General features: G+C 42.0%; 1 protein-coding gene and 1 long non-coding RNA gene across 2 annotated transcripts; both read left to right on the forward strand.

The window, feature by feature from the left end:
* Positions 1-5,031: 5,031 nt before the first annotated feature.
* On the forward strand, positions 5,032-43,186 carry DDX1 (DEAD-box helicase 1). Its single transcript, XM_017871414.1, has 26 exons — positions 5,032-5,506; positions 8,726-8,777; positions 9,075-9,138; positions 10,317-10,346; positions 10,958-11,054; positions 13,232-13,279; positions 16,097-16,180; positions 16,735-16,818; positions 17,359-17,435; positions 17,969-18,041; positions 19,503-19,579; positions 19,701-19,815; positions 20,748-20,886; positions 24,860-24,920; positions 29,218-29,316; positions 30,177-30,266; positions 32,162-32,350; positions 33,022-33,073; positions 35,418-35,564; positions 39,352-39,443; positions 40,728-40,800; positions 40,917-40,989; positions 41,073-41,114; positions 41,871-41,966; positions 42,069-42,189; positions 42,851-43,186. Exons 1-25 carry the CDS (start codon positions 5,491-5,493, stop codon positions 42,082-42,084), a joined length of 1,986 nt encoding a protein of 661 aa, XP_017726903.1. The 5' UTR covers positions 5,032-5,490; the 3' UTR covers positions 42,085-42,189; positions 42,851-43,186.
* Positions 43,187-43,935: 749 nt separating this feature from the next.
* Positions 43,936-55,802, forward strand: LOC108529239 (uncharacterized). The gene is made up of 3 exons (XR_001885448.1): positions 43,936-44,038; positions 44,615-44,705; positions 53,108-55,802. It is a non-coding gene; the product is annotated as an uncharacterized LOC108529239 (long non-coding RNA).
* The last annotated feature ends 16,138 nt before the right edge of the window (positions 55,803-71,940 follow it).

Raw genomic sequence — 71,940 nt, forward strand, 5'->3', positions numbered from 1 at the left:
AGGAGCCAGCCTTTTATTTCTGCTTCAGTTCTTAGTGTGCAGTTTTTATCTTCAGGACTCATTGCTGACTTTCCAGGCATCATATTAATGTTCTAAAAGGAAAAAGGGGGCAGGCCAGTCAGATCCTTCCCTTTTGAAAAGCATCCCTGGAAGTCCCAACCTGGCACTGCCAGTTACATCTCTCCAGGCAGAGCTGAGTCTCTGAGCTGTCTCTCTACAGAAGAATCTGGAAAGGTGAATGTTTTCTTCTTCTTCCAAGTCGCTTTTTTTGTTTTTCTTTTTGAGAAGGGTCTGGCTGTGTCACCCAGGCTAGAGTGCAGTGGTGTGATCACAGCTAACTGCATCCTCGACCTCCTGGGCTCAAAAATGATCCTTCATCACGAGGTCAGGAGATCGAGACCATCCTGGCTAACACGGTGAAACCTCATCTCTGCTAAAAATACAAAAAAATTAGCCAGGCATGGTGGCGGCGCCTGTAGTCCCAGCTACTCAGGAGGCTGAGGCAGGAGAATGGCATGAACCTGGGAGGTAGAGCTTGCAATGAGCCGAGATCACGCCACTGCACTTCAGCCTGGGTGACAGAGTGAGACTCCATCTCAAAAAAAAAAAAAAAAAAAGATCCACCCCCGGCCAGCTGCCCAAATAGGTGGGACGACCACAGGTGCGTGCCACCATGCTTGGTTAATTTTTTAAAACTTTTGTTAGATAAAGGGGCTCTCTATGTTGCCCAGGATGGTCTCAAACTCTTGGGCTTAAGTGATACTCCCACCTTGTCCTCCAAAAGTGCTGGAACTAAAGGCCTAAGCCACTATGTCCAGCCTTTTTCAGATTTATATAATAAAGAAAGGCAATGGGAAAGGGGACTACTATGGTTTGTACATTCCCTCCAAACTTCACATGTTGCCAATGTAATGTTAAGAGGGAGGCCTTTAAGAGGTGATTGGCCCATGAAGGTTCTGCTCTCATGAATGAGATTAAAGCCCTTGTAAAAACAGCTTCATGGAGCATTTGGTCTCTTGCCCTTTTACCTTCTGCCACGTAAGGACATAGAGCTCCTCCCTGCTGGAGGACACGGTGTTCAAGGCACCATCTTAAAAGCAGAAACCAAACCCTCACCAGACTACGAACCTACCGTGCCTTAATCTTGGACTTCCCAACCTCCAGAACTGGGGAAAATACTTTTTGTTCCTTATAAATTATCCAGTCTCAGGTATTTTGTTATAGCAGCACAAATGAGCTAACCTAGGAGCTGTGTGTGGCTTTTGGGTGGTCCATCTACAGAGGCCCTCACAGGGCCCATCCTCTCTACACTTTCCCAGGTATCTGAAGGCATTTTTTTTAGGTCTGCCTTAGTAGTTGCAAAACCATTTGCTCTACAGTGGGATATAATTATAATATAGCTTACTTGAAAATACATAGCATAATATCTTAGGCCCAGGATAATATAGTAAAACTTCCCTATTACTTGATTAGCGGGGACCAAACAACCCAATTACAGAAAATGTGGGGTTATTCTGAGGGTAAAAACATAAATATTGGGGGCAAGTCCAGGCTGGGAGGCGTGTGTGTGTGTTTGAGACAGAGTCGTGCTCTGTCACCTAGGCTGGAGTGCAGTGGCACGATCTCAGGTTCAAGTGATTCTCCTGCCTCAGTCTCCGGAGTAGCTGGGATTACAGGTGCCAACCACCAGGCATGGCCATTTTTTTTTTTGTATTTTTAGTAGAGACAGGGTTTCAGCATGTTGGTCAGGCTGGTCTCGAACTCCTGACCTCTCAAACTCCTAATCCACTCACCTCAGCCTCCCAAAGTTCTGGGATTATAGGCATGAGACACTGCGCCCAGCCATGTGTGTCTTCTAATTATAATTTCTTAAACAGCTTTATTAAGGTATAATTTAAATACCATAAAATTCACTAAGTGTACAATTCAATGATTTACAGAGCTGTGCAACCAGCACCACAATCCAATTGTTGAAGACTTCCATCAACCCCCTTAAATGTCTCACGTCCATTTGTATAAATGGAGACAAAAGAACAAAAGTCCAGACTGGGAGTTTTTAGGGTCCAGTCCAATCACTTCTCGGTTTGGCTACTGTTTGGTGCCACCTGGTGGTGTCTGTCTGGCTTTCTGGGATGAGGCCAGGGTTCCCAGGAATCTCCCAGTTAGTAGGCAACCATTTAATCAACCTATTCTTGGGGAGACTAGACCAGCAATATACCGGACTGAAAGACACCCATCCTCTACCTTTTGGTTTAGTGAAGGACCTGGCTACTGTTTCTCTGCCTGGTGTTATTCTACCTGCTAAGGAGAGGAGTCAATCACATACCCCAATTCACATATCCCAGTTTGCATTACTGAGGGCATTGCAACACACACAGACACATATCTATAATTATTAAAGCAGTATATTAAGTGAGCACAAACAGAAAACATTATCCGTTCTCTTGAAATCATCTCTATGGGTTATTTCTTCCCCTGACTTCGATGAAGTCTCTGGCATCTCCCAGAGCTTTTCTGAGACAATGAAAAGTTGCCTGGTTACTTTCATCTAATTATACCTTCGTTTCTGTAAACTATTATGTCCAGTATCATGATCAAAATTCACAACTTCAACCAACATGATGGCTTGCTCCTCTCCTGCTTGTCCTATTCCATGCCAGAAGCCTGCAGTGGGATGGGAGGGTGGGGTCAGTCTCTTTTCTGCACTCGCCTCTCCCATTAGCTGTTGTTTCTGACTCCTGGGAAGGATAAAGTCTAGGGGATGGGGTAGGGGGTGGGTACACAGCTTTATCTGGCTGGGGTTATGGTGATCTGATTCTGGTGCTCTCTGGTTTAGACATGCTCAAGACTGTATCTCTCAGAGGGAACGTTTTGTGGTATCTTGGAGATTCTTCCTGCTGGCATCCTCCACATGCCACTCCCATAAGACAAGGAAAATCTCTTCTCCAGTTTGGAAGGTAAGGATACCACTGTGTTCTTTGGGGGTCTATGTGCTGAATCATTTAGCTCCTCCAGGCAGTCTCTTGGGCACATTCCCTTTGAAGAAAACTTTCAGTCCGCTCTCCACAGATCTATTTATCCCTTGGGAAAAAAATATCACAGAATTCTCCCACAGTCGCTGGAAACACAGTTAGCTCCTGCAGCAGGCTTCTCTCTTCTGTCTCTTTTTCTGACTGCCACCTCGGGTCCTCCTAGGGACAGTTTCTCAGAGCGGTCCTTATGCTTCCCAAACTCTCAGATCAAAAGTTCTCAGAGTAGTTTCCTGGAAACGTGTTCTTTTCACAGAAATCTTTTCTCTTAATTTGCATCTTTAATTTTTTCATACTTTATTTCTTCCTTGAGACAGGGTCTTGCTCTGCCACCCAGGCTGCAGTGCAGTGGCACCATCATGGCTCACTGCAGCCTCCACCTCCTAGGCTCAAGAGATCCTCCCACCTTAGCCTCCCAAGTAGCTGAGACTACAGGTGTACACCATGCCCAGCTAATTTTTAATTTTTTTTCTTTTTTTGGTAGAGATGGGGGTCTCATTATGTTGCCCAGGCTGGTCTTGAACTCCTGGGCTCAAGTGATCCCCTTGCCTCGGCGTCCCAAGGTGTTGGATTATAGACATGAACCATCATGCCTAGCCAATTTTTCATACTTTAAAGGTGGGTATTGACTAAAGGCACAAAAATTAGATTTCAGATTTCCCTTTGGCAAGTCCTACATAATATGGGTCTTGTATCTCTCCTTGGAATGTGGGGGTACTTGGTATCCACTCAAAATTGCTACATTGCATAACTCTCAGGGTATTATTTAGATAAAATATAACAAGAATGGAGAATATAATGTGAATAGTGCCCCCTGGAAGTGTGAAGCTGCAGGGCTGAGTGTGTTGTCCTGGACCTTTGGAACCTCGGATGAATCCTGTTACATGAGTAAACTGAAGCCCAAAGAAGCTTCATGACTTGTTCAAGGTTACACAGCAAGCAAGTGTCGAGCTAGAATCCAAACTCAGAATATGGCTCCCAATTCTGTACTTCTAACCCCATTTTTTTTTTTTTTTTTTTTTTTTTTTTTTTTTGAGACGGAGTCTCGCTCTGTCGCCCAGGCTGGAGTGCAGTGGCTCCATCTCGGCTCACTGCACGCTCCGCCTCCGGGGTTCACGCCATTCTCAGACTCCCCAGTAGCTGGGACTGCAGGCGCCCGCCACCACGCCCTGCTAATTCTTTTGTATTTTTAGTAGAGAGGGGGTTTCACCATGTTAGCCAGGATGGTCTCGATCTCCTGACCTCGTGATCCACCCGCCTCGGCCTCCCAAAGTGCTGGGATTACAGGAGTGAGACATCGCGCCCAACCATCTTTTTTTTTTTTTTAATTTTAGACAGACTCTCCCTCTGTCGCCCAGACTGGAGTGCAGTGGCGCGATCTCGGCTCACTGCAGCTTTCGCCTCCCAGGTTCAAATGATTCTCATGCCTCAGCCTCCCGAGTAGTTGCAACCCTGTTTTATTATTTTTATTTTTAATTTTTTTAAATTTTCAGTAGAGAAGGGGTTTCACCATGTTAGCTAGGATGGTCTCGACTTCCTGACTTCGTGATCCGCCCGCCTCGGCCTCCCAAAGTGCTGGGATTACAGGTGTGAGCCACCGCGCCCAGCCGCTGCAACCCTATTCTATCTTGCCTGAGGGTTCCACTTTTCTCTAAGACATTCTGGGGCAGGCTACAGATAGTACAGCACTCGCCCTCGCGTTGGGCAGATGTGGCTCAGATCCCACACTGCCATTCGGTAGATGTGTGTCTTTAGATAAGTGACTTAACTTTCCTGAATCTTAGAGTCCTCATCTAAAGATTCTAATACCTTCCTGACAGAGTGTCTGGTTGGGAGGATTCCTCATTTACTTTCCCCATCTCTTTGCAAAGAGAAAGGAGTGAAAATTGCATGGAAGTCAAACCCGAAATTATAACAGCGACGTCAAACATGGGTGAAGGGAGACCTAAATCATTACTTATTTCAGTAAAAAAACAAAAAACAAAACAAATACCTACTGGTTGCCAGGCACCCACTAGTGTTCGGAGCAATGAATCCAGTCCATCTCTCCAGGTCATTCACACACCAAGGCCCTGCTCATCTTTGTAAAGTTGGGGGACTGAGTGGGGACGACACGGTGTGGTGTCAGCCTGAGCCCACTGGATGACCCTAATTACCAAACGTCTGCTTCCTTCTCTGTGACAGTGACCCTGATACCGCATGGTGTGCCCCAAACACATGGTGCCCAGGACGAAGGCGGCGTCCCGAGGCCCTGGGTCCCAGCGGTCCGCTCAGCGACAGGTGCATAAGGCGGGGCCGGTGAGGGCCTTTCCTTCCATCGGAACCGTTCTCCCGGGGCTGAGGCCCTGCCCGGACTCCGAACACCAAAGGCCGGGGGCCGGAAGCGCGCGGCGCCACTGCCGCGCTGTGTCAGTCGGGAGGGAGGGATCGAGCGGGCGAAGCCGCGGAGGACGGGGTGAAGATGGCGGCCTTCTCCGGTGCGTTTGTGGAAGCTCTAGGGGTGGTGGGGCGGCTTGTTGCATGCCTCGGCCCTGGGGCGGCCCGCGGGGAGCTAAAGGGATCAGGGAGACCGAAGGGCGCTGTCCGCTGTAGCCCCTGATGGACCCGCGTTGCGGGATCGGGGGCGGCCGTGGCTCGGGTTCGGAGGACAGTTCTTTTCAGGAGCGGGCCAGGACGTCCCTCCCCGTGCCCTTTCCCTTCTACCAATCTCCACTTGGCTTTCCTGCCAGTGCACCTTCAGCTGCAAAATCCAGGCGGCGGCGTTGCTCTGGCGGTTCCCAGACGTCTGCACCTCCTGCCTCTTAACGTGGCAGTGACCCTTTGGGAACCGTTTTCTGCCCGCGGCTCATCTGGGCTTGGCCAGGCAGAGAAGCGAGACCGCGTGGGGTGGAGTGATTGGGGAAAATGACGATCCTGCCTCTGTCCAGTTTTTTCAGGCCCTTCCAAAACGTCCCAGGCATAAACCTGATCTTTATTTGTTAAACGCTATTATATCAACATTAATGTTCAGTGTTGAAGCCAAAGGGAAAGCATTTTGATTAACGTACGCAGCAGCCCAACGTAAGTTTGGAAAATTTACATTTATTTGCCGCCTGATACTGTCCTTTATTCCAAACATGATTTGATGTGGCTTATCGAAACCTACAGTTGATATTTTCCCCCCTTAATCATCCTCCTATTAGGGATCCAGTTTTAGGAAGCTGTAATCAGCCTTAAATGTGCTAAACGTGATGCATTTCTGTAGCACTTACGTAACGTTTATTGCTCTGTAAATGTATCACGTTAGGCCTGATGTCCTTTAACGGTCTTAACTTTTTAAGATGACTTCAGGTGTTGTAGTATTTTATATTTTTTAGTTTTCTTCTGTAACAATATTAGGAATTCCGAATCTCCAGTCATGTAAGTTTTTTTTTCTTTTCTTTTCTTTTTTTTTCTTTTCTTTTCTTTTCTTTTCTTTTCTTTTCCTTTCCTTTTCTTTNAGGCTCACTCTGTCGCCCCAGCTGGAGTGCAATGTTGTGATCTTGGCTCACTGCCGTCTCCATCTCCCAGGTTCAAGCAATTCTCCTGCCTCCCACGTAGCTGGGATTACAGGCACCTACCACCATCCCCTGCTCATTTTTGTATTATTAGTAGAGACAGGGTTTCACCATGTTGGCCAGGCTGTTCTCAAACTCCTGACCTCAGGTGATCCGCCCACCTTGGCCTCCCAAAGTGCAACAGTCATGGAAGATTTCTGACTGTTTCAGTTACATTTTCTAATAGGATTTGGTTGGAAATCTGCTCAGAGTTGTTGCTATTTTTTGTTTCCCAACATTTTCCTAAAACAAGATGTTAGAGCCAAGGTCTGTAGGATAGTTCTAGGTAGTCATTTTATAGGTACACATCTTTGGGAGTCATACACAAATTTCATGAAAGTTAGAGGTAAAGGACTGGAAAAAGAGTCTGTGATATGAAATAAAGACAAAACTGGAATTTCATAAATGTTTCTAATTTTTCCTTAACTGTTAAAAATGTTATACTTAAGGTCTGGTTTCAAAAAAAACATATAGGGAACATGATCAGAATGGTACAACAGGTTGTCTGGAATTTACTGAAAGTGATATGTTGTTTCTTGTTGTAAAACAATTTTGCAAACAGCTTCAGCTTGCAGTATTCCGTATGCAGTAAGAACACACCACTCCTTTGTTCAAGCAGTTTGCATTTTAGGAGAGAGAACATAGACTGTAATACAGGTTAATTCTTAGGAAGGTCTGCCTGGATATTCAACTTTAGATCTTCATTAGTTTATCTGTGGATTTTTTTTTTTTTTCCTGAGGAGATTAAGTTAGGAGAGTTGCCAGGCACAGTGGCTCATGCCTGTAATCCCAGCACTTTGGGAGGCCAAAGTGGGCAGATCATGAGGTCAGGAGATTGAGACCATCCTGGCTAACATGGTAAAACCCTGTCTCTACTAAAAATACGAAAAAAAGTTAGCCGGGTGTGGTGACATGTGCCTGTAGCCCCAGTTACTCAGGAGGCTGAGGCAGGAGAATTGCTTGAATCTGGAAGACGGAGTTTGCAGTGAGCCGAGATCGTGCCACTGCACTCGAGCCTGGGTGACAGAACGAGACTCTGTCTCAAAAAAAGAAAAGAGTTAGGAGAGCCTTCTTTTTTGAAAATTGTGATCCTTCTCATCTGATGCAACGAAAAAGCTACATAATTTTATGAATAATATTTTCAGTCTGTACGTTTGCTTTATGCCTTTTCATAATGGCAAGAAACACAGAATTTCAAAATTGGTATTTCTGGGGCTTGTGAATATTTGGCTATTTTTTTATAGGAATACGTATTTTTATAATAAAAGCTATATTTTATAAATACATACTTAAAAATCACTTCTCATTTGGAAGGAAAGTTTAAGTAATCCAACTACTCCATACGTTAATTACCCTCTAGAGTTCATATGAGAAATGATAAAATGGCAAAATCCAGTTAGGAACAACTCATCTCTATTCATTTAGGATGGGTCTTGAAGTAGAATTATTGAAATATGTATACAGTTAAGAACAGAGCAGTTCTTCAGCTGACATTTCCAGATGCCCATGTTTTCACCACTGGCCGCTCCCTCTTCAGTTAATCGGAGTTTTGATTGTGGCTGCCAGTAAATGTGGGTGCTCTCCACTTGTCTATTCATTTTTCTCTAATTGCTGAAGGTATTCACAAGGTCCTGGAGTAGCCAAGGTACATAATATCTAATGTAAAGAGATTATCTCTAAATGCACACATTATCTCTAAATTATCTCTAAATGCAACAACCCTGTCTATGCTTGGCAGACTTTTCACGAGTCATAAGAGGTAAACAAGCACTATAGTGGCTACAGTTTATTAGGTGACAACCATGCTCCAGTTGCATTACATTATTATCTCTGGTCTTCATATAGCCCTCCAAGGTAGGCAATATCAGCCCCGTTTTGTGTGGAGAAAACAGGTTTATAGCCTTGCCTAAGGTCACTTGCTAATAAGTGAGAACTTAGATTTGAACTCAAGTCTTTCTCCAGAACTTGTGCTCTTTCAACAGTGCCGCGCTCAGTAGATTTGATGTAACTGAGCTATCCTTCAAAATCTTTACCCTGTTTTTGAATAGTAATTTTGAGAGCACTGCAATTTATGATTTCACTTCAGTATATGTGATTTTTAAAATCAATGTTTACTTTCAGAGATGGGTGTTATGCCTGAGATTGCACAAGCTGTGGAAGAGATGGATTGGCTGTAAGTACATAAAGTTTAAATGTACCTGGGAGAGGATGTTTTATAATTTAAACAGTTGTTAGTGATTTTATCCAATATTTTTGTGTCTAGTTGGATAAGTGAAAATCAGTTTTTGTGTGTGATTTTCTAAATTATAGAAAGTTTCCTTTTTTCAACCTTGACGTATTTCTAGTGGAATAGGATGGATCATATTTACCATGTAAAATTTTCTTTTAGGCTTAAAGTTTAACATAACTTAATTTGCTTAGGTGATTTTTTTTCCCAATAACTAAAATTCTTCAAATATGATTCTTTTAGCCTCCCAACTGATATCCAGGCTGAATCTATCCCATTGATACTAGGAGGAGGTGATGTACTTATGGTAAGTTTAAATTTGGTGATTGGGAGCTGGGGACACACTCTAAGAATTGCATAGGCTTAAAAATGATACTTTAACTTTATTCACAAACATTTATGATACATATACTGTATTCATAGCATTAGGTAAAAGCTTCAAACAGATAAATATTTACCCTTGAGAAGCTTAAACCAACTAGGGCAATAAGACATGTGTAAGAGTGAATCTCGTATTAGAGAGAATGTGGCTCCTTCACAAGAGATGCAGAGTAGTGCGGAATTTGAGTGGGACTCCAGTTATCCTTTTGCTTTAGGGATCATAGGGACTGCTTAGAGGAAGTAGATTTCTTTTATTTATTTATTTTTTTAAAAAAGGCCAAGCTCTGTTGCCCAAGCTGGAGTGCAATGGTGTGTTTATAGTTCACTGCAGCCTCAAACTCCTGGGTTCAAGCAATCTTCCTATTTTGGCCTCCCAGTTAGGTGGGACTACAGGTACACACCACCACATCCAGCTAATTTATTGTATTTTTTGTAGAGACAAGGTCTCACCATGTTGCCCAGTCTGTTCTCCAACTCCCAGCCTCAAGCGATCCTCCTGTCTTGGCCTTCCAAAGTGCTGGAGTTATAAGCACGGGCCAGATTTTTGACAAGGCAAGATAAAAGGGAAATGCTTTTTAGGTAGAAAGAATATCAACAAAACAGCGAATGGTAGAATGTACGATATGACCCTGGAACACTTCAGTTGGATGGTAGCATAAAATATGTATCTGAGTGGGGATAAACTTGAAATAAAATGGTAGAGAGATAATGGGTCAGATTATTTGGGCTCTTTCTCAAGTGTCCTGTTAAAGAATTTGAGTATTAGTCTTCCATGAAGACTAATTTGAGTAGCAGATTGTAGTATAGTTCTGGGATTAGATGTTGTTTGGATACGTTTATAATAATCTAGATTAGAATGGTGAGAGCTTCCATTTGAATGATAGCAATGGGAAAGGAAAGGGAAGAGAAGATTCTTAAAGGTATGGGAAAGGTAACAAAATGGGCTGTAGTTGGAGTTGACAGAGGAAGCCTGGATAATCTGGAGGCACTGTGAAAATAAAGGTAGCTGGTCAAATGTTAAAGATTTCTACATATTATGGTGTTAATTTGATCTCTTTAATAGACAACTTAATCTGTAAAATCAACTTTTTTCCCCTCATTCAGGCTGCAGAAACAGGAAGTGGCAAAACTGGTGTAAGTAATAAATTGTATTTACTTACCCTCTAAAAGTTGAATTTTAAAGTAGCTTTGAATAGTAGTTTTTACTTTGAAGTATTTAATAAAATAGCAACCTCCAAAAGGTAAGGAATTAATTACTTGCCACTGAAAATGATATTTTTGTTGCCAGCTAATTATGAAGAGCTACAAAAAAGTATGACCTTAAGAACATAGTTTTAAATGGGTGTTAGGGAGTTACAGTAGCTTTAGTGTTTATACTCACTTCTGAATTTTAATATGATGACTCCTAAAATATGAAGGTTACATACAGAAGTTGATCTCCTATTGGCCTAGACTAGAGAAATAATTTGTTGGACTGGATGATATTTTTCCTCTTTAGTGTAGGTTCATTCTACTGTTCTCCATTGCTTTATCATTTTGTGCTGTTAGCTGCATCCTATTTCCTTCATTCAGTCCACTCTGTTGTCTGACTGGTATTTTTTTGGGGGGGCAAATGAAATTGTAGTACCAATCTGGAATATGTATAATTATTTGATGTGTGTGCATAACTTTTGTCATTTATGTTGGTTATTAAACTGTTGTTAGTATCTGAATACTAATATAGAGACCTTTTGTTTCTTTGATAGGCTTTTAGTATTCCAGTTATCCAGATCGTTTATGAAACTCTGAAAGACCAACAGGAAGGGAAAAAAGGAAAAACAACAATTAAAACTGGTGCTTCAGGTAATTTTTACAAATTGATATTTCCTTTTATATAAATCATCGCTTCTCATCACTGGCAGTTAGGAATGTGAGATTTGGGTATGCAGTTTTAGAATATTGTCAATATCTGAGGGGTGGCATTGGGATCTGGAACCCTGGAAACCAGAGATGCTAAATGTCATGGAGAGCCTAAACACTGCAAAGTTGTCTCTCCTAAAATACTAATAGTGTTCCCTTTGAGAAAACACTGGCATTTTGGAGATTGCATTTCGATATTTTAGTTTTTTTTTTAACCTTATAACTTTCTATGCTTAATAGTAAAGGAAAATAGGTACATATTACAAAAATATTAAGGAAGGATTTTACAAATAATTTTTGGAGTAAAATCCCATGCTGGTGGGAAGTATTGCCTTAGAGGGAATAGAGGCATTTTTTTCCTCTAAGATAAGAAGGGGATCACCTAGGAAGGTAAAATATAAATTTAAAGGTGTTTCTTATGTGCAATCCTATCTACGTGGAAATTGGTCTTTTTATTAGGTTTCTGATACTGTCTCTACCATAAACAATCTTACCGCAGTTTCTCTATCTTTAAATGGTGTTGCTTCTGTTGAATGGTTTCTAAATTTCATTCCATCTTAATTGATCTTTTGTTTTGTTATATTTTAATCATATTTATTCCATATTTTAAGTCACTCTTGTTTCATTATACAAAACAGGATTATTAAAAAATAGCAAGTTGAAGACCAGTGAACCTGGCATAGTAACATATTCTTTTCAGTTGTTTGAGAGTAATGTTATACATAAGATGTATAACGGAGAATCTATGAACTCCTGTAAATTAATTATGAGAGATAATTGATGTAACTGTTTACACTATTGGCCTATTCTAAAATAGTTTCAGAACTTGTAACAACTGTGCCGTCCTTTATGAGAAATGGTGGTAAAACACTCCTAAAGAAGAATAACCATGGTGATAATGGTTCTAAAAGTCACATCCTGTGAGGAATAAAGAAAGTAGAAAGTTAAACATGGAGAAGAAGTAAAAATGGAGATGGGATAATTGTTACATTATTGAAGAGAACTAGAGAGAAAATAATTATTCTAGAAAGTAGGACCAGGTTCAATTAGAAATAGTTTAGATGAAGATGTCTGTTTAACTTAAAGTACTTCCTAATAGCTACATTGAGCCACAATGTAAGGGAGAACCTCAAAGTTATTTCTCCAATGTTCAAAGTGTTTAAGCTGATGATGGATATCTTTTGACCAGAAATAATTTAGGAAGGATTTCTACCCCAAATGGAAAGTTGGGTTAGAAAGCACGTAGGGCTCTCTTTATTACAATTCTTAGTTTGTATATATACATACATCTTAACAGACTATTAAGATGTGTCAGAAAAGGAAAATGCCAATCCTATAAAAGGGAGGATAAAAAAATATGTTTCTTTTGAATGTGGTATTGAATTAAGATAAACGACTTGCTTTTCTTTTGATAGTTACAAGATAATTAGATTCTGAAATGTTGATCAGTTATTTCCTTTGTAATTGAAGTCAACTTGTTTAGTTACCTAAACTTATTTTAGTAGTGACCTAGGAGTAAGGACACAGATCAGTATCATCTGATACGGAGCACACTGAAGCAAGCAAGTGAGGAGAGAAGGTTTCAGGTCCGAATAGACCAGTGATGATTATCTTCAACGTGTCTGATTTTCAATTGCGTTTTGCTTTTAATAAAAACAGGTTTTACTTGTGTGTTCTAAATATATAAAACCATATTGAATCTAGAGGAATTAAGGTATATAAAATACTTGCTTTTTTTGATGAGCATTTTATTTATTTTATTATTATTATTATTATTTTTTGAGATAAAGTCTCCCTCTGTCACCCAGGCTGGAGTGCGGTGGCACAGTCTTGGCTCACTGCAGCCTCTGCCTCCTGGGTTAAGCGATTCTCGTGCCTCAGACCCCTGAGTAGCTGGGATTACAGTCACATGCCACCATGCCTGGCTAATTTTTGTATTTTTTTAGTAGAGACGAGGTTTCACCCATGTTGGCCAGGCTGGTCTTGAACTTCTGACCTCATGTGAACACCCACCTCAGCTTCCCAAAGTGCTGAGATTGCAGGCGTGAGTCACCACACCCGGCCAAGCATTTTAAATTTTATATATCTGGGGGTAACTTTTCTTATTTTAATTTGTTTAGTGCTCAACAAATGGCAGATGAACCCATATGACAGAGGATCTGCTTTCGGTAAGTGGATAGGCTTTCCACCAGCTCATTTGTAATTCAGAAACTTAAAAAAAATAATACATGAGAACACCAAGTAAATAAAATTAAGATTTAATTTACCAGATATTAGAATCTAGTCACTATCATTAAACAGTATAGAACTGACATAGGAATAGACAGTGGAATATAATGGAAATAAATCCCAGTATATATGAGAAGTTATATGCAGGAAAAATAATTATATTTCATTTCAATGAGAAAAAAGGATGATTTATTAGGTAAAGGGTGCTGGCACAATTGATGATCCATCTGGAGCAATATAAAATTGACTTCTATCTCATATCATAATTAGAAATAAATTCCCTATGTATTTAGGACTTAAATATATATGTATGAATTTGAATACAGAAAACTACATGTATAATTTAGCAGTGGCAAAACTTCCCTAACCCAAATAGAAAATGCAGAAATTATAAAAGAAAGTATTAATAGGGTGGAGTTGGACAGTCCTCCTTCTTGGGGTTAACAGACCTTAGAGTGGCTTTTATCCAATCCACCAGGCTGGCTGTTTGCTTGGGAATAACCTCCATCATGCATAGAGCCGTCTGTGATTGTTCCATAGTGAGCAATGAGACCTGCATCAACCCACACATGCCCTTCTATTCTGCTGCATTTAAAACCAAAGATACTTTCCTAAAGGAGTCACTCTCAGCATGCATTTTAGTAAAGGCTCCTCAGGAAGCTTATGGTACTGATCTACAAAATGAAACAGTTCCTTCACATTACCCCTCCAATTTCAGAGTGTTTTGGTTTTGCTCTCCCCACATTGACCGCCTTCCCGGAGACCACAGGTCTTAGAAGAACTTTCTGTTGGCCCTTTATAATTGTTCCCTTGGGGTTCAGCTTTGAAGCTGGTGACCAAAGCTCAGATGGACTGAAATCTGAATGTGGTCTCACATCAAGGGCTGACCCAGCACTCTTTTACTTCATTTTAGCTATTACAGATAATAGTAACCTAAAGACTGTATCCTTTTTTTTTCTAATTGCATTTTCTTTTCTTTTCTTTTTTTTTTTTTGAGATGGATTCTCGCTCTGTCGCCCAGGCTAGAGTGCAGTGGCGCAATCTCAGCTCATTGCAAGCTCCACCTCACGGGTTCTTATTTGTGTTTTCTTATGCATCCAGTGAACCAGCTCCTCGGAGTTGGATCCAACTCTAAATTCCACTGATAACTTTTACCATTAGTAACTGAGTGTAGCACAGCTGTGGCTCCATGCCATAGGTGATCTTCTGGCCACCAAGAAACCAAAAGTTCCTCATCCCCTACCCTTTTATCCTTTTTCTTTTCAAACCACATTTCTGTGAGCCAAGGCAGTTCTAGCAAACCCCAATTCTGACACCAGTTCTGAGAATATAGAGAAATAAATAAACTCCATTTTCCCCTGTATATTCTCACATCATGCTTCTGACAGCAGATGTGTGGGGTTTTTTCCCACAAGTCAAGCAAGCAGTCAGTGAGAACTGATGGAGTAAGTAACAGACACGTGTTTGTTTATTCATGGTTTCCTCTACTTTCCCATTGTGGTTGCTTACAGCTGAGAACTGTAATTCAATTCAATTCTGACACCATCTCCATGAAGATAGCATCATATCCCACAGGTTGAGGGCTCAGTCACACAAGACTGTCCCCCATATCTGATGTCCGGGTTGTGGCTTATGCTTCTAACCGATTGGCTATAAATCAGGATTCCTACAACTCCTTCCTCAGGTTCAATTAATTTGCTAGAGTGGCTCACAGAACTTGGGGAAATATGTTTACTGGTTTATTTTTAAAGCTATGACAAAGGATACTGATGAAGAGATGCATAGGTTGAAGTACCGGAGGGGGCTTGGAGTTTCTCCCCTCCCTGGGCGTGCCACCCTTCATGAACCCTTGTGTGTTCAGCTATCCTGGAAGCTCCTAGATAACTTTTTAAAAGTTCAGTTTTACATAATTCAGTACCTATATGGGTAAGAATTCATACTTCGAAGAATTTAATTTCTGAAAAGTGTAGGAAGATGTGTGTTGAGGTGCTTAACAGTTTGTTCTACTTTCAAGTACAGAATATGAGTTGGAAAAATGAACCAGGACGGAAGTTGTAGTTTTTTTCCAGTACAGACAAAAGCTGAATCTTTACTTAAAACCATTTAGCACCTACTATGTGGACTTCACTGAGACTGATCGTGATGTGTAATATAGAATATACCTCATCTTTTAGAGCCCTTATAATATTAGCAAGTAACAAATATATGCTTATTTACTCATGCTTTCCCCTACTTTCCCATTTTGGTTTCTTCCATGGATTGAGGAACAAGCTAGAGACAGTTCTGTTATCTTTTAGTTACATAGTCACTCAAGCTCTAAGTATAAAATCAGGACAACAAATATTGGTGAAGGGTGGTGCATCATCCTTGAGTACGTTTCTTTAAAGGACTCTAGAGAATAGTTATCTAAACACATTTGTATTGATGTTGCAACTACTATTAGTGCACATCAGGTTAAGAGCTGTGTTGAATCCTTTCTAGACTTGCTGTAAAATCTTACCTTAGTTAACAGATGGCAGCATAGAAAATAGCCCCCAACATAGCCAAGGACACCCATGGAATGAAAAGGTTAATTACACTTGGTAAATACTATCACTCAAGAATCAGTCAGTCTCAGTCTCTGGAACATTGCAACAAGGAAGGAATTATCTTGTTAGGCAGACTGAATGATTTTTTTTTTAGTGGTGGAAGGTGGGAATGTGTGATTTATAAAACCTTTACTGACGTGTTTTTCTGTATTTTCTTCTCAAATCCAGCAATTGGGTCAGATGGTCTTTGTTGTCAAAGCAGAGAAGTAAAGGAATGGCATGGGTGTAGAGCTACTAAAGGATTAATGAAAGGTATTTGAACAGCATCTGCACTTGTGTAAACTTTTGAGGCAATGTATTAATACATGAGGGTTTGTTGTTGTTTGTTTGTTTGTTTGTTTTTGAGACAGAGTCTCGCACTGTCGCCTGGACTGGAGGGCAATGGCACCATCTTGCCTCACTGCAACCTTCACCTCCTGGGTTCGAGCGATTCTCCTCCCGCAGCTTCCTGAGTAGCTGAGATTACAGGCGCCCACCACTATGCCTGGCTAATTTTTGTACTTTTAGTAGAGATGGGGTTTCACCCTGTTGGCCAGGCTAGTTTTGAACTCCTAACCTCAGGTGATCTGCTTGCCTTGGCCTCCCACAGTGCTGGCCTCAGGCATGAGCCACTGCACCTGGCCCATGAGTTTTTAAAAATAGCTTTAAGTCAAGGATCTGGGAAGGTGTTTGATGGTACAAATATACCTATAATTCTTCATTTGGTACATAACAGTGTAATTCAGAAACAATGGGAAGGTGGCTTCATGGTAAATGAATTTTGTGTGTGTGATTTATATAAATCTCAATGTATCTTACCCTTGTAGGGAAACACTACTATGAAGTATCCTGTCATGACCAAGGGTTATGCAGGGTCGGGTGGTCTACCATGCAGGCCTCTTTGGACCTAGGTAAGTGTTTCTAAAATAACTGAATTGATTGAGTTACATTTGGGGGTTAACATTTTATTATTTGAGGAAGCAAAATAATGAATTTAACCATAAAAGTTTTATTTTAAAGATACGGAAATAATATTTGTCTGTACCCCACCCTGTCCCCAAAAAGATTTGAAGGAACTTACAAAAAGTACAGATATTATAGCAGTATGAAATGAGGGTTAAGACTCTGAATGGAGTCAGGGTAAAGTTAGTGTGTGTGAATCCCTGCCACACAGTCCCATATAGACGCTTCACGTTATTGTAAACTTGCATCTGAATTTCTTACTGGCCAAAGCAGAAAGGGATGCAGTATCACTGGTGTCCCTAGTCTCACACAAGCTGTGCGACCTAAGCACTGTTTAGTTTTTTGTAGGATTCAGAACCTTAAGGAACAGTTTTCCTGTGGGTTCATGAAATAAATGGACATACTGTGTGAATAAAATTGCTTCTTTTACAGGTCTTTTAATTTTATATTTTCTCTTATCAGAAAAGTAAAATATTTTTAAAATTTAGGTACTGACAAGTTTGGATTTGGCTTTGGTGGAACGGGAAAGAAATCCCATAATAAACAGTTTGATAATTATGGAGAGGTAAGCAATTATGTTATCAACTCCAACATAGCTTAAGTAAGTTTTCTTGCAAACTTAATCACTCATGACAGAATGAGGGTGTAATCAGCAGATTTTCTGTATATTTTCCACAGAAAGTTTGGATTTGGACTTTAGTGAAGAAATATTGTCAAGCTAGATAAATATGTAGTAGTTATAATTTTTCTTTTATGCCACTTGTTATCCCCTCCAAAATACATTACATTGTCTTCTCTTTTCACCTCATTTTGATTTTGGTTTTGATACCTGTTATTCTCATTTCTTATTTTTGATCATGATGAATCTAAATATAGTTCATCTGGTGAGCTGAAATCTACAGTAATGTGAATCAGCCTACATATGTTGCTTCTCACAAGCCTGTCAAATGCTTGTACTATTGCATTGTCATATGCTCTAATAGGCATTTTTGATTTAAATAATTATTTTGAAACACACATACTTTTGATGCAGCTATATTTTAACTTTATTTAAGAATTTGCTTTCTATTAATAGCATTTGACTTTCTGGTATTCTAGGAATTCACTATGCATGATACTATTGGATGTTACCTAGATATAGATAAAGGACATGTCAAGTTCTCCAAAAATGGTAAGCTCTATAGGGATCTTAGTAGTGAAAAGATATATGATACTCAATAATTGTAATTTTTAAAATCCTCCCACCCTCTTTTTCAAATCCCTGTCCCTCCCTCCCTGCCTTCATTTGAACAAATACTTATTGAACATTGACTATGTTTGAGGTACCATGGTAAGTACTGGAGGCACAGAAGAAAATGGAATAGACATTTGGGGCTTACACACTAGTGGTGAAAGGCAGACATATAATACCATGTTAGGTGGTAATAAGTGCTGTGAAGGAGGGTATAAAGCAGGGGAAGGAAGTGGAGAGTCATAGCGGTTTGGGGGTTTGTACTTTTGTGTTGGGCAGTCAGAAGGCTTGATAAGGTGACATTTAAGTAGAGATCCAAATGAGTTGGGTGGTGGGCCGGGCAGATATCTGCAAAGAGCATTTCAGACCGAGGGAATAGTAAATGTGGATGCCCTGAGATGGAAGCGTGCTTGAGGTGTCTGAGTCACAGTGAGGAAGCCACTGGATCTGGAGTGCTCTGGGGATAAAGGACGGTGGTAGAATGTTAGATCAGTGAGGTGGTGAGGCCAGGCCATGGAGAGCCATATGGGCCGTGATCTAAACTTTGGTTTTATTTTGAGTAAAATGCAAAGCCATGAGGGTTTTGAGCAGAGGAGTGGCATCATCTGTCTTTAGTTTAACAGTACTATTCTGGCTGCTTTGTTGAAAACACATTGGAGGATGGGGTGAGATTGCCTAGAGAATGAGGGTAGATAAAGAGAAGAAGAGATCTGAGGCCTGGGTTCCTGTGGTTAGGGGTCAGCAAATTGAGGAGAATGCAGCAGAGGGGAATGCAGAGGAAGGCCAGGAGGAGAACCAAGAAAGCATGGGTCCTGCAGTCCCGGTGAAGGAAGTGTTTGAAGGATCAGGGAGCAATCACTGTGTCCAGTGCTGTGGATGGGTCTAGTCTAGCAAGATGAAGAATGTGCATTAACTGCTGCATTTGACAAGTGGAAAGCATTAGAAAGCTGTTTTGGTGGAGTGAAGGGGTGAGGGTGGGGAGCCTCCTAATAAGGAGCCAGTTCAATAGAGAATGAGGTAAAAGGAAGTGGATGAAGTGTAAATGGAAATTGGAGTTTCACTACAAAAGGGAGAAGAAAAATGGAAAGTAAATGGAGGGAGAGGTGAGTTCAAGGGAGATTTTCTTGTGTATTTTACTGTGAGAGTGTGTGTATATGCTTTGGAATGTCTAATGGAAATGATCTTGTAGACAGAGAATCATGAAAAATGTAGAGGGGTAGAGGTGACAGTTTCAGGAGTAAAGTGAAAACATGAAGAAGCCGGCCTTAGGCAGCACAGTTGATCCATGGTGACAGGAGAGAGGCATGAATGCAGGTAAGCTGGTAGACTTGACAGTGTCAACATGAGGAAGGTCTTTTCTGATGGTTTCAATCTCTGTCTCTCTCTTTTTTTTTTTTTAAGGAAAAGATCTTGGTCTGGCATTTGAAATCCCACCACATATGAAAAACCAAGCCCTCTTTCCTGCCTGTGTTTTGAAGGTAATTAGGAATCTAGTTAGAAAAAATTTGCTGTGGTTATGAGCTGCTTGCTCTTCATTGTTTTGTACACGATGGTTTCAGTTAGGGGAGGAGTTTAATTTCCTCTTTTGTTCAATGCTAGAACGCTGAGCTGAAATTTAACTTCGGCGAGGAGGAGTTTCAGTTTCCACCAAAAGACGGCTATGTTGCTCTTTCCAGGGCACCGGACGGCTACATGGTCAAATCGCAGCACTCAGGTATTGCACCTGCAAGGGTAAGGGTTTCTGGAGTAGTGGAAATAATTGGCGAGAACTCCAGTGAGCGAGGTTTCTCATAGTGAGTTACATACACTTTCCTTGCTGGTTTGGTCACATATCTTTTTTTAACACACCAGTAAAATTCATTTTTAAAACCTAATTCATAAACTCTTAAGTTTTTGGTTTCAGTGTAGGCATTTTGGGATCCTAATCATAATGGTAACGATATCTAGTATTTATAGAATGTGTGCTTATTCAGTGCCAGGGCACCGCGCTAAGTGCTTTACATGGTTAGTCTTCACAATAACCGCATAAGGTAGTCGTTTTCCCATTTCACAGGCAAAGAACCTAAAGAATAGGGACTTTAAGTGACTTGCCCAAGGTCACAGAGCAAATAAGTGGTAGAACTGAATTCAAATCTAAGCAGTCTGACTTCAAAATTTATACTCTTATCCATTGTATATTTAATATATTTCAGTTATTTAAAGTGCATTTCATAACCTGTTTACATTGTCACAAGTGAGTCATGTTTTTTTTAGACATATCAATCAATTAGAATTATTTCAAGTAGATTTTTCTTGTTTTAGGAGAGGGAGTCTCACTGTGTCACCCAGGCTAGAGTGTAGAGTGCAGTGGCACCATCATAGCTCGCTGCAGCCTTGAATACCTGGGCTTAAGTGATTGTCTCACCTTGGGCCGCCCAAAGTGCTAGGATTACAGGTGTCAGTCACCCCAGTGGCCCAAATAGTTTTAATTTAAAGTAGCCTTCGTTTGTTTTAGAAATCTAAGCTTTATTTTGTTTGACTGTCTTCTCTACTTTTTGACAATTATTATTTAAAATGTTGATATTAGAATAGTTGTCGTAATGTTTTGTAAGTAACAGTGTTATAAAGCATGATTTGAATGTGTTCTCATCTTTTTTATTCCCTAAGGTAATGCACAGGTGACACAAACAAAGTTTCTCCCCAATGCTCCGAAAGCTCTCATTGTTGAACCTTCCCGGGAGTTAGCTGAACAAACTTTGAATAACATCAAGCAGTTTAAGAAATATATTGATAATCCTAAATTAAGGTAAATCTTCCTTTTGTGCTGAAATGCTTATTGTCTTTTGGTTTGAAGTTTTTTGGAAGAAGAATAAGGTAGAGAAAAATGAAGTAGAAATTCAGTGTGTATACATAATACACGTGTGAGTATGTAAATATACTTTAATAATTTCTGTATAAAACTCCTGTTTATTTGCTAAATGATAAATATGTTTTTTCCCCCGTGTTTCTTACATGAAAAGTCATGGTTTAGTCAAACAGCATTGGAGTAAAATCTAATTTTTTTTTTTTTTTCTGAGATGGGGGTCTTAGTCTGTCGCCCAGGCTGGAGTGTAGTGATATGATTGTGGCTCACTGCAACCTTGACCTCCTGGGTTCAAGCACTCCTCCCACCTGAGTAGTTGGGACTGCAGGCACATGCCACCTTTGTAGAGACAGGGTTTCACTATGTTGCTTAGGCTAGTCTCAAACTCCTGGGTGCAAGTGATCCTCCTGCTTCAGCCTCCCAGAGTGCTGGGATTACAGGCATGAGCCACTGCACCCGGCCCTAACAGTTTTTTGAAGAGAGGATTTCATTCAATGTTAAATTTATTTTTGCCCTAAATCTGTATAGAAAGTGTGCCACTCTATTTCTAGCATGTTAGTAAACTTGGCGAGGTTTATTCTGGACTGCATCACGGTGGTGGCTTTCTTCCATTTGGGCATTCAGATTGGGCACTGTCTAGTTATAGGACTCTTTCTACCATTGGAAGGATTAAGTGACAAATTCAGGACCTTGCTCAGTAGCAATCCCTTTGACTTTGAAGAAGGCTATACCATATAAGTAAAACACTCTGTTAGTCAATTTGACACTTGATTTTTGTTAATTTTGCCTGTAATTCCTTTTTAAACTTGAAACATTCACACACCATAAAACTCATTATTTGAAGTGTACAATTCAGCCAGGCGCAGTGACTCATGCCTGTATTCCCAATACTTTGTGGGGGCCGAGGCAGGCGGATCACCTGAGGTCAGGAGTTCAAGACCAGCCCAGCCAACACAGTGAAACCCTGTCTCCACTAAAAATACAAAAAGTAGCTTGGCTTGGTGGCAGAGGCCTGTAATCCCAGCTACTCAGGAGGCTGAGGCTTGAGAATTGCTTGAACCCGGGAGGCAGAGGTTGCAGTGAGCCAAGATTGTTGCACTCTAGCCTGGGCAACAGAGCAAGACTCTGCCTCAAAAAAAAAAAAAGAAGAAGGTTTACAATTCACTGGTTTTTAGTATATTCACAAGGTTGTGTAACTGTCACCACTATCAAATTTCAGAAGCTTTGAATATTTTGAGATCACAAAAGCCTGTCATTTTTTTTTTTTTTGTTTTTTTTTTTTTGAGATGAAGTCTCGCTATGTTGCCCAGGCTGAAGTGAATGGCTGTTCATGGTGCGATCTTCCTACACTGTAGCCTTGAACTCCTAGACTCAAGGAATTCTGTCTCTCACCTCAGCCTCCCAAGTAGCTGAGACTACAGGCATGTGCCACTGTGCCAGGCGGGCCTGTCTTTTTAATATTGATCTTATTTACAGGTTGAACAAACTTACTTAGGGATAAATTATACTAGGTAAAATAATTTCTAATTTTGTTTTGAGGATTGATGCATGTTCCTCATTCAGCAAATGTTCATCTACCTTCTATGTGTGACGTTTTAGGCTGGGGGGGCTTCAACAATGAGAATTAATCTTCCTTTCACAGAATGAAGTGTGAAAGTGTGGGGATAGTGTGGAAGGGAGAGAAGCAAAACAAATACAATAAATGCCTTGAGCATACCATGTAACCAGGGCATCTGCTTAGTGTAAGACACTCAGGGACCTCTTTATAAAAAGATTTGGGAAGAATGTAAAATGCTAGTGTGAATTGATTTTTGTGCTGTGATTATGTATAAAAATGAACATGATTATAGACAAAAGTTAGAGGGGAAGATAAATAATAAAATCAATTTATTGGTTAAGATGGTAAAGTCATGGGCTACTCGTTTGGTATTTGGTACAAATGCACATTTTCCTTCTTAAAACCCAGCTGAAGTCGTGATCTTTGAATGAAGCTAAGCTGACTGTTCCAGCCCAGCCCTCTGCCCCTCCTCTGATACACTGACTGTACATGCCTTTCCCTGATCCTTACATACTGTCATGTGTTAGTTTTTCTTACGTTTTAATTTTCTTAATTTTTATTACCTTTTTAAAGCTATATTTGCTTTAAGTTTCTTGCTTTGAATATGCAAAACTTTTTCTAACTCAGTTTTACATTCCTTAGAGCAGGAATGGTTCTTTTATATTCCTTGACCCTATAGTGCTTGGCATACGAGCGTAAATTATCGTGTGTATGTGTGTTTACTTCTGCCAACTTTATAGGGATAAATATATTTGATTATAAATGTGGATGAAAGTAGAAGTATTAGTACAATAGTCCAAACCTAGGAACTTGAGGACCTTATTTAAAAATATAAAATGTATTGGTTCCCTCCCCTGGATATACTGAATCAGAGTTTCCAGAGAATAGGAGTTAGAATCTTTTTTTAATTTGTTTGTTTTTTTAAGAAAAGCAGCTCCTCCAGGTGATTCTTTTGGTTTTGGTTTTATTTTTAAGATGAGGTCTCACTGTGTCATTTAGGCTGGAGTATGGTGGTGCCTCATAGCTCACTGCAGCCTCAAACTCTCGGGCTCAAGCAGTCCTCCCACCTCAGCCTCCAGAGTAGCTGGGACTGCAAGCAAGTGCTACAGTGCTTGGCTAATTTTAGTTTTTGTGGAGACATGGTCTTGCTATGTTGTGCAGGCTGGTCTTGAACTCCTGGCCTCAAGCAATCCTTGTGTCTCAGCCTCCCAAAGTGCTGGATTATAGGTGTGAGCTACTGCATCTGGCCTTTACTCTCCTGATACTATCCTTTGGAAGTCTTAATTTTGATGAAATCCAATTTATCTATTTTTCTCTTTTGTCATGGTGTTTTGATGTTATAGTTAAGGTAGACTATGCCTAACCCAAGGTCATGAAAATTTTATTTTGTGCTGTCTTCTGAGTTTTATGATTTTAGGTTCTACATTTAGGTCTGTGATACATTTAGAGTTAATTTCTGTGTGTGGCATGAGGAAGGGTTTTAACTTCAGTCTTTTGCATGTGCATTTCCATGTGTCCCAGTGCCAGTGGGCCAGTTGTTGAAATGAGAAACATTCAAACACAAAAGGATACTGTGAAAAGTGAGTTTTCTTTCACTCCATTCCCCAATTTCTAGTTATCCTTTCTGGAGGCAACGTTTTAAATTGATTTTTGTATTACGTTTTAAATTGATTTTCCTTCAGGGCATTTTATATACATACAAGTATATATGTCTGAAAACGCAGATTGAAACTAGGTTTTAAAAGACCTTGAATTCGGTGGCTCAAGCCTGTAATCCCAGCACTTTGGGAGGCCGACACGGGTGGATCACGAGGTCAGGAGATCGAGACCATCCTGGCTAACACGGTGAAACCCCGTCTCTACTAAAACTACAAAAAACTAGCCGGGCGACGTGGCGGCGCCTGTAGTCCCAACTACTCGGGAGGCTGAGACAGGAGAATGGCGTAAACCCGGGAGGCGGAGCTTGCAGTGAGCTGAGATCTGGCCACTGCACTCCAGCCCGGGCGACAGACCGAGACTCCGTCTCAAAAAAAATAAAATAAAATAAAAAAAAAATAAAAAATAAAAGACCTTGAATTATCCTAATATAGAAGAATATGTAGATGAGGATTAATTTTTTCCATGTTACAAGCTCACACACTGTCTCTCGTGACTTTACCACACTTCAGCAATGGATACCGCTATGGGGATTTAACTGCTTTGTTTCCCACCTTCCCCAGACTTGTTTTATTGTAGGCTTTTTTCCTCAGTTACTTTCTCAGCCTCAATTTCCACCTAAAATAAATGGATGCAGATCAAACAATGTAAAGCAGACTTTAATTTTTTTTTCTTACATTATCATCTTAATGTTTATTTCAGGGAGCTTCTGATAATTGGAGGTGTTGCGGCCCGGGATCAGCTCTCTGTTTTGGAAAATGGAGTAAGTTGTAGTTTTAATTTTTAAAACATAATGTCATGGGCTGTTGTTTTGGCAATACAGCTCTATTTTGTTTCAAGAAAATTTAAGTGAGGCTGAAATTAGTGCAAGATCAGAAGAGTATATTTGTTCAAAGACATCTTGCAAGTGTGCCTTTTCTTCTCCCGAAAGTATACAAAGCAGTAGTCTCTCCCAAACCTCTCAGGCAAAATTCCTGCATACGTGATTTTTTGTTGTTTACCCTCTGAACATTTGAGAATTTCTTTCTGGCCTTCATGGGTAAAGAGTCATTGTTTTGGGGGAGGTAAGTGAAAAAGAAGAAACTGGAGTTAAGAACAAAAGAAGAGGTAAAATAGATTGCAGATAAGGATAGAAGTTCCTGCAGTGGCCCTTGGGAAGGATGAATAATGAGAAGACAGTGGGTAGTAGTTCTAGTGAGGAGAGAGATGAGTTCAGTTATGTGTAAGGGGAAGTCGCAGAGGCTGTGCTCAGGCACGCCATTATGAAGGACAAAGCTAAGAGCATGTAATCTCCAGTGATCTCCACTATTGGAGAAGAAGTTTAGGTTTTTTTTTTTTTTTTTTTTTTGAGAAGGAGTTTCACTCTTGTTACCCAGGCTGGAGTGCCATGGCACGTTCTTGGCTCACTGCAATCTCTGCCTCTTGGGTTCAAGCAATTCTCCTGCCTCAGCCTCCTGTGTAGCTGGGATTACAGGCATCCACCACCACACTGGCTAATTTTTTTGTATTTTTAGTAGAGACAGGGTTTCACCATGTTGGTCAGGCTGGTCTTGAACTCCTGACCTCAGGTGATCCACTTGCCCTGGCCTCCCAAAGTGCTGGGATTACAGGAGTGAACCACCGTGCCCGACTGAAGTTTGGGAAATTTTTAACCGTTTATCAATTCTGTGAAGGTAAGACTTCATGAAATATTTTTCGTATGTGAAATAACTTACAGCTTATAAATTTCTCTTTTATTTCCTTTCCTAAATATTTAATCATTTAGCTAAACCATCCAATATTGAGTCATGACAAGCAATTATGTCCTTTCTCCAATTCCATTGGTGCTCTTGTCAATCTAAATTTTGTGCCACATGGACTTATACATTTGACCTGGTATGCCATATTAAGAGCAAGGAATCATATTACCATACTTGTTAATACTATTCTGAGTAATATTGCTTTGATACATTTTTATTTAGTGCTATGGTTTTAATGTACCCACCAAAACTCATGTTGAAATTTAATTGCCAATGTAATAGTATTGAAAGGCGGGGGCCTTTAAGAGATGATTAGACCGTGCAGGCTTTGTCCTTATGAATGGGTTAATGCCTTTGCTGTAGGAGTGGGTTAGTTATTGCAGAAGTTTGGGGCTGTTTCCTCTCTTTCTTGCTGCCTTCTGCCATGGGATGACCCTCACTAGTTGCTGCTGACTGACACTATGCTCTTGAACTTGCCAAGCCTCCAGAAATGTGAGAAATATTCTTTTCTTTATAAGTTATCTACTTTGTGATATTCTTTTAAAGCAACAGAAGATACGCTGAAACATTTAGTGTGTTTTATTTTATTTTAGTGGTTGTAAGAGAGATTTAATAAGTTTATTCCCAATCTTGCTTCCTCAAACCCATTTTTCCCATAAGATAATATGTTTCTCAATTCCTATTTTCCTAAAGCTTATAGAGTTTTTAGGGAATTAAATCTGCTTTCATCAGGATGTCTTAAAATTTGGTACTAACTTGAAGCAATTGGAAAGGTAGTGTTATTCCAGAGCATTCTTTGCAGAATTCAATTCTACTCTATTTCTTAGCGGATCTAATATGATCTTTTTCTGTTCTTCTCTCTGTCTTACATTCTCTGCTTCTATTATCTTCCACCACGCTCTGGTTCAGCCTTAGTCCTGTGTTGGGTATTATGCTGGGGCAGAAGTCAGCTTGGCAGTGAGAGAGTGGAAGCATTTTAGTTTTCTAATCTTTTAGACTTGCAATATTATGCAAGATGTGGCATTGAGGCCTGATAAAGGTAGGTAGTGCTATCATAAAAATCATATAAATGAAGATGTCTCACAGGCTTTTCTGATCTAACTGACTTAAAACAAAACAAAACCCTGAGAGGCCTCGTCTGTGTTCATGCCCACTTTACCTGCTGAAATTAGGAAGGAGGAAACTCACATGGTTGGAATACTGTACTAAACTGATGTCATAGAACCAGATGGTATTTTGTTCACTGTTGTGTACAGCAGCTGTCTCAGTGCTTGGCACATAGTAGATTCTTAATACATTGGACAGATTTTATCTTCACATTTTCAGACAGTATTTTCTAGGTTGAACTTGCTTGTAATTATCAGTGCAGATGAAACAATAGCTTCAGAAATATCTGCTTTATTTTTCATGGGATAGTAAGTGTCTCCTATTGGATCAAGTTAAAAGTTCATTCAGCACAATGTTATGTTTATTTGAGGAGTGAGATATTGAAGTAATGGAACTAGAGGAATAACTTTGCTGATAGAAACCAATATTTTTAGTACAGGGTGGAGAAAACAGGTAAAAAAGAATGGAAGTGTTGTTTTTTAATGCCTGTCAATTAAAGAGTAGAGGTTTTGAATTGCCTAATTTACTGAATGATCTTATGTAATACCTTATTTGTGCTCACATGAATACATCATATACACACTTTGTTTATTTTTATTTATTTATTTATTTTTGGAGATGGAGTCTTGTTCTGTCACCCAGGCTGGAGAGCAGTGGTGTGATCTCGGCTCACTGCAACGTCTGCCTCCTGGGTTCAAGCAATTCTCCTACCTCAGCCTCCTGAGTAGCTGGGACTACAGGCACAGGCCGCCATGCCTGGCTAGTTTTTGTGTGTGTGTGTTTTAGTAGAGACGGGGTTTCACCATTTTGCCCAGCCTGGTCTCAAACTCCTGAGCTCAGGCAATCTGCCTGCCTCGGCCTCCCAAAGTGCTAGGATTACAGGCATGAACCACCACGCCGGCCCGTATACACACTTTAAAAATACCTTATCTTGCCAGGCGCAGTGGCTCACGCCTGTAATCCCAGCACTCTGGGAGGCCGAGGCGGGCGGATCACGAGCTCAGGAGATCGAGACCATACTGGCTAACATGGTGAAACCCCGTCTCTACTAAAAATACAAGAAAGTTAGCCGGGCATGGTGGCGGGCGCCTGTAGGCCCAGCTACTTGGGAGGCTGAGGCAGGGGAATGGCGTGAACCCAGGAGTTGGAGATCACACCACTGCACTCCAACCTGGGCATCAGAGCGACACTCCATCTCAAAAAACAAAAAACAAAAAACACTTCATCTTTATTGACTGCTTTCTAGAAAGGGGTCAGGCACTGTACCAAAACCATAACATGTTCTTACTCAGTACTTACAATAATCCTCTGAGATGGTACTCTTCCCCACTTTTAAAGGGGGCTTGTATCAAATATTAAGTAACTTGCCTAAGATCGTATAACTCAGAACTTACTCTGAAACCTATGTGTCTAATCACCATACCTATGGACTTGACTACAAGATATGTGTGGGAGAATGCAAAATGTTAATTGTTTGTGTACTAGCACCGAGGCTCACTGTTCTCTTCTATGTATGTTTGAAAATTTTTATTTAGTATTCTAAACTTCCGTTTTCTCATTGAATAGGAATAATTATAGTAGTATTTACCTTAGTGGTAACATGAAATAAAACGTGTACTTGTAAAACATTTCGCAGAGTGCCGGTTCATTATAAGCACTTGACAAATAGTAACTATTACTGTTTTCCTGGACAGTCTGATCACCATTACTATTAACTATAACCAAATTTATTGAGCACCTGGGACACTCTGCATCTGGTGCCTTACGCATCTTACCTCTTAATTATCACAACCATGTTGAAAAGGAGAAGGTATTTCCCCATTCAAAAATGGGAAAATTGGTACTAGAGGAGATTAAGTAAATTAAGGTCACAGAGCAGAGTAATGGTGGAACTGGGACTTGAGTTCTAGGTTCCATTGAGTTCCAGTAAATTCATCTGATTTTTGCTTGGAAAATGTAAATTTTATACATTAGAATGTATATCAGTTAAGGATGTCAAAATCAATTTTGGTCAAAATACCAAAATCTTCACATTAATTTCAAACCAAATATCAGTTTAACATATGCCATTATCTGTAACTCCTTTTTTTTAAATAAATTTAGAGTTGACATATGCGTGTTTTTATTTAAAAGTAGACAGTTATTGGTTGCTATTTTAAGGTAATCATACTGTTTCTTTAGTTTTCATTAAGTAGTTGTTTTGCTATTTTTCAGGTAGATATAGTTGTAGGTACTCCGGGAAGACTAGATGACTTGGTGTCAACTGGAAAGCTGAACTTATCTCAAGTTAGATTCCTGGTCCTGGATGAAGCTGTATGTTGAAATATAAGCATGCTTTTTTAAAAGTTGACTTATATTTTTTGAGATAAAATATATACAATGAAGAAGAAAGATAATTCAGTCATGATCCTACCGCCTAATCATTGTTATCAGTTTGGTATATTTTCATATACTCTTTTTATTTATATATTATTTTGTGTAGTTGAAATCAGGATATGAGGAATCTGGGAAAATTTTTAAAAATTTTACGTAATATCATAAGTATTTCCTGTAATTGTTTGTAAATAGAAATGCTGTCTAGTGGCCTACCATATGGCTACTTCAGGCCCATTATATAGCTACTTCATGGTATGTGTGATTACTCCTATTACTAGGTATGTAGGTAGGTATGATTTTTACCCCAAATAACCAGCTTTGTTTGTACATACATTGTCTACATACTATAAATTTGTTCCTTGTGTCAGAGATACAAAATGTAGACCATCTGGAAGGACATAAATGTGTTTGAGGCTCTTAGACATACTTCCAAATCATTTTCAAGTTGGGTTTAGCTAGTTCCTCAGCACTGAGGGTTTTTAATTTTTTATATGGAAAGTCTGTTGAAGGATATATGTTAGAAGCTGTTGACTGGCGTTTTCATTCTAGATTATTAGATTATGGTTTTGGATTATTTGTTGTCATTTCTTCATATTTTAGTCACAAGGAACTTAAAATTGAATTTATAATTTATCTTTAAATATCCAACAAACAGTTTTGAAAATATAAGACTATGTATATATATGAATTAGTTTCCTTATATTTTGTTTGATTTAGAAAAAAAGATTTTTGATACTGATTAAAACTTATTTTCTATACTGATTAAAAATTTAATTTATTCTTTGCTTCTCATGCAGGATGGGCTTCTTACTCAAGGTTATTCTGATTTTATAAATAGGATGCACAATCAGATTCCTCAGGTTACCTCTGATGGAAAAAGACTTCAGGTATAAAATTATCAATGCATCTTAAAATACATGTAAACAATTGTTATGTATTAACGTTACGGGATCCTAGGAGGTGTTGATTTTCTGGCTGGAAACCTCTGCGGCCAGTGGTGCCTTAGGCTGAGTTTTGCTCAGTTCCGCCCACTTGGCCTGGCAGGCTGTGCTCAGCTCTCACTACCAGCCTGGACCCCATGCCTCCCAAGGGTGAGCCAGGCGCAGAGTGGCGAGGGGTGTATGAGCAAACGTGGGGTCTGGCCACTGCGCACAGCCAGGTACACTGGCTGTGGCAGGGTGGGTAGCTCCAGGCATTGGCATGGGGACCGGCTCTCTGTGGGACTGGTGGCCTGGCCCCCAGGCTTCAGGACTTCCCCAGTTTGAAGGTGGGGCTTCACCGGGGACTAGCCCCCTTCCGCCCAGGAGCCTGTCTGCCTCCTGCCACTGTTCATGGTGCCCAGGCTGTTCATGCCAAGGGGCATCTGTAGGCCAGCCCTGGGCCATCCTCAGCCTGCCTTGGCCATGCTCCCAGGGTGGCAGTGGGTTGGTGTATCAGTGCTGCCTCAAGTGTGCACACCCAGCTGGGTTGTGACAGCGCCCAAGCTCGGCCTTAACTTTGTTCTGTGATCATAGTGGGTGTTGACAGCAGGGAGAGGCCAGGCAGTGGGAGCAGACATCTCTGAACCTATTGGGGCAACGGAGGGCCTTTTAGGGGCCCCCGAGTGCAGAGATGCCTGGGTCTGCAGCCACAACTTGGGCAGCTGCAGCCATGCCTGGGATGGTGGGGCTCCTGCATGCTCCTGGCTCCCACCACCACCCTGGGCCCAGCTCCATCTCAGGGCTCCTCTCTGTCTGCCCCTCTGTGCCCAACCTCGCTGCTCCCTCTCTGGCAGGCGACTCGGCCCAGCCCCATTGAAGTGACTCCCAGGACAGCGGGCTCCAGGGCCCTCCCATGGGTGGACTCTGGGGACTGTCCTCCTCCTCTCTTTGCCCTCCCCGTAGCGGTGGCAGGCAAGAGCGGCAACACGGGGCCCGCGTCCAGAGTGGTGGAGACTCTGTGTCTGGGAGTGAGTCCTGCCCAGCTTCGCAAAGGTTGGGGTGGCCCAGTCAGCTGCCTTGGGGATGCGGGGCACAGGGGACCCACCACCACCACTGCAGCTTCCGCAGCTGCTCTTGCTGCCACTGCTCGTGGCGCCCCACTGCAGCCAACATGATGGCAGCAGCCACTCCTGACGACCTGCCACTGCCATCATTAATGCTTATGAGCAGGGTCAAAGCGTTTTTGTTTGGTGCCCTCTCATGAAGTTTATTACTATGTAAAATGTTTTCTTTTTGTTACTGGACGAAATAGTATACTCAAAGGTAACATTCTTAAAAGCTGCTTTTAGAAATAGAAGGAAATCTGAGGAAGTTAGTTGGGTGTTGCAGAAAACTGTAAGTACAAATTCTTAGTTATTTTGTACTGTAGAACATTTAGGGTTTGTATTCCAGATCATTAGTACTGCTTCCTGTTCGAAGGAAAAATAACTTCAGCTATTGAAAAATTGTTGTCTTCTCTTAGTTATATCCTTCTTTCTTAGGAAGCGTTTAAGAAGGACAAGCTTTTGAGAGAAGGGGGCAGATAGTAATATAGGATTTTTGGTTTAAAAAACTTCTCATTTTACTTAGTTTTTATAGGAACTTGAGGAAGAGATGGCATGATTTCTATGTGACAGTGAGGGGACTGAACCTCAGAGAGATCAACCTGCCCAAAGTCATACCTCTAGTTGTCGCTGCATAGAGTAAAGTGTTGAACTTATCTTTGGAGTCCAGGCTAGCACACTTTGTGTTTCATATCAGTGTTTGTGTGATTTAATAATTATTATAAAAGTTCAGCTCAATTTGGGATTTCCTCTTCTTAGGTGATTGTTTGCTCTGCCACTTTGCATTCTTTCGATGTAAAGAAACTTTCAGAGAAGATAATGCATTTTCCTACCTGGGTTGACTTAAAAGGAGAAGACTCTGTTCCAGATACTGTACACCATGTTGTTGTCCCAGTAAATCCCAAAACTGACAGGCTCTGGGAAAGGCTTGGAAAGAACCACATTAGAGTAAGTGATTTATAATATTAACATTTATGAACATTTATGTAGAATAAAGCAATTTATAAACTAGCTTAGGCTCTTAGTGATGCTTAAGGCAGTCAGTTATTGTATCAAAGAAAAGTCCAATACATTGTAGACCCTTAGACATTTAAAAAGCACTGAATAAGTGATGGACTCCATCTTTTATTTTTCTCTCTTCATAATATTACTTTTGTGATCAGCTTCCTTGATATAATTTTATAAGTAAATAACATATATATACCTAATTTCAGACACAGTGATTTCCATTTTTAGTAGTATTTTAGTAGGAGCCCTCATAGGTGTCCTCTTGATGTACTTTTTTCTAAAAACCAATTTCATGTGGTCATCTTGTCACTTTCTTCACTGTGATTAGATTTGCCTTTATATAGTAAGGTTATGTTTATTATAAATATGCGATATTTTAGAAACCACGTTATCATTATTATTATTACCTTTAAAAGTGGCCTTAGACCTATAGTTAATGAAGGGTTTTTCCAAATCTGAAGAATGATTTTGCCTACAGATTATGTTATAAAGATATGTATTTGAAATGCAGTCTAAAGACAAATATAATTCTCCCTTTTAAAAAATGGCATCTATTCTGAATCATTGTTTAACCACTCCTCTATCCTGTTTCTATTCCTTGTTTTTGATAGACTGACGATGTACATGCAAAAGATAACACAAGACCTGGTGCTAATAGTCCAGGTGAGTTAAAAGAGTCAAACGTGTTGAAAGATTTTGAAAATGAAATTTATACCTTACCTATTCTCATGAAGGATGTGAGGTGACCTGCAAAATTAGAACAGGAAATTTGGAAATAAAGACAATAAAAATAATAAAAAATAAATGGAGAAAAAGCTGATACTCGTCAACTTAGAGGAATATGAATCATTGAATTTATTTATTTTTTGTTTTTTAATTTTTTGAGACAGAGTCTCACTCTTGTCACCCAGGCTGGAGTGTAATGGCATGACCTCAGCTCAAGGCAACCTCCGCCACCTGGGTTCAAGCAGTTCTCGTGCCTGAGTCTCCCAAGTAGCTGGGATCTCCTGCCACCACACCTGGCTAATTTTTTTGTATTTTTAGTAGAGCTGGGGTTTCACCATGTTGGCCAGGGTGGTCTTGAACTCCTGACCTCAGGAGATCCTCCCACCTCGATCTCCCAAAGTGCTGGGATTACAGGTATGAGCCACTGTGCCTGGCCTTAATCATTGAATTTAGATGTTAGTCTTCTGGCATCTAAATCACAATTTTTTTTTTTTTTTGAGAGAGGGTCTCACTCTGTCGCCCAGACTAGAGTGCAGTGGTGCGATCTCGGCTCACCGCAACCTCTGCCTGCCAGGCTTAAGCAGTTCTCCTGCCTCAGCTTTCCTGAGTAGCTGGGATTACAGGCACGCGCCACTACCACCCAGCTAATTGTATTTTTAGTAGAGACGAGGTTTCACCATGTTGGCCAGGCTGGTCTTGAACTCCTGACCTCAAATGATCCACCCACGTTGACCTCACAAAGTGCTGCGATTACAGGCATGAGCCACTGCATCCAGCCACAAATATTTTTGATTATCTAAATCTCATTGATCATAGGAAACCAGCAAATTTTTCTAGAGAGATTATTTTATACTGACCCTGAATTCAAGAAGAAATAATCGTGTAAGTTTCTCATATCAGGGATATTGCATAACAAAGAAAAATTTCTTTAGCTACAGCTTTGCAAAAGATACTGAAATGATTTTGAAATAGTTGTTTGTTGACTTTTGTGTGTGTGGTAGAATATACATAACATAAAACTTTGCATTTTAACTGTTAGTGTACAGTTCATTGGCATTAAGTACATTTGTATTGTTGTACAATCATCACCACTATCCATCTCCAGAACTTTTTCATCTTCTTAAACTGCAAATCTGTACCATTAAATATTTATCAATTTTTAAAAAACCTAACATTAAATTCTGCCTCAATGAAGATTCTTCTGTGCAGAGCTGAGACACGTTGTTTCAGGTTAAATAGTGTTTTGAAAGTATAGGAAGGTACATCCTGATACAAGGATGGTGCTTAGAAAACCTGGAAGAATGAATCTTAAACCCATTAGGCTGCGTGTCTGACATCAGATGTTTCAGGTGGATCATTCATTGGTGAGGGTCAGACTCCGTTTGCTTCATGGTTGAATTCACAGGCAGGTTTTCAATTATATCAAAAAGGTGCATTATCTGAAATCTTGATTAAAGATTTGAACTCAGGTTTATGTGTAGTTCTAAATTAACTAAACACGTACTTAGTTATCCTTATTGTTGGAGAAGAGCAGAGACAGTATTTGAAAATCTGTCATCCCACTGTTTGAGAATGCATTCTATAAAATTCCAGTTTTATTCCTCCTTATATTTTCTTGCAAAATTTTGCTTAGTTTAGACTACAATTAGAGATGATCAGAGAGACCTTAGAAATACTTTGGGTCACAGAATTAACGTCTTACGTTCAGTGGTTGAGGAATAACAATTGTAGCACAGCTTCACACTGAAAAATAGAGTTGGAGGATGGTGACGAAGAAATTACTAGATTTTGTGTTGAGGTTTTACTGCGTAGAGTGAAGTATGAACTTTCTGGTATTTAGATTGATTTAGAAAGTACATTATTTTTAAAAGGAGTTAAAATAATTGTATAAAGCATTTATTGAGCATTTAGGGAAGTTCATGCAAGGCAGAATATGATTTGTTCTTCATGAGGGATGAGAACAGTTTTGCTGTGAGTATGTATTTCTGTTAGTTTGTACGTATGTATGAGTATGTTCCCTCATAAGAGGTATGGTTATAGATGTTTGTATACTACATAAAGTAGCACAAAAAATATTAACAGAAACAAAAATAAATGAATGAATGGATTAACTCACTGTTTTACTCTATCTTCTTGTCCTTGTCTATGTATAATACTTTTATTAAAACAGGTATTCTTTTTTGGGAAAATTAAGCAGTCAGTCTATGACTATAATTATGTGTATTCATGATAAATTCAGATTGAAATTCTGTTGGTTTTTGTTGTTGTTATGGTATTCAAGAGATGTGGTCTGAAGCTATTAAAATCCTGAAGGGGGAGTATGCTGTCCGGGCAATCAAGGAACATAAGATGGATCAAGCAATTATCTTCTGTAGAACCAAAATTGACTGTGATAACTTGGAGCAGTACTTTATGCAACAAGGAGGAGGTAATTTTTTCTTACTTGAAATAAATTATGTTTATTTCCTCTTGTGATAGATTATTAATCTCATGTTGATGCAATCTAGAATACATGCACAGAATTTAAAGCAGTGATGGCATATTTTAAGTATCTATGCTTATTCAGTACTTTTCCATATGATAAGCCCTAGAAAAAACAAGAGAGAATTTTCCACATAGGTACATTTTCATTACAGTGAACTTGAATCACAGCATTCTAAGGGTTTTATATCATTTGGAAGAAGGATAAAGTTATTTATTAGTCTTAAAATTTAAAATGTGATCACTGAAATAATAGAATGTATGTCTTTTAAACCAGTAGATGGGGAAAAGCGAACGAGGAAAAAATCCTGATCTAAGCAAGAGCAAAAAAGGAAGGGGAATAAAATGAGAAAAATTATGGTTAGAAATTATAGAATAAGATCAATGTTGGAAAAATCTGAATGTATGAGTAAACACTGTAAGTATCAGTGGACAAAGTCTTCTGTTATAAGGCATGGATTGTTGGACTGGATGAAATCTAGCAATATGCTGTTTACATGGAGCATACCCAAAATCTGAGGACACGGAAAGATGGAAAGGAAAAGGAATGAAAAAATATTGTGCATGTGTCAGCTAAAATATTAACCAAAAGAAAGCCAGTTTAGCTATATTATTAAGAGATGCAGTAAACTTTAAGACAAATATTATTAGAAATAAAGAGTTACTATGTAATAAAATATCCAAGCTACAATGAAACTATAAGGGTTCAGATTTTATGCTTCTTATAACTTCGAGTGTGTAAACTGTATTAGTGTGTTCTTATGCTGCTGTGAAGAACTGCCTGAGACTGGGTAATATGTAAAGGAAAGAGGTTTAATTGACTCACAGTTCTGCAGAGTGGGGACAGCAAACATGCCCTTCTTCACATGGCCGCAGGAAGGAAAAGTGCTGAGCAAAGTAGGAAAAGCCCCTTATAAAACCATCAGATCTCATGAGAACTCAGTCACTATCATGAGAACAGCATGAGGGTAACCACTCTCATGATTCCATTATCTCCCACCATTCCATTACCTCCCACATGTGGGGGTTATGGGAACTACAATTCAAGATGAGATTTGGGTGGAGACCCAGCCAAATTATATCATAAACCAACATGGAAAAATTCTCAATCAGTTGTTATGGAAATGCAAAATAAAATGACAGTATAATACCATTGTACATGCTAAACTAAAAATACAACACCGAATTTTGGCTATGGAGCAACTGCATACAGTTGGTGAGAATAGATTGTTGATGAGAATATAAAATGGTATGAGCACTTTAGCAAAGGGTCTTGCAGTCTTTTATAAAACTAAAAATGTTGTCTTATGGCCTAACAATTAAACTCCTAGATGTTTACCCAGGATCAATGAAAACACATATTGACAAAAAGGTGCTAGAATGGCCATAGCAGCTTGATTTATAATATTCTAAAACTGAAAACACACTAAGTGTCCATCAGTAGGAGAATGGATAAACAAAGTGTGAAATACAATGGAATACTACTCAGCAGTGAAAAGGAACAGACTTTTCCTTGCTGAGTAGACACAGCAACCATGGATGAATCTCAGAAACCTTATGCCAAATTGAAGAATTCTTACACAAGAATATATACTGTATGAATCTATTTATATGACATTTTTTAAAAGTCAAAACTAATCTATGATGGAAAAAATATCAGAACAGTAGTAGTCCCCACAAGGGTGGCAGCAGGGATAGGTTGGGAAAGGATATGAGGGTATTCTTTGGTGTGATAATGATGTTCTGTATCCTAATGGGACTTCCTCAGCAAATCTACTTAAGATTTGTAGGTTTTCTTGAATACAACTTTTACCTCAAAAGAAAAAACTAAACAAATATTGAATTCTAGTTAATTATATGCATGCATGCTGAACTGTGTACTGATGTCTGCAATTTACATTGAAATGTACAAAAATATAAAGATGAGTTGATGGATGGACACAGGTATAGGTAGATACGTGGTTAAAGCAAGTATAGTAAAATGTTAATTGTTTAATCTAGGTGGTGGGTATACAACTGTTCATCATTAAAATTATTTCAATGTCACTACATGTTTGAAAATATAAATGTTGGAAAAATGTAAAAAGTAAAAATTGGCAGCTATACAAGGTAACATACAAATCCCATTGTACTGAGGAAAGATTAACACATCTTGTTATAACTGATGTACTTCAAGGAGAGAAAACTGAAGAAGGATATAGAATATTTGAACTAATAGTCGTATAAAGAACACATTACACTGTTCATTATAGTGAGCACTTAAGTAACACTTTTTTTTTTTTTCCAAGTCCTGGGAAACAGACTTGCTTGGTTGTTGTAGTGACTGTTTTGTAGTACTTATTTTCTTCCTATCAATGTTTTGAATGGAGGAGTTGATTATGTAGTAAGGAGTACTGTTGATTAAGTAGTAATATCCCTTAGTTACTTTGATCCTCCTTCCCTAAATATTCTGGATGTGGATGTTACTTCTGCCTAGAAAACAAGTTTACCACACCATTACTAACACTCAAACACAATATATACCAGATTATAGGGGTTTAAAAGAAGGGATTAGGCCGGGCGTGGTGGCTAAAGCCTGTAATCCCAGCACTTTGGGAGGCCGATACAGGCGGATCACGAGGTCAGGAGATCGAGACCATCCTGGCTAACACGGTGAAACCCCATCTCTACTAAAAAATACAAAAAACTAGACAGGCGAGGTGGCGGGCGCCTGTAGTCCCAGCTACTCGGGAGGCTGAGGCAGGAGAATGGCGTAAACCCGGGAGGCGGAGCTTGCAGTGAGCTGAGATCTGGCCACTGCACTCCAGCCCGGGCCACAGAGCAAGACTCTGTCTCAAAAAAAAAAAAGAAGGGATTAAAGCATCCCTGTCCCCTTCACACATACCCTAACCAGAGAGTTCCAGTGTGTATTTGATACTTCCCTAAACCACTTGAATTCAGGATGCAATAAAATCTCAGCTGTATGCCTCTAGAAGTTCTGGTTAGCTGTTATTTCACTCTGCATAATTGATTTTTGTGTTATTCATTTTGAATAGATATCTTTCAAAATGTATTGTTTCCTTGAATTTTCAAGTATACTTACTGAACTTAATTTACCTTGGAGAACAGTTAAGTGGCATAATTGTTATTTTGTTACCTCCCAGTGGTTACTCTTTTTGTTACTGTGTCTGTTTGAAGAGTTTTCTTTTGGGGGCTTGGCTTACCACTGCACCTGCCTCTAAAATAGCACCTCTCCATCTTTACAGTTTGCTGCTTTGAATCTTCTGTGGCCATAAAACTAGATAACTATGTTGCTTAAAATAACTTGAGAAGAGAGCAGGCTTATGGGCATGGCCTTTTAGGAAGCACATTAACTTGATGAAGCTTAATTTTGGTTCCTCCAAGAATGATCTCTTTTCCCTACTTTTTAAATCTTAGCTTTATGGAGGATAGTGATGTTCCTGGTATACACATAGGCATGTTGGTTGGCACACTGCTTGATCCACTCCTCCTGCAGATTGCAAAGGGTAACTTAAGATGCCTTAAAAGCAGGACGACTTTAACGCTCCATAGAGTTCATTTTAATGGTACTTCATTTGTGACAGAAATTGTGTTAACCATGGTTTATAGCAAGTTGGGGCACAGATTTTTATGGAATTGTGTGACACTATTGTAGTCTGAATTTTATTGGCTTTTTTACATGATCTTAGGCGGAAGATTTTCCAAGGTTAAATGCTTAATGTGCTTTTCACTAGGACCTGATAAAAAAGGACACCAGTTCTCATGTGTTTGTCTTCATGGTGACAGAAAACCTCATGAGAGAAAGCAAAACTTGGAAAGATTTAAGGTACTGATATATGTGGTTGATTGTTTCCTTAATACTTAAGAGGGGCATTGTATCTCGTTTTAAGTAGTTCCAGTTAATATTATTAAAGCAGTTATTGTCCTAGAAATTTCAAAATGTTTCTACCCTAACTAATGTGTCATCATCATGACAGGGATTAGTGATTGTTGACACTCAAATGGTAAATGACACATTCTCTATCAGCACACTACTATAACAAGAATTTTCAATTTTAGAAATTTTAGTTAAATTATTTCAGGTAGCTATTTTTAGGAGAAGTATCATTGGATAGCTAAGCCATGTCTATAAGCCTTAAAAATAGTCTCCAGCAATAGCCATAAGGAACTTAATTTGTAGATTAATTAAGACAGGTATCAGAATATGGTTATGTAGAATTAAAGTTATTTTGATACTGTTTGGGGCAGACCTTTCCGGTTATGTTCTTGCAGCACGTGAACGGATCATACAGCTCTTGGTGTAGTTGGGTAGGGCTTGAGCCATTTAGAGCTAAATGTCAGTAACCTCTCTACATCCAAGCAGTCTCATTAATTTAATAGACCCCAGTGTATAGTATAAGTATCATTTTCTAAGAAAAAAGATTGGAAGTATTGGGTTGAAGAACTTTGACTTCTGTTTCCATGCTGGACGTAATCGATGCAGATGTGAAAACACGTCGCATGGCCTCGTTTTAATGTGTGCTACCCTTCTCGACCTTAGGCATTTTTCCGGACCATAAGTCAGTATACCCTTTTTCCCTCCTCCAGATCTCTAATTTTGCTGTGCCTTGAGGCACAAATGACATCGAAAGGCTAATTTGTATTTATTGGTGAGCACCAGGGGCCTACCCTCATTTTCCTCCCCTTGAGAATTTTGTCTGTAACAAAAAGTGTGCCTCCAGGTAAAATATCTAGTATTCTGGGTTTATTTGAATGTAAGAGTAAAGATAATGCTTATGTCTGTACATTGTATTCTGTTTTATCCTTCTCTTTAATTTCTGAAGATATTTCTAAAGATTAAGCCAAGTTTTAACAATAGTTTAATATCTTTGAGTAGAAAAGAAAAGCAAAATGAACCAATCTCTGATTTAATCACCTTAAATGTCATGTTTCAGCAGATCATGACATACAACTTCAAGACTTGGTCCAGTAAATTAGGAGTATGTGGACCTCTAATCCGATAGTAACAATTGAGTTTTTAGAGGTCTCATTTAGTGGAAGGATAGCATTTGTTTTTATTGTTTAGTATATGTGCTAACAAACTCCTTTCTCTCTTCTCTGTTCTCTTTAGAAAGGAGATGTAAGATTCTTGATTTGCACAGATGTAGCTGCTAGAGGAATTGATATCCATGGTGTTCCTTATGGTAAAAGCAACTTTTATGCCTGCAGTGTGATTGTTATGGAATCTAAAGTAAAGCCTTCTAATATGTTTGAAAATTTAGAAACTAATGGCAATTGTTAATAATTGTTTTATTTACAGTTATAAATGTCACTCTGCCCGATGAAAAGCAAAACTACGTACATCGAATTGGCAGAGTAGGAAGAGCTGAAAGGTACTTCTGTAATTTTTTCTCCCCATTTTAAGCTTGTACGCTTTAGGAATAAAGTCTAATAGAACGCTTTTAACATCTTTCAGGATGGGTCTGGCAATTTCCCTGGTGGCAACAGAAAAGAAAAGGTAATCTTTGTAGGGCTCTATTATATTCATTATGTGTGTTGTGATTTCAGATGTTGGAAATAAAAACAGTTTGATTTTCCTGTTTAAATTTAATTCAGCTGCATATGGAATACAAATGAACTTTTTAATGGCATTTTTTTCTGTATTCGTTGAATGGACAAATAATAGGGTGAAATTTAGAAAGGAAAAATGCAAAATATAATTTTCCTATTAGCTTTATTGTAGTCATTTCCACCAAAAACTATTTAAACATCTTCTGACATGGTGCCATGGAAGACTTTTCATGGTGAGGGCAGATTTATTTTGATATAATTACAAATTTATAGAAAAGTTGTATTGATAAGGAGCTCCCATATACTCACTGCAAAAATTCACTAGTTGTACATTTTGCATTATTTGCTTTATTAGTCTCTTATATAAAACATTTGAACTTATTTTTCTTTTGAACTTTATTTTTTATGTTAATCCTGACATAGTATGCTTCAATATTTACTTTTTCATCCTACTTTGAGAATTCCTTTTGATATCTGACACCCATTTTAGGAAAACTTTTGTATTATTCTCAAAAGAACTTTTCAGAAGACCTATTTATTTAATGAGCTACTGAATAGTAGTAGTAATTGGATGATATATCATACCTATAATCTATTTTCTAGTGCCTTGAGGACAGAAAATACTTAAAAACAAATTTAGAATAGGATATTTAGTGTGTCTCTATCTCCATGCATGTTAATATTTTTTCCTTTTTAAATTTAGGTTTGGTACCATGTATGTAGCAGCCGTGGAAAAGGGTGTTATAACACAAGACTCAAGGAAGATGGAGGCTGTACCATATGGTACAACGAGATGCAAGTAAGACTTGGAGTCAGGCTCACAAATAATGTATTAAAATGGTAAAATAGACAGCATTTATCTTCAAAAATTATATCTGGAAATTTTCTCTCCCTTACTTAGTTACTGTCTGAGATAGAAGAACACCTGAACTGTACCATTTCTCAGGTTGAGCCGGATATAAAGGTACCAGTGGATGAATTTGATGGGAAAGTTACCTACGGTCAAAAAAGGGCTGCTGGTGGTAAGCTTTGAATTATTTTAAATACTATTTTAAATGTAAATGTACCTGTTTTGAACTTCAGTTTGGGAAGGCAGTAATTTCATTTCATTAGGTTAAGAGTTATTTTTAACATGTTAATTGTTCCCCTGTTACCCTCATAGTACTTTGTCCATACCTGCCTTGTAGCATTTTTTAATTGTGTCATCTTTATGTGAATGAAAGACTTCAGCTTAGCTCTTTCTCTTGAAGTGTTAATATCATAAGAGTAGTTGAACATTTTGTGGAATTATTAGGAAACAAGAGCATAATAGGTGATTTTGAACAAGGAATTAGAAGCCTTTGACTTAATTCAGGTGGTAATTCAGCATATTATTTCCTCTGCCTGGGATGCCGTTTTGTTAGCTTGTTCCTGAAAAATTTTAAGACTCAGGCCTAACTAGTTGTTTCCAAGCCAAGGGTGGGTAGGGGTATTGGGACAGCTGTTAGTGAGGCCTAATTATTTATTTATATTGAAATAATTGATTTAACATTTTTTAAAGTCAAAGTTCTGGAGATAACTTGCCCAGTAGTACATTTTATTGCTACAAGTAATGTTTAAAGTGATATAATTGAGCCAAAGTATTGCTGACAAGTTATTTCAAGCATGTCATTTACATTACTTTGTTATTTGTGTGTGATGCAGGTGGAAGCTATAAAGGCCATGTGGATATTTTGGCACCTACCGTTCAAGAGTTGGCTGCCCTTGAAAAGGAGGCGCAGACATCTTTCCTGCATCTTGGCTACCTTCCTAACCAGCTGTTCAGAACCTTCTGATTTTTACATTTACTGAATAAGATTTGAGTAATGAAAGTCTGTAGTCTTAAAACTCTAAAACAGTTGTACTGCTTCCAGGCAGCAGTATTTATAGTAACGTAAGCTATTAATGCTAACTCTTGCATGTCAGGAAACATTAGTCTTAGGAATTCTTCAAAAAATGGCATCCCAATGAAAATAAATTTGATGACTATATTTTCATGAAGGTTTGTGTCTTATTTTAAAGTTATATTGATACTTTTTTTCTGTTTCTTTTTTCAGAACAGTGTGGGCTTATGAAGTAGAATTTATGGGTATGTGAATCTGGCAGAGACTTACATGGAACCACTAGGGAATATTCTAAAAGTAGGTTTTCAGATGGTTAAGGTTGTCTATGTGTATACTGAAGCTAGAGGAGAGTTGGAACATGAAGGAAAATTGGATGATCCCAACGTAGAAGAACTGCTTGTTAGTTTGGAAGCTTGGAAGTTTTGAGGGAGTCAGTAAAGGTTCTGTGTCTAAGGATTGATGACTGATGTGATGGTGACAATGAAGATGTATCTTCTTTTTATGAACCTTTCTTTTCAGATGATGCATACCCATTGAAGTAGAACTAATCTGCTGTCCCTCCAGGTCTTAAAATCAAACTCAAGCTCAGGTTTTTTGTTTGTTTTATTTTATTTTATTTTATTATTTTAATTTTTATTTTTATTTTATTTTTTATTTTTTTTGAGACGGGGTCTTGCTTTGTCACCTAGGCTGGAGCCCAGTGGTGTGAACACAGCTCACTGCAACCTCAACCTCCCAGGCTCAAGCAATCCTCTCGCCTCAGCCCCCCAGGTAGCTGGAACTACAGGCGCACACCACCATGCCCGGCTAATTTTTTTGTATTTCTTTTGTAGAGACAGGGTTTCACCATGTTGCCTGGGGTGGTCTGGAACTCCTGAGCTCAAGTGATCTACTCACCTTGGCCTCTGAAAGTGCGGGGATTATAGACATTGGCCACCATGCCTGGCCCTGGAATATATTTTCTTAAACACTGGCTCTTGCCTAAAATATCAGAAGGAAAGGGGAAAATGTAAATACGTATAATTGAATTGTTCCTTTGTGCCTTTTGACTCTTAGTCTATAAGGTAGTTTTTTGGGGGAAATTATTCTTGTCCAAGAGTTTCCTTAAGAGCACAGGGTGTTATAATTTCTTATACAATGGTTTTCAAACCTTTTAGCATTGAAAAACCTTGAGTGAAACAATATATAAACATGAAAGCCGTAGTGAGAAAATCATTATCTCATGTATTTGAGTTTATAGTTTGTGTGAAATGATTATGAGGATACCATGCTTTCACTTATCTCTAGACCACTTGCTTTGGAGATATCCTAGAACTACTACTATAACCAATCTCAGAGCTATGTGATGACTGCTCTGTGCAGTCTTCACACATTAATCACTGGTTTAGAAATTAACTTTTAATTGATGTGATAGCAAAGACAAGACTGAATTTCAGACATTTAAATGTTAGAATGGAGGGGATCTTTCTAATCACCTTGTTCATGCCCTTGTTTTATGAGAGAGAAAGCTGAGTTTAGAGGAATGCACATTCGCATGGCCTGGTAGGTAGAACTGGAAATAGAACTTGCGTTTCTTCACTTTCAGCTTTTACTCTTTGGGCTGGCTACCTTTGGAGGATGACTCTCAGGTCCAAATTGCGAGGCCAGACAGGAATGCTGGATAGAGCTTAGCAATGGTAAGGATGTTGTTTTTTCTCTTTAATTACTTACTGTTCAACTGGAATTACCCAGGGAACAAGAGTTTTCAAAGAAGAAGCCACATGTAACCAGACCAGCAGAAGAGTTGCTTGGAGATCTGACTTGCTCTTTTTTCCTACTCATATCACCATTAATTCTTCCCTTTACTCTTAGTCTTTCTTCCAGATGCTAATTCCTTCAGGTCATCGTATTAATGCCAAGAATGCAAGTAACTGTTAAAAGTCGAGTTAAGATGTGGTCATTGGGCCTGAGAGATGCTAATTGCCTGCCTCCTTCAGTACTGCCTTTCCCAGGTTCTGGTTACAACGGGGTGCGATTCAAAATGATGTGTACAACTTCTGGGCCTTGTCCTGCCCACCCTGTCCCTCTTCTCTCAGACTGGAACTTGAATGTGGTATTAGTGAGCCTATTGCCACCATTAGAAAAGTGTAATACTTGGGGAATGGCAGAACAAGACAGAGGAACCTGGTGGCCTTGGGAAAGACAGAGCCCACCCTCTCCAAACTGCCCATTATAATAACTTGATGTTATCTGAGCTGCTCATGTTTAGCCCTCTTTGTTACAGAACTTTAGCCTCTACTCCAACTAATATATAAAACAGTAGAGGCCCTTCAAAGTCCAGAAAATGCTAAATATTAACCTTCATGTGATAGTATTTGTGATTCAGAGCTTCCACTTGTCCATTCTTTAGTGCAGGAATTTTTAAGTGTACTCACAGATCTGGTGTCTGTAGTTGTATGTCCGTCTTAGAACCTCTGTAAACAGAAATGTCAAGACTTGCCCCAGCTTCAACACATGATAGACATGGCTTGAGATCTTAGGAGCCTCGGCGCATTCCTTCTTACTCACCATCTAGTCTTCCCTGCTCATTCTCTTTAAAGCTACCTTCAAGCTTTGATTGCTAGAACTTGACTTTCATAGTGACTGAAGTGGTTTAGGGGAAAGGCTGTTTCAAATCTTGATAAACTGAAGTGTTCTGCTCTAACTCAGGTTTCTGTCTTTACTGTATTACTAATTTAAGTCCCTTACTAGGACAGACTCATTTAAGCGCAACAAGTTATATTTCATTTAAGAGAGCACAGAAAACCAAATAAAGGGACCAGATGCTTTCATTGCCTTGGGATGTTTGCCTTAAGATAATTGATTCTAAAGGATTCTAACTAGTGGTCTTAGTTATGAGATTGCTAAAACCTTTCTGTACCTCGTTCTTCTATTTTTTTCTTTTGTTTTGTTTCTTGAGACAGGGTCTCACTCTGTTGCCCAGACTGGAATGCAGTGGCATGATCTCAGCTCACTGCGATTTCTGCCTCCTGGCCTCAAGCTATCCTCCCACCTCAGCCTCCTGAGTAGCTGGGACTACAGGCATGCACCACCACGCGTGGCTAATTTATACCTCATTCTTAACATATCTTTTCCTGTTAGATATGTGGAAATTTCAGACTAGAGTAATCCCCACTCCTCCTTACTTTTTATTTATCGTCCGACTTCCAGAGAAAGTCATTGCTAACATTTTGGTTCATTTCTTTTTTCTGTAAATGTTTTGGTCCATGTATGATTCTGTATTTTTATTTAACATAAGCATTTTTCTTATAAATACTTTAGTGGCTACATAATGCATTGAATGTACTATTATTTGTGGAACCATTGCACTCTTACTGCTCATGAGCATTGAGGGGAGTTGGAAAGGATGTGAACTTTATAATATTAGTCTTGGATTTGAATCTGGCTCTAACTCATACTAGAAATACGACAGAAGGCAAGGTCCGTTAAGCTTTGACTTCTTTATGAAAACGGTGAAGATAATTCACATCATTCAGGATCATGTTCAGTATTCAGCAAAATATCTAGTAGATGCGGGGGGCACGTGTACTGTATAGTTACATTTTTTGTGTTAACACAGAATACTGCAGTGAACATCTTCTGTCTTTTGAAATTTCTTAAACTAGATTCCTAGAAATTGGATTATTGAATTAAAGAGTCTGAATGTTATGAACATTTTTCAGAGTCATCAGATTGCTTTCTGAAAGGGTTGAGCTGGTTGACGTTAACACTAACAATATAGGAAGAAGGCTGTACAATTTATTTTACAAACTGAAATAAGCTTGTTGCGCTCAGAGTTTACTTTCCTGATGTCTCTTCATATGGTATGTGAATTAGTGTGGTGAGTAGAGGTAGTCTCACATCTTACATGCAACTTCTTGCCTCCCATGGGCTCCCACTCCTGGTCCCACCATCATCAGATAAACAGGGACCTAGACTAGACTTGTTTTAAATAAGGTTGCAGGCTTTTTTTTTTTTTTTTCATTTCCTAATTTTGTCTTTAAAGGTAGAAGTGCATGTGGCAATGACTGCGAACCGCCCAGATTAAAAAAAAAAAAAAAAAAAAAATCTGGTTCCTGGCCAATTCCAAATGGGCAAAGCTATTTAATCACATTCCTCTCCTTGTTCTGACTTAAAAGGGAACTACACACTTTATTTCAATTTGAATGAGATGTGTAAAATATCAAGAAAGTATAGATAAATATAAAATGAGATCCCTGGTAGGTAATTTTATCATTTCTCTATAGATGTTGACAGTTTCTAAAGTACTACCAGGAATTTTTTCTAAGTGACCTTATTTGGGAGGAAAAAGGAATATGTGTCAGAAGGGAAAAAATGTAGTGGAACAGGAAGGAAAGGGAGGGATGCTATTTTGCTACTCCAAAGTAATTGATAGAGGATTCCTTTGGAGGGAGGAGTGGAGGGGGAATTTTTGCAGTTGTTTTCCATTCTACTGCTTTAAATCATTACCTTTCATTTAAACTCATTTAAATGTCTACTGTTTTCTGATAGATTCCACTCTTTCTGGTCAAAAGTATTGAGGGAAATTTGAAAGACAAGTCATCAGGTAGGCCTGGATTTGATCCCAACAATAGTTACTGACTTCTAGAGCTAAATCGCATGCAGAGATCATTAGGTATAAGATGGGAACCAGGAATCTGCATTTTAACACATTCCTCAAATAATTGTGCTCATGCAGATGGACCTTGAACCACAATTCAAGACACACTGTTATAGAGAAATGACTCTTAGAGCTTTTATTCTCACTGCAATCTTTTACTTGAGGATTTGGATAAGATCGAAAATGACATCTGAAAGACAGAGGCTTGCTGTGTTAGAATCATGTCTCCTAGTCCACTGCCTTTGGACCCAAGATGTCCACCTCGAGTTCTGCTTCCTTAGCTTAGTGGTTCTCAACCCCAGCTGCACATTAAGGTCACCTAGGGTACTGTCAGAGAAAATACCGGTGTCTGCACTTCACCTCCAGAAATTCTGACTTAATTGTTCTGGAGTGGGGCCTGCATGGCCTCAGTGATGTTAATGTGCTTCCAGGCTTGGGAGCAGCTGCCTTAAACTGAGTCTGACTCTAGATGTTTCTTGGTCCTGTTGCAAATCCTTGTGTCCTCTGCACCCGCCCAAGCTAATGTGTCTTAAGGTCACATATAGTTAGACTCAAGCTGGAGCCCTTGCTGAAATATTATGGAGTGAGGATTATTGTAGAGAAATGATAGAAATTGTAACGTATGTCATTTTTCAACAAACTGGTAAGATTACTCACCACCTGTAGCCTACTCAGAGGCTACTCACCTGTAGCCAAGTGAGTTTAATTCCCTTCAAAATAGTCGCTTTGGGGATTGAGGCAAGTCTTTTAAGGATGTTTCAATTTTCAAAATCCATTTGGTCTTTTCTCTCTTTTGTTTTAGACGTTGCTACTTTGTTTTATTTAAAGCATTGCCATTGCTTTAGACAGGACCAGTTTATACTCTAAAAATCACTGGTTTAACCTAGTATTTTACCTCACATCTTGTTCTCCAGCTGGGTAACTCATTCTGTTCACCAGAAAAGACTCTGGTTGGTTGCTAGTTTTGTGTTTCCTTGAATTGAATCCCATTCTAAGGATAAATATTTGCTGCTGCCAAAGTAGGACTTTGAAGAGGCAGCCAGAGGATGTTTCTCTGCAGGGCAATAATTGGGTGTGAAGGGCTTCCAGTTTTTTGTGGTGGATTAGAGTCTCGGGGAAGACACTCGGAGATAGAAAATCCTGATCAGAACAGGGGGTTGGAGTCAAGAGAGAGAGGCCAGTAGGGACAGGGTCAGTTGAATGTTGGAGCAATGATGTTTGATAATGAATTTCCATTTTCCTTCTCTACATCGTGATTCTCTTAATACCTTCAGATGTTTGCTACCGAGGTCAGCAAGCAGGTCTGTCAGTATGACTTGGGTATGAAAAGGAAAGCTCTTTCTGTGTTTAGACAAAGTAATGCTAGGAACAGAGTGTGGGAACTGGTTAGGATCCTGTTCTGTGGGAAATTGGTCCCTAATGGTAAAGGGACCAGCAACTTCTCTGGAGTAGTAGTCTAAAGCTCGGAAGAGTGACAATCAGGCTTCCTGGCAATCAGGCTTTGTAAGCATTCTTAAGAATCCTTAGATGTGTTGGGGAGAGAACTGGCTAACTTACAGACACACAGGCTGATAGCTTGAGGTATTTTGTTTGGCTCTTAAAGGCTAGCAATTTGGAGACATTGGCTTATACCCATATAATGAAATTCTGTTCACTTAAAATATTAATGTTAATTCTATTGGTTGTAATAAAGTCTACCATATACTTCTGTCCATAAATTATTAATCATTTTCCCACAGTTGTTGGCTTACAACCCAGCACCAAGAGAATACTTCCTTACAAAAGAACGCAAATGCTTGGGGCCCTCAACGCCAGCCTTCATGGGGTGGTGATTCATTATTTCCCAGTTGAGTGCACCAGGTGGCGCCGGTGTCACAGGAATACCCACAAAGAACACGGTGCTGGTGTATTTTTACCACTTGGGGTCACTTAAGGATTACCCGACTTCCTTTTTTTTTCATCTGAGCAAATCACAAATTCAAAGGAATTATTTCCCATTACATTTGACAGAGGCTGTGGTCTTTTCTTTCTGGATCCCGAAGGCCAAGAAATGAGCATGAGGGTTTTGTTTTTCTGTGAGTTGGCCCCATGCAGTTTGTGCTGCAGTGTGTTCTCCTGTCACAAAGCACTTGCACATCCACCACACCAGCTTGCTCCTGGGCTCAACACTGGGGACTTCTCTGTACAAAGAACTTCCACACTTGTCAAAATTGCCTTTATGCTAATTACTGTGCTCATTAACATCTCCAGAACTTGGAATGCTTTTTCTCAGTCATTTCCTTTGATTCTGCCTGTCTCTGAAAGCCCAGATTGAATGAAATCAGGTGGAGTATCATGTCAACAAATCACTGCTGCCTGCTAGTCTTTCTGCCACTTACACAGTGGATCAGGCATTATGGCATTGCCCTTCAAGAGCATGTTGGAGATTTGTGGAATGGTCTTCAACTGACTTTGCCTGCTTGGGGGTGGGTTTGGGTGGGAGGTGAGGGCAGGATGTGTGGGCTTAGACCAAATAATGAACCTCATCACTTCAAGTAGTAGCTCATGGCTGCTTATTTGAAAAGCATAAGTGATGATTGGACATCCCAAGTGATAGTCTTACACAATCTCCCCGCTAGCCAAACAGGGAGATTTGGGATTTTGGATTAAGAGATACTAAGTAGAAAAACAGCCAGACGTGATCTGTCCTTCTGCCTTCTGCTTTTCTCCAAAAAATAGCTTCTTGGGTGGGAGCAGGAGAAGACTTGAGTCACTGTTCAAGAGCAGCCTCTTCTGGTATAATTTATCCCTATGACAGGAGCCCATTTGGCCTCTACCATTTAAGATTTGTTATTAATCCATGTCAACCCCCATTCAAGAGCCTGTGATGGGCCTTGACTGTGTTTAAATCCAGACTAATCTGGGCACTTAGGGCCCTCTAAAATCTAGTCCCAGCCTTCCTGTTCCTATTTCCCATATTCCTCAGTTCATATCAAATCTGGACTCCTTACTCCCCTCCATATATAACAATGGATAAAATTTATTACCCTTTGCTATATCAGGTACTGTTCTAAGTGTTTACCCATCCTAACTCAATCCTCACACCAACCCCAGAAGACAAATTTTATTGGTGTTCCCATTTTCATAGATAAGGAAACTGATGCACCAAGAAATTAGTGATTTGCTGAAGATCACGTGACTAGGAAGCAGTGGAGCCTGAATTAGAATCCCGGCACTTGTCCACTACTCCCTGCTCAGTCCTGCTGCTGCTGCTCAGAGACCTCCCTGCCTTCTCCTGCCTGTCGAAATTTCACCCATCCTTAGGGACCTGAGTCATTGCCACCTCCCTTGTGGGGGCATGAGAACATCATGCTTTTGAGTACCAGCCACAAGCCAGATATTTTGTATTTTGTTTCATGTAAGAGCCAATGCTATCATTTTTTGCAGACAAGGAATCCAAGGCCCAGAGTAGTTAAGTCTAAGAACCCCAGGTTGAGGGTTTTTGTTTTGTTTTGTTTTGTTTTGTTTTTGAGATAGAGTTTTGCTCTTGTTGCCCAGGCTAAAGTACAATGGCATGATCTTGGCTCACTGCAACCTCTGCCTCCCGGGTTCAAACTGTTCTCCTGCCTCAGCCTCCTGAGTAGCTGGGATTACAGTCATGTGCCACCATGCCCAGCTAATTTTTTGTATTTTTAGTAGAGATGGGGTTTCACTATGTTGGCCAGGCTGGTCTCGAATTCCTGACCTCAGGTGATCCATCCTCCTCGGCTTCCCAAAGTATTGGGATTACAGGTGTGAGCTACCATGCCTGGCCCTAGGTTGAGTTTTTTAGGCCCCAGAGCCTGTGTGTTTCTGCTCTGTTGCTCTCTCTCTAGGAAAGCCTTCTAGTACATCAGCCTTTGTCTCGTCAGTATACTTTATAATGCAGCTTTTAATTTTTTTCATTTTCTTTTCTTTTTTTCTTTTTTTTTTTTTTGAGATGGCATCTCACTCTGTTGCTCAGACTGGAGTGCAGTGGTGAGATCATGGCTCATTGCAGCCTGGACTTCCTGGGCTCAAGTGACCCTCCCACCACAGCCTCCCAAGTAGCTAGGACTACAGGTGCATGCCACCGCACCCAGACTAATTTTTTAAATTTTTGGTAGAGACAGGGTCTCTCTATGTTGCCCAAGCTGGTCTCAAACTCCTGGGGGCTCAAGCGATTCTCCTGCCTTGGCCTCTCAAAGTGTTGGGATTACAGGTGTGAGCCGCTGTGCCCAGCCTGCAGCTCTTAATTTTTAAAAACCACTGTATGACTTTTTTCCCCCTCTGTGTTTCCAGGTGGGTTAAATTCTGCTTTGGTGAAGGGTTTCTGGGTGGGCTTATTTTTCTCTCCCTACAGTGTGCACAGTGGGTGTACAACAAATATTATGATTAGCTTTTCATAAAATGGAGAGGGTCTATCAACCTAACCTGGAAGAAATGAAAGTTCCTATGTGGATGCTGAGACCCAAAACAGAAAAACACCTAGTGACTTTTAACCCTGAGCAGGAATCACTATTCCATGGTTCTATCCAGGACAGGATGGAAGACCAGGATGACTTTCAATGGGAAAATACAGGTTTTGGCTTCTTCAAGAAAACCTTGACCAAAGCCTGAGCCTGATTTTGAGCATATGGGCCCAAAGCTCCAGTTTGCTATGACTGAGTATTCAGTGTTATGGTGGACCGACACTTGCACAGAAATATGTGAATTCATCATGGTTATTTTTGCAGCATTGGAATTGGCAAACTTCCAAGTCAAGAACTTTCTGCCTTTGCAGCTCTTGGTTATTTGAGGCTGGATGACTCACTTTGTGTAACATCCTCTTGTTTTCCTCCTTTTCCTCCCCGGGGCCCCCTCCCACCTGAGGAGATCGGCAGGGGCAGGGAGGGTTGTGGAACTCAAGCCACTGTTGGCGGCTTCTTTTCAGTTAACATTTTTCGGGGAAGCCATCTTTACCCCCCTCTTGCTCCTATCAGGCAGGTCACTTCCCTCTTCTGTATCCTCAGAACCTTTTGTTCCTTCCTTTGTTAGAGTGTTTATCTTCCGATATTTTATTTAACTGCTTCAATAATAAATAACAAATACATAATAAAATTTCCCTCAGTGTCTCTTTCTGGATAGACTAGGGTGTTTAGGATAGGTCTGGTTTCAGTATCCTCAGTACCTGGGGCAGATCTGGATGAGAAAAGGTGATTTGGTAAATGTTTGTTGAGTTGGAAGGAAGTTTAGATGAGTGGACAGGTAAACTACCACAAGAAACTTTTGTGAAGGGATTTTAGACACCAGCCAGCATAATTAGGGTGAGAAGTTTTGATGTGTTAGCTAGTTAATTTTTCTTTTTTGGGCAGGAGATCTGCACATGCTGAAAATTAGGCCACAGAAGTAGACAGGTTCTAAGCCTTGTCTTTCTCTTTAAGCAGCGTTTGTGTTTTTCAGGCTGAAGTGATGCTGGCTTAAGCCAGGACAACCTGGTTACTTTAGAAAGAAATCTCCTCACCACCACTGTCCTGCAGTCTCGTCAATTCATTCTGAGACACAGTAGCAACACCCACAGGTGGAAGGCTGTGCCTCGGGGCTTTGCGCTCTTCATCTCCTCTGCAAGTCAGGAATATTTATTTTACTGGATGGAAACAGATTCAAAGAGATGAGGTAACAATTGAATAGTAATACTTGGAGACTTCAATACACTGCTTTCAATAATGGATAGAACAACCAGATGGAAGATCAGTAAGAAAAGAGAAGACGTGACCAAGTCTATGGACTGACTAGACCTAACAGACATCTATAGAACACACCACCCAAGAGCGGCAGAACACACATCCTTCCCAAGTGTACATGGAACATTCTCCAGATAGACCCTATGTGTAGAAGTCAATAACAGAAAGAACTTTGGGAAATTTACAAATATGTGAAAACTAACAGCATACTACTAAACAACCAGTGAGTCAAAGAAGAAATCACAAGGGAAATTAGGAAATACTTTGAGATAAATGAAAAGGGAAACACAACATAGGAAATCTTATGGGAAGTAGGTAAAGCAGTGCTTAGAGGGAAATGTATAGCTATGAATGACTATATTACAAAGGAAGAGAGATCCCAAATCAATAACCTAACCTTCCGCCTTAAAGCACTGGGGGAAAGAAAAAAGAACAAACTAAACCCAAAGCAAGCAGAAGGAAGGAAATAATAAAGATTAGAGCAAACATTAATGCAATAGAGAATAGAGAAACAGTTGAGAAAATCAACAGAACCAAAGGTTGGTATGTTGAGAAGATCAACAAAGCTGACAAACCTTTAGCTAGAAAGAGGTGAGGTGATTTTCCCAAGGTGACTCCAATAGCAAATGGCAGAGCCAAGATTCCAAAGTAGGACTGTCTGATGTCAAATCTGGGGTTTGTAGCTTTGTCTCCCACCTGGACTAGGAGTGTCTCGAGGATCAGGAGCTTGTCTTACTCATCTGTACATCCCCAGTGCTTTGCTCTGTGCCTGGCACACGTAGGGGCTCAGGAAATATTTGCTGAAGTAAAATGAAAAGTAAACCTCCTCCCCACCCTTAGCAACCATCTGTGTGAGATGATAAATTATGCTTCCAATGCAGATCGAGCTGAATTGCACTATTTCTGATGAGAAAAGCTGAAAACAGCAAACTGCTTGTCCTTAAAAATAAACCCTTCAGCTTCAGAGATTTGGCCCAGAAATGAACCGTGTTATAGCTCAAGCCCTGAGATTGAGTTTATTACCCTGGAGCCAGGGGTGATGGAGTTTGTGACTGGAGAGAGAAACTCGATCACCGTGACCTGGCCCCTGGATGCACAGTGCAGGCTGGTCTGCCCTTGTTCCCCGTCCTGGGCCCCGGAGGCTGAACACCACTCACGGGAGGGTAAGTGGTGTTTCATATCATAACCACTCACCTCTGACTCCGCTCAGAGGGACAGCTGATCCCACAGAGCGCAAGACACTGAATCTTGTCCACAGACCGATAGAACAAGGGTTCAGCGATGGCTTCCCAGCTGAGTCAGACCAAGCCAGACCACATGGAGCCTAGCTTCCTGATATTTCGTAAGGGGTGAAATGTAAAGAATGTTGACTTTCATTAACCCAAGTATGTGTCGATATGTCCTGAAAGGCTGGGAGGAGAAGGTGATCCCAGGTAGATTCTAGAGCAGGATGCTACCACATGTTCAGGCTGGAGTGACATGGTCAGCTGTCCTGGGGGGCAGGGGAGGACACAGACCCTTCACCAAATGCCATCTCTTCTTGACCTCACAATGGCTCTGTGAGGAAGGCAGGGTGCAGGCTGCTTGCCCATTTTTCAGAAGGACAAGATGAGGCCCTTAAAAGTTGCCCTACTCACAGCTGGTAGAAAAATGAATCCAGTTTTTTGGACTCCAGCATCTTTCTGCCCCCTCCCCATCCGCCTCCCACCTCTTTGGAGGCTTACGGGGCTTTGTATACGTTTCCCACAAAAAACATGCACTGCTAGGTGGGACGCGGATGCTGTTCACATTCGTGTGTGGTTTTCCCTGGCTTATATGCAACAGCTTCTTTTTCTCTTTTCTTAATTTAAAGGTGACTCTTCTGGAAGCCCCCAAAGTGGAATTGACCCTAAATTGAAAAGAAGATCTTTCTAGGGCAAGAGCTTTGTTCTTGTGAATTTTCTGCCTCACCAACCATGGGGAATGTGAGCTGGGGGGGAAAAGTCTGTTAAAGCTGGTCATTCATTTCAGGGGGCCGAGGAGCTGTTCTGAAGGAGCAAAGTCTCCTCATGCTCTTGGCCTTTTGATCTACTCAGGTTCTGTGGCAGGAAGACAGGGAGGGATCCCTGATCACCCACAGCCCTCCCTGCTGCTGTGGAGGCAGCATGATGATGCGGGGTGGAGCTGGGATTAAAAATAAAAAAAAAATAAGCTTGAATTCTACTTTAACATGAACAACCTCTAATATCATAAAATGAGTAAAATAATATTTTTTCCCATAGAAAGTGATGAACTGCCACATGTACTTTAACCAGTTGTAAAATGTCTTCTTCCCTGTATATGTGTCTCTAGCTGTATGCTGCCACAATATCTGGCACACATGCACTGTTCCAAATGTTGGGTTTAAAAATTTCATTTTATGATTAGAATAAAATAGAGAAATATTATCAGTGAATATTAATATAGCATTTAGTGACACAGCAGTTAGGATTAAGTTCAATTACGTACAGCAGTGCACTCAAAATATGGTGGCTCAAATACAAAGAATTTATTTTCTTCTTGATATATAAAAGGTGTATTTGGGAGTTTTCAGATAGGGTATAAACAAAAAGAAAAAGAAGGTGTAGAGGCAGGCAGTCTGGAGCTGGGAGCTAGTAACGTCAGCCCTTCATCATCAGAGATCCCAGCTCCTGGCTTTCCACTTTTCCATGCTTAGCTCATGAGGTCCATCCTCAGAGATGCCGCATGATCTCGCTTGCTGCTGGAGCACAAGCCATCACATCTGCATTAAGGACAGCAGAAAAGAGGAAAAAAGAGAAAGCCAAAAAGGAGCTCCCTTTCTGGTTGTCTTCCTTTTAAAAAGTCTTCCCAGAAGTCTGATGCAACAGCTTCTACATACAGCTCATTAGCCAGAACTTGGGGCCACATCTCCTCAAGAGAGGCTAGAATATGTAGGGGGTTTTGTTTTGTTTTTTTAAGTCTGGGAAGATTGGGGTTCTGTGTCTAAGCCAGAATGGAAAGTCGGATGTTGAGGAGGCAACTAAAGGTCTCTGCAGCATACACATTACGTAAATATGTGATGATGCGTTCATGTGAGTCTCATGTCCAGGCATGTGCGTTTTTCTCACCAAATTTATTCATTCATTAGTCATTTACTCTTCATGGAATCTGCTTGCAAAGCACTGGACTGGGTGCCATGCACACATAAATGAAGAAATGAACACCAGGCCCCTTTCTCTCTAGTGCATGGGAGCAGATGGGAGAGAAGGTGCAAGTAAGAGTCACAAGTGCAGTGACAGAATGAACACAGAGGACCCAGAGCTCCTGGCCCAGCCTGGGGGTTCAGGGAAGGCTTCTAGGTAGAGGTGACAATGGTGAACCTTGAACGATGAGTAGGAGTTAGTATCTAGAGATAGGAATGCTGGCATAATTAAGCAGGTGTGTGTCAACTAATCCGCTTGCTAGCATGCACCATGACAAAAAAAAAATTCTCAGACAGACCCTCTGAGCAATTTCTGCTTCACTAAGTTGGTGTGAAGAGTAAATGAGAGACTTTGATTTGCATCAATCTAGGGACCTTCTGATTACAAATGACAGAAACTTCAACTCTGTCTTAGGCAAAAAAGGGAATGTATTTGCTCACATAGTGGAGAAGCCCAGACTCAGGCCTCAGATGGCATTTAATCCAGGGTGTCACATGGTGACAATGTAGCTTGGTTTCGCTGCCTTCTGGATTCCCTAGTCCACTGCTCTCTGTGTTGGCTTCATTCTAAGTCTCAGGCTCAGAACTTTTGAGTCCAGCAAAAACTGAGAGCTGCTCTCGTAGAAGACCCAGGATATACTATGACAGTTTGAAGAGTTGGATCATATGCCCAGTCATGATCAATCACTCTGGCTGGGGAAATTTGGTGTGCAACTGGCCAGACCTAGGTCAGATGCTCATTCCGTCTGTAGAGCTGGGAGCCCCACTGGAAACTAAAAGAATGAGGCTGGAAGATGGTCCCTGAAAGGGATTTGGAGAGCTGTGGTTAGAGGAAAGGGGTGTGGAGACTGGGTGGCCAAACAACACATATCCACTGCTACTAGATATTGGTCGGTATGGAAGGTGTTGGTGTGGACATTTACAGATGAAGATGATAAGGTTCAAAGAGGTTAGATAACCAGCATCCACAGCACTGAGTGGCAAGTGATGACTGGATCCCTGGTTTCTTTGGCTGCAAATCTTATGCTCTTGCTACCCACTGCTACCTCCCAGCATCACACTGTCGGATTCCATGCAGTCCCATGACTTGGTGGTAGGGGCTGACCTGCCTGGATTCAACTGAGTTATTTGCCAGGGCAGCCATGGTCAGCCAACTCCTGGCGTGAAATAGACACTTGAGGGCCAGGTGTGGTGGTTCATGCCTATAATCCTAGCACTTTGGGAGGCCAAGGAAGGCGGACAATCAGCCTGGGCAACATGGCAAAACCCACCTCTACAAAGAATTAGCTGGGGGTGTGAGTGTGGTTGCCCACGCCTGTAGTCCCAGCAGGGCTGAGGTGGGAGAATCACCTGAGCCTGGGAAGTCAAGGCTGAAGTGAGCTGTGATCATGCCACTGCCCCTCAGCCTGGGTGATGGAGTGAGACCCTGTCTCAAAAGAGAAAAAGGAAAAAAAGACACTTGATACATCATTTCGGAATGAATAAATGACTCTGTCCTCAGTCTGTGCTGGAAACCGTAGTACAGAGTGTGGGGCTGAAAATCACGAACTTGTTTGAATTCCATAACGTCACAAGAGAAACAGGAAAAGTGAAATTTGCCCTTCTTTTCAAGAACAATGGCCATTGCTTGACATTCTTTGAACTGTCAGCAATGCCACTTCACCTCCTTTCTGGGGTGCATTTTGCATGTGCTGCTCAGCAGGGCCACGGTGGCTGCCGATGAGGAGTTGTCGACAAGGGGACTAGCACAACTGGAAACTCCTTTGCATATTTCCATGTCCTGGGCTCTGGCCTTCATGTGGTTGCCACTGGACTTTATAAGACAGCATGAGACAAGCGGCCCTCCCATGCTCACACAGCTGCTAGAGTCCCAGCTCAAATGTGGCATTCGAGACTCTGATCTGGCCCCCGCTCAACTGTCAACTGCCATTCACTAGGTCATTCCGATTTTTTTTTTTTTTTTTTTTTTTTTTTTTGAGACGGAGTTTCGCTCTGTCACTCAGGCTGGAGTGTAGTGGCATGATCTCCGCTCACTACAAGCTCCACCTCCCGGGTTCACGCCATTCTCCTGCCTCAGCCTCCCGAGTAGCTGGGTCTGCAGGCACCCACCACCACGCCTGGCTAAGTTTTTTTTTTTTTTGTATTTTAAGTAGAGACAGGGTTTCACCATGTTGGCCAGGATGGTCTCGATCTCTTGACCTCGGGAACTGCCTGCCTCGGCCTCCCAGAAGTGCTGGGATTACAGCCGTGAGCCACCACACCCGGCACCGCCCCCTTTTTTTTTCCGGGGACAGAGTCTCACTGTGTCATCTAGGTTGGAGTGCAATAGGGTGATCTCAGCTCACTGCAACCTCTGCCTCCCATATTCAAGAGGTTCTCCTGCCTCAGCCTCCCAAGTAGCTGGGATTACAGGTGCACGCCACCATGCCTGGCTAATTTTTGTATTTTTAGTAGAGACAGGGTTTCACCATATTGGTCAGACTGGTCTTGAACTCCTGACCTCGTGATTCATCTNTTTTGAGACGGAGTTTCGCTCTGTCACTCAGGCTGGAGTGTAGTGGCATGATCTCCGCTCACTACAAGCTCCACCTCCCGGGTTCACGCCATTCTCCTGCCTCAGCCTCCCGAGTAGCTGGGTCTGCAGGCACCCACCACCACGCCTGGCTAAGTTTTTTTTTTTTTTGTATTTTAGTAGAGACAGGGTTTCACTGTGTTAGCCAGGATGGTCTTGATCTCCTGACCTTGTGATCCACCCACTTCAGCCTCCCAAAGTGCTGAGATTACAGGCGTGAGCCACTGCACACCCGGTCATCTTTTTTTTTTTTTTTTTGAGACAGAGTCTTACTGTGTCACCCAGGCTGGAGTGCAGTGGCGCCATCTCGGCTCACTGCAACCTCTGCCTCCCGGGTTCAAGCGATTCTCCTGCCTCAGCCTCCTGAATAGCTGGGACTACAGGTCCGTGCCACCACTCCAGGGTAACATTTGTATTTTTAGTAGAGAAGGGGTTTCACCATATTGGCCAGGCTGGTCTTGAACTCCTGAGCCCAAGTGATCTGCTTGCCTTGGCCTCCCAAAGTACTGGGATTACAGGTGTGAGCCACTGTGCCCCACCAGTAAATATTTTTTAAAACTCTAGTGTGTATTCAGCAATTCCATTTCTGGATCTCTAACCAAATGAATTGAAAGCAGAGACTCAAACAGATACATGTCCACTGATGTTCACGCCTTTATTCACAATAGCCAAAATATGGAAACAACCCAAATGTCCATTAATGGGTGAATGGATAAACAAAATGTGGTATATTTATACAGTGGAATAATATTCAGCCTCAAACAGGAATTAAATTCTGATGCAGGCTACAACACAGGCGAACCTTGAGGACATTGTGCTATGTGAAGTAAGACAGACACAAAAGGACACATATTGCAGATTCTGATTACAGGAGGTACTGTGGTCAAACTTAAAATAGAAGTTTTGATGCTTAATGAGTACAGAATTTCTGCATGGGAAGACAAAAATGTTCTGGAGATGGACATTGGTGATGCTTGCGCAACACTGTGAATGTATTTAATGCCACGGAATTGTACTTAAAAATGGCTACGATGGTTTTGTTTTATTTTATTTTATTTTGTTTTATATTTATTTATTTATTTATTTTGAGATGGAGTCTCACTCTGTCACCCAGGCTGGAGTGCAGTGATGTGATCTCGGCTCACTGCAACCTCTCCCTCCCAGGTTCAGGTGATTCTCCTGCCTCTGTCTCCTGAGTAGCTGGGACTACAGGCGTGCGCCACGACACCCAGATAATTTTTTGTATCTTTAGTAGGGAAGGGGTTTCACCACGTTGGCCAAGCTGGTCTCGAACTCCTGACCTCAGGTGATCCACCTGCCTCAGCCTCCCAAAGTGCTGGGATTACAGGAGTGAGCCACCATGCCCGGCTGACTACAATGGTTTTTAAAAAGAAGTTCTAAGAATGAAATGAAAGTTTAAAACAAACCAAAAAACAAAGAACCATTGTGATGAAAATGTTCCAGTACTGATGGTGGTGACAGTGGCTCTGGGTCTCCATGGTGTCAAAGTCATTCCCAGCCGATCCTAGACATAGAGTCGCCTTCCCCGCAGCAGCAGCATCCAGCTTGTCCCGGATGGGCAGGGCTCGTCTTTCTTCACTTCCCACCAGCACTAGCCCTGGGACGGCTCTCAGGCTGAGGGTGCGATAGCTCCTGGGTGTCGTATGTGCCACCTAGTGGGCATTTTCAGGTCAGATACAGTATCTGTGAATTCACTAAAAACTGTTGAGCTGTACACTTGAAATGGTGAACTGTATGGTGTATAAATTGTATCTCATTAAAACTGTTGCTGAAAAACTCCTGTGTGCTAGGCCCCTTGCCAGGTGGTGGTTAGCTAGACCAGCAAGCACCCTGGCTTCCTCTGGGACTTGGAATTTTTAGGCAGTCCTTCTGACCTGAAAATACCCACTAGGTGGCAAATAGAACACCCAGGAGCAACTGCACGCTCGGTGCTGGGAGCCATCCTGGGGGCTAGTGCTGGTGGGAAGTGAAGAAAGACGAGCCCTGCGCCATCTGGGACAAGCTGCATGCTGCTGCGGGGAAGGTGACAGGGAAGGCAACTCCATCTCTGGGAACAGACAGGAATGACTTTGACGTCATGGAGACCTGGAACCATTGAAATGGGCTCTAATGTCAAATGCAGTGGTTCCCACCTGTAATCTCAGCACTTTAGGAGGCTGAGACGGAAGGATCGCTTGAGTTCAGGAGCTTGAGACCAGCATGAGCAACATGACAAGACTCTATCTCTACAAAAAATACAAAAATTATCCAGGCGTGGTGGTGTATGCCTGTGGTCCTGGCTACTTGGGAGGCTGAGGCAGGAGGATCACTTGAATCTGGGAGGCAGAGGTTGCAGTGAGCTGAGATCACGCCACTGCACTCTAGCCTGGGCAACAGAAAAGAAAGAAAGAGAGAAAGAGACAGAGAGAGAGAGAGGGAGGAAGGGAAAAGGAAAGGGAAAGGGAAAGGGAAGGAAGGAAGGAAGAAAAAGAAATGGGCTTTCGAGCCTAGAGAATGTAGAGAATGGAAAAGCTACCTTGACCAGTGCTTCACTTTCCCCACTGAACAAAATGATCTGAACACTGTTACCCACTTTTAAGGCATTTGTGTGTGTGTGTGTGTGTGTGTGTGTGTGTGTGTGTGTGTGTGTGTGTGTTTTATAATTTTGGTCAGTTCAAGGCCTGTGGCCAGTCAGACCACACATCATGTCCTCAGGTGCTAAACTCCCTGAAGTCAGCGCTAACAGAACACCAGTTCTTCCTTCAGAAGGGGACTCCAGTGTTGACAAGGCCAACCCGGTGCAGTCCATTCAGCTTCCCGCTGCTGCTTGCAGACACCTGTCTGTTTCTCCATCTGGGGAGAGACACCCTTCCCTGGCCCAGGAACTGAGCCACCTCCACAGACTCCACAGTGCTTCTGAGAGAGCCTGTGTCACCAGCTGCCCTGTAGGGACCTCCACAGGATGGTGTGGCCTGGCACAGAGGAGTGCTGGGGGAAGTTTCCCGGGCAGCATTGAACACACCAGGAAAGGTTTTTTTAGCCGGGCACGGTGGTGTGCACCTGTAGTCCCAGCTACCCGGGAGGCTGAGGTAGGAGGATCACTCAAACCCCAGTGGCAGAGGTTGCCGTGAGCTGAGATGGCACCATTGCGCTCCAGCCTGGGCAATAGAGCGAGACCCTGTCTCAAAAAAGGGGTTGGGGGCTTTTATAAAAGAAGTAGCTGAGGAGGAAGGAGGGTGGTGACAAGAGGGCAGGTGACCTTCTCTGGAATCCCACACCACACCCTGTGCCCTGCTCATCTTTGGAGTATGGGCTGTACCTCCTACTGTTTCCAGAAGCGCAGTACCCCAGGTTGTCTTCCGTGCTGTGCTCCCACTTCCCTGGCTCCCCAGCTTTTCCAAGCACCACTGTTTCTGTGGCCAGCACCAGGGTTTAGAAGCTGAGCAGCCCCCTGCTAGGCTCCAGCAGCCCCGGGGACCACCACAGGATGCCCTGGCAGAGCAGAAACAGGATACCCGGCCAGGGACCCCTGAGAGGAGACCAGGGCCAGGAAATGCTTCTTCCTGCTGCAGGGACAGCTCAGTGACCTGGAAAGGTGTGGGCCGGAATGCTCGTGTTTCCACAGTGACATCACCGCTGGTGGAAATCGAAGGATCAGCACCCTGGATTTACCCGACATGCACAGTCCATGTTGTCCCCAGGGAGACCCCGGCAGCCGATGTTTCCCTAATCTGGAGAGGCTCGTCTTGTATTGCTGCCGTGTATGGTTGCGCCACTGGCTGAGTTCACATAAACTTGGAATCTCACAGACCCAGAAGAAAAACGAGGACGTGAACCCTAGACGCCATGCAACACACCCTTTCCAGCCTCCAAGCAGTGCAGGCTCCTCCTGAGCGCACACTTCCAGGGATGAGAGGCTCACTTTGTGTGAGGCCACGATTCCACAGCTGGGCTGACTCTAACACCAGGGACTCCTGTCTTCCTCCACGGTGCCTCATTCCCCGCCCCCCAGATCAGATAAGTCTCTCAGTGCTCCATGAAGTCCTTCAGAAATATGTCCATCTGGGCTTCTCTTCTCCAGACCAAAAGGCCAGCACCCCTTCAACTCTGCCCCTTTAACATGACTTAAAGACTCTCATCCTCTTGGTCTCTATTCTTTGATTATATTCAAATGGATAAAAGGTGGAAGCCAGGACCGACCCAATGCTTTAAGTAGTAGTCAGTAGGGTCTGGCTGGTGTGGGATGGAGCAGGGTCCTCACCTTCCCACACTTGGACCTTCTCCTTCAATTAATGCAGCCTTCAGTGGCTTTAAGTATGGGCAGCTGCCAAGGCTTAACAGAAGCTCAGCTGTCCCACTTCCAAGTACCCACCTTCCCAGCTATTAGGCTATCCTGTTCTTGAACAAGAATTACCTTCTTCATCTGAAATCTGTGCTTACCCTGTGAAAGTTTACCTTGCTAGTTCCAGTGCATCAGGGTCTCTGTGGCTCTGATTCTGGCCTTCTTCTCAATGTTTTGTTTTCAGCTCATGAAGAACAGTGGTTCTCCTAACCCCTATCCCAGTTTCTGACCACCTGATGTTTAGGCAAACACCTCATCTTTCCTGGGAGATGCCGGCACTTGTGGGCCCTGAGCAGTGGCTGCAGAGCCATACCTGGCAGCTTCCCGCAGGTCACCGCAGCCTCTCTCTTTCCATCCTGCCCCTCGGAGCATGGTGTCACCTTCTTGTGCCCAGGTAGGAGGTGAATTCACCTCTCTCATGCTATTCTCTCTCTCTTCTTTATATTTTAGCTCTGTCTCTCCAGGCTCGGTTCCCCATTCACTTCTGTCCTCACCAAGCACTGTCCTTGTGCAGGCCACTCTGCTAGTCCTTGATGGCAGGCCTGGATCCCTGCTTCACTCTGTCATCTCCAAGGACTCGCCACATAGAAGGAGACACAGAGACATCAGCAACTCAGGGGAAAGCACAGAGAGCTGGACCGTCCCTCCTGGAAGGGCCAGGAGGGATGCTCCAGCCCTGTCTCACCTCTGTTGAGAGGGAGTTGAGGGCCAGCTCAGGTTTTGACACATGCCCGGCTGTGAACGAGTGGAACAGGGACTCAACTCAGGGCCGATGTGCTGTCTTGTGCTGTGTGCCCTGTCCCAGTGCCTGGCCAGGGAGGTGCAGGTGGGAGCAGGTTCCTCCTGCAGAGATGAGTGTCTTCTAATGTTCGCCAAAAGGGTAGAAGGGCCGCATTCTCTACTTTGCCAGAGGTGTTAATGCTTTTGCTTTTTCCCTTTTTTTTGAGATGAAGTCTCACTCTGTCACCCAGGCTGGAGTGCAGTAGCACGATCTCAGCTCACTGCAACCTCCACCTCCCAAGTTCAAGTGATTCACCTGCCTCAGCCTCCTCAGTAGCTGGGACGACAGGTGTGTGCCACCACACATGGCTGATTTTGTTGTACTTTTAGTAGAGATGGGGTTTCACTATGTTGTCCAGGCTGGTCTCGAATTCCTGACCTCAGGTGATCCGCTTGCCTCAACCTCCCAAAGTGTTGGGATTACAGGAATGAACCACTGTACTCAGCCTTTTTTTTCTTTTTTTTTTGAGATGGAGTCGCGCTCTGTTGCCCAGCCTGGAGTGCAGTGACGCGATCTCGGCTCACTAAGCTCCGCCTCCCGGGTTCTTGCCATTCTCCTGCCTCAGCCCCCGAGTAGCTGGGACTACAGGCGCCCACCACCATGCCCGGCTAATTTTTTGTATTTTTAGTAGAGATGGGGTTTCACCGTGTTAGCCAGGATGGTCTCGATCTCCTGACCTCATGATCCACATGCCTCAGCCTCCCAAAGTGCTGGGATTACAGGTGTGAGTCACCATGCTTGGCCCTTTTTTCCCTTTTTTTTTTTAAATAAAATAAAAAAAGTACTAACTTCCCAGGCAGTTTCCCTGCTAGTTTTCCAGCTTTCCTTGAAGTTGTGCTCCTGTAAATGACTCACATGGATATTAAATAAATGCTGATTGTTGAGAACGCTCACATGGGGAGACCAGTGCTCAGACCAGAAGAGTCTCCCTCCAGCCTGAGGTTTGAGGGGCTCCATCTGATTCCCCTTCTTTCCTTCCTTGTCCACCTTCCTGCCCCCGTGCCTCGGCCCAGATGGTTACGTTGTACAGCAGCTGGGAGACAGACTTGGAACCAGGAGTTCTCCAGACCCCGACGTGGGTTCTCCCTGCAGCCCCTCCTCCCATCCTGGCTGGCTGGTGCAGTTCTAAGCACTGGGACTGGCAGGTCGCCACCTGGAAGAAAAGCCCCTGAAGCCCCATTTCATTTAAACAGCGCAAACCTGAAGCACAGGCTGATGTTTAGGGATTGGGCTTTGTCAGAGGCCAGTTTTCCCGACTAAATAACAAAAATTCTAGGCACATTTTATCGAGTGCCCTTTCTACCCGAGGTAGCTCTGGACTCATGATCTGCTTTTATCCTCCCCAAATCTCTTTGAGGTAGGCTATACCACTTCCACTTTACCAATCAGGAAATGGAGGCTCAGAGAAGTTACATAAAATGTCCCAGAGTCTCACAGCTGGTCCATATCACGGGCCTGGGATGCGAACTTTGACACCTGTGACTCAGAGCTCATGTTCTTTCTGCTCCACTGCTCTGCCTCCTTGGAAATAATACTGATGAGCATCCTTCCTCCTCCCAGCTCGGGCCCTCTGCCTGCCCAATACAGCCATAAGTCAGGCCCCGTCCCAAGGTCCAGCCCGGTCAGGCCACACTAGCCACGGGCTGGTAATGGGACCCCTGTGGGTGGGGGAGGGATGGACGCACTAATGCACTCAGCCCTCAGGCTGGAGATCAAATGGCCCAGCAGAGAGAGATGTAAATCACCCCTCAAAGAGCAGCAGTTCCAAGTGACCAGTGAACTCAAAGATTCCCACAGACACCCAATACCCCCCTCCAAGCCTCCCTGCTGCCCCGTGGGTGGGGGCTTAGCACACCCTGGGAACCCAGGTCCACCGAGGCCTCACAGGCCTCACCTCTCCACTTAGGATTCTTCTGTGGCCAACCCCAGGACTGGGGTCCCTGTAGTAATTAACATGCTCACCTTTGTGAAATGGTGTAGAGTAAGCCGATCCCAGATTCAAAATCTCCAGCCACTTCCTGCCTGGGTGATGTGAGGCAAGTCATTTAACCCTGAGTGGTTCTTCATTGATAGTATAGGGAATGAGAAAAACAACCTCATGCTGTTGGGAGACAAACAGCGTGTGAAACCACTGGTGTCTGGTTGACACTAGAAGGTGCTAGCTCCCTTCCTCACTGTAGCCTTCTGCAAAATGTTTTACAACTTGTACCTCATTTAAACATCATAACCTTCAGCAAAATGGGCATTATCATCTCTGCCCTTTGAGGAATTAGAGAGGTTCCATCTTAAGCCAAGAGCACTTGGCCAGTATCAGGACATGAACTCAGCTCTACCTGACGCCTGTTTCCTCTTCTCTTCCCTACTTGTTTTGAGACACTGGAGACCACATAGTTTTGTAAAAATGTGGTGCCGAGGTGAAGCGTGTCCTTGAAAGGAGACGGTGGCCCTGACAGCTGACAGCCTCAGTGCCCGTGCTGGGCCCCTCTGATAGCGTGGGCAGAAGGTGGTGCTGGCCCTGCACCTTCTCCAGCCCTTTGGTGAAGCACCTGTGGTTGCAGATTGGGTGGCCAGGAGTTGCAGCCTTCTCTGGGCTCCCACGTGGAGGAGACTGAGCAGATAAACCCAAAGCCTGGGGAGCCCCGGCCCCTTCTGTGGCCTTCACACCTCCCGGCACTGCCCCAGTAGCCTGAGCCCCTGAGCTTGGTGGGAACTGAAGCCCTGGGCCCTGCCCCCAGGGAAGCCTGTGTCTCCAGCGGACCCCTCCTCACCCCAGGGCCTGCTTCTCATCTTCCAGCGCCATGGGCAGGATCCCGCTATCCTGTGAAAGCCGAGGAGGGAGGAATGTACCATGAAAGGTGCCTGAGCAGGCCTGGCCAACATCAGGCCACCAAATGGCAGGTGCCAGGTGGTTAGCATTAATGGAGTTGTCGCAAGGGAAGAGGTTTTATGGGAGGAGCGGTTGCTGACTCTGACTTCCCTCTTGGCTGCCATCAGCAAGGGAGGCCCCGGGGGTTCATCTTCAAACCCCTCCACCACCCAGGCCTTCTCTGCCTGCCCTCGGTCACTCGACTGGCATGAGTGACATCACTTCTCACATGCACTGTCCTCAAGCCCCCTGGCTGGTCTCCCTCCACCCAGGCCCTCCCTACCTCCCCTCAGCCACAAAGCTAGTGTGAGTAACATCACTTCTCACGTGCACTGTTCTCAAGCCCCCTGGCTAGTCTCCCTCCACTCAGCTGCAGGGTGCCCCTGTTGCTCACTCCTATGTGCAAGCCCTTTAGTGGCTGCCCATGCCTTCAAGCCCTGGGGCAAGCACTTGAGGGCTTCAACTCCCAGTGTGCCTCCTCTCTCCAGCGCATTCGGGCCTCCGACTCCACTGAAATGCCCAGTTTTTGTGCTCTCTGCACATAACTCTGCTAGAACTTAACACTCTAAATGATGGGATGGAAGGAACGGGTGCCCATGTGGGGCTTGCCAATCTGGCCAGGAGCCTCCTGTGGAGTCAGGAGCCCCACACTAGGGCGAAGCATGTTCCTCCCCTTTCTCCTTGGGCAGCGATTCCTGAACCAAGCAGAATCCCCAGGAAGAAAGTGTGAGCCAGGCGTGGTTAGACCCAAGGGAAGGGCCAGAGTCACCCGGGCATCATCAGTGCCAAGACAGGTCATCGGGAGCCCCTGTGTTCTCATGAGGGAACAGAATGTTTCAGATCCAGCTAATTCCTCATAAAGCAGTATTTGTGAGGTTTCATTATCTTATTTTGTCTACCCTGGGATATTCCTTACATTTTCCAAAATATGAAGTCAAAACCAAATAAGCAGACAGTAACACCAAGATGCCACTTGGACTGTCTACTCCTCTCCCTTGAGATGAAGCTCCTCTTATTCAGATTTCATCCTCATTTCCACAAAATGAAACCCAATCTCTTCAACCTGACTTTCACGCTCTTACGCCTCAGATTTTCTTTACTTCCCTTATTATGTCCCACTGTGACCATCCCCATCCCTACAGTCTGGCCACCCTGGAACATTTGCTTGTCTTTACTCTCAAGTCATACTTCTCCTTCTCTGGGCTTTTGCTCTGGCATAATCTGGCAGGATTTGGGAAGACTTCATGGAAACTGCATTGACGGGTGAGTCTTGAAGGTGAAGCAGTAAGACCCACACTCAAGACATGAGACGTGGAGGTGAGTTAGGCAGGAGGGTAGGGGCTGGGCCACCAAAGTCTGTGGATGCCTCGCTTCTCAGGCAGTGGAAGCTGCAAAGTGGTTTTAGGCATGAATGAGACACGTCAACCTTATGGTTTGTGAAGTGCACACTGACAACCCTACAGAGAATGAACTCAGAGAGGGAAGAATAGGCTCCGGGGAGAGAAATTAGGGACTGTTGCAATAGCCCAGGTATAAGGTCATGAGGGAGGAATTCAAGGAATATTTAGGAGAGGAGATATAATCAGCTGGCTTTAGTGATGTGAATAAAGGGAGGGAGAGAGACTAGGGTGTCTCCTCAGTCTTAGTGGAGTGATTGGGGTGAGGAGGAGGACCTATGGATGGAAAGATGATACGTTCACTATGGTTACTTTCTCTAAATTGCCTTTTTAATAAAAATCTTCTAAGGGTACTGTATAAAAATACCTATTCTCAGGACCTCCCACAGACCTGTGAAATCAGAATATTTTGGGGAAAGGGCCTGGAAATCTGCATTTCAAAATGCACCTCAGATGATTCTTAGCATCAGCAGAATTTCAGAAGCAATGCCCGCTGCGGGATGGCATGCCTCTGGTTTACCCTGGGACCTCCCCTGGAACTGTGAGCCCCCTGAGGCCCGCAGCTGCCTCTTCGTCTTTACTTCCCTAGATCCCAGCTCAGGGTAGGAGAGCCCATGGTCAGTGTTTGTTGAATGGATGAGCTGATCTCCAAACCATGACGGACGGTTTCCTCTTGTAAACTGTGATGAATAACAGCTATGCCTCTGACTGTGGGGTTGGTTGGTCAGTACTATTGTACCATTTATCCAAACTGGAATCAAACCCTCTTATTGCATCCCATCTGCCTATCAAGTTTGAAGGTTTCCTTCCAGGGTGACAGTCTTGTGTACTCTATAATTTCAAATGTGAACTACTAGAGGCTTCTGCTTTTGGTTTTAAGTTGAACAATAATGAAAATAATTGCGCTTTTTTTGTATTAAGAGAGGAAATGTTACAAATAGCAAGGTCTTCAAAAGGCCACCTCACAAACTAAAAGTTTACTTGAAGGCACACACTCTTTTGCTGGAGGCCAGGCTTGGTATGTTTCTGATTATACTGGTGACCCTCACCCTGAAAATCCTTTGTAGAAGGGCCTTTTTTCTAGACAACCTACTGATGAGCAAATGATCTAACAGATTTCACACCACATAAATTTGAGCCTAGTAAATGGCTTCAAATTCAGAGCTCCTAATTCTGGTTTCAGAGAGGTAGTTCCCTTTACAAAGGCAATCATGTAGACAATTAATAAACACACACAGGCACTGGGAAAGGGTGAGTTCTGCCTCAACCCCCACCCCGAAAGTAAGCTCCGAATGATTGACTTTGTGAAATGTAGATTTACCTTGGGCTTCTTGTTCTGACAGAAGACACGGCCGTGGTAAGTAAGGCCCACTTGGCCATGGATGTCTTCTGCCCTGTCCTGTATGGTAGTCACTAGACATATGTGGCTATTTAAATTTCAATGTATATTAAAAATTAACATGTCTGTCCTTTCGTGATACTGCCACATTTGAAATGCGTGGTCGCCACAAGCTGTTAGGAGCTACTAAATTCTAGTTCAGGATGGGACCTTGCTATTGTCTCAGGGAGCTCTATCAGACGGTGCTTCTCTATTATTTGGGCAAAACCTCTCAGGACCCAGATTGCTCCTGTTTTGTCCTAGCTGTTGGCAACTGTACCTCCCCACCCCGGGACTGTTTTATTACTTTATTCTATATAAACAAAATGAAGCAAAGTTCATACTGAAGAAAATAGGGATTAAAAGAAATCCTGGCCGGGTGTGGTGGCTTACGCCTGTAATCCCGCCCAGCACTTTGGGAGGCCGAGGCAGGCAGATCATGAGGTCCAGAGATCGTCACCATCCTGGTTAACATGATGAAACCCCGTCTCTACTGAAAATAGAAAAAATTAGCTGGGAGTGGTGGCGGGCACCTATAATCCCTGCTACTCAGGAGGCTGAGGCAGGAGAATCGCTTGAACCCGGGAGACAGAGATTGCAGTGAGCCGAGATCGCACCACTGCACTTCAGCCTGGACGACAGAGCCAGACTCTGTCTCAAAAAAAAAAAAAAAATCCTATTGTTAATGAGAAAAAAAAGGGAACCTTGTTGTAAATCTGCTGAGGAGCTTGTTTTCTTTCAGCTCTTCACTATTTTGAGTAGCATATTTACAGCTCTAGGGGGATGAACCCAATTATTTGGGGCCAGAAAGTAAGATCTGTGTTCTCATCCCAGTAAGATAACTTCTCTGCCTGAATTCACCAGGTAATTGCTCTGGCTGCTAAGGGCCGGCATGTGTCAGAGACTGTTAGGGGCAGCGAGGGCCCTGGACATCCCAAGGTCCACAACCTCGTGGAAGGGTGGCAAGAGCAGCAATGCGAGACTGCGCCAGAGCCACGAGGTCAGTGTGTAAGAGAACCAGTCCTCCTGCTTCCTCCTCACGGCTTGTTCTTAGCAGACAACATGCAGCCTCTTCCACCTCTTGAGCTTTGGTTGATTTCGTTGTAAGATGGAGGGAAGACTTGCCCCTGAACTGTGGAGCGAGCTAATTCAATGCCAAGCCAAACCTCATGCTTATGGGATTGCAGAGGTTCTGGGAGATGTGGCCCTAGATCTAAACTGTTGTAGCTCATCCCTAAAGATGGTCTTTTTAGCTTCTACAGTGGGAGATGGGCTTTGCCTCGTAAGATGAAGGATTCTCCAATCCTCCTTCGATGAGGAGGAAGTTCAAATTTGGGACAGCCAAAAGAATGACAAATGTCCATTGATCTTCATACACAGACGAGACACACTGACATAATTTCATCCCAGGCATCATTTGTACAGACCTCTGTATCTTACTGTTTAACATCTTTTTTTGTGGGGTGGTGGAGGTGCTATCTTAAAGACATCTTAAACCTAATATGTCCCAAAACTGAACTGGTGATCACCCTTCTTAAATCTGATGCTCCCCAATATTCATCATGTTAATGAATAGCACCACCACTATCTGAGTTAAATTAGTCAAAAAAGTCCTGGAGTCATTCTCGGCACCTCACAACCCCCGCCTTCCCATAACCAACTCATCACCAAGCTCTGTAGATTTTACCTCGTCAAGCTCCCCTGAGTCTGTTCATTTCTCTTCATATTCACCAATATCTTGGTCCAAGCCACCATTATTGCCAACCTAGGTTATTGCTATAGTCCCCTGATTGGTGAACTGGTGCCTACTTTTCCTCCCAACTCATTCCAATGTATTCTCCCCATTGAAACCAGAGTGACCCCTGAAATGAAATCTAACCTTGTTATCTCCCTTTTTTCAATTTTTCTATGACTTCCACTGACCTTAGGAGAAAGTCAAAGGTCCTTAATTGACTGCAAAGCTTTACATGGCCTGCTCCTTTAGTCTTACCGCTCAGCACATCTTCCCCCAGCTCTCATTTCAGATATGTCCCAC

The sequence above is a fragment of the Rhinopithecus bieti genome, unplaced genomic scaffold (genome assembly GCF_001698545.2).
Source record: "Rhinopithecus bieti isolate Rb0 unplaced genomic scaffold, ASM169854v2 scaffold_4781, whole genome shotgun sequence".
NCBI classification, from domain to species: domain Eukaryota; kingdom Metazoa; phylum Chordata; class Mammalia; order Primates; family Cercopithecidae; genus Rhinopithecus; species Rhinopithecus bieti.

What these genes read in the sequence shown, in the direction of transcription:
- DDX1 (XM_017871414.1), top strand. An exon ending in TGACAGAGGATCTGCTTTCG is followed by an intron (nt 13,280 to 16,096) that starts GTAAGTGGATAG and finishes TCTCAAATCCAG; the next exon opens with CAATTGGGTCAGATGGTCTT. An exon ending in TACTAAAGGATTAATGAAAG is followed by an intron (nt 16,181 to 16,734) that starts GTATTTGAACAG and finishes TTACCCTTGTAG; the next exon opens with GGAAACACTACTATGAAGTA.